Consider the following 72,089-nt stretch of genomic DNA (forward strand, 5'->3'; position numbering starts at 1 on the left):
ATTTGTCCATAGAAATCCACTGGGTACCCATGGATAAGTCATGGGAGACACACTCTTGGTTCAGAAAATCGTGTGATAGGTTTGTGTTTGAGTCAGGATAAGTCAGAAAAAATTGAAAGCACACAACAACTACAAAGACGGAGCCAGCTTCCTGGGAGAGTGAAAGCCCCAAGTCTGCTAATATTTATTCAGTTTCATTGCACAATTGAGTTTTATTAGCAGGAAACAAGATTAAGGTTCTGTCTCAATGCTAGGTCATCCAGATCTTCTCTGTTTCATTTCAGGTATTTTTATCTATAGCTATTTGAGTTACAGCTTCTATGAAAGGGTCCCTTTAAATTGCTGATAAAAACCCCCCAAAACACAGAACATTATCACACTAAAAATGGGCTGCATTCATTGTTATACACAGAGCCAAGTGATGTGGTTTAAAGGCACCACTATGTATTAGTAATTGTATTTAATTTGTATTTCCATGAGTGCATCCTTTAGAGTTCCCTAACAATATTTCTATTTATGTTTTTGGGTTTTCTAAAATAAAGCATTCTCAGAGGGCAATAATAATAATAATAATAATAATAATAATAATAATAATAATAATAATAATAATTATTATTATTATTATTATTATTATTATTATTATTATTATTTTATTTCTACCTTGCCACCATCTTCCAAAAGGGACTTGGGGCGGCTTACAAAACATTCGTAATATAACAAAACATATGGTGCAATAAATACAGACACATAAATATCAAATGGAAACCTAATTCACATCAATACATAACAATACCACAGTAAAATCTATCAACCCTAAAATACACATCAATAAAATGTTATGGCAATTATAGACATAAAATGAATATCAACCAACCAGTCATATAAAGTGCTTTCAGTGAGAAAACCAATGGGTCTACAATATGATCTTTTGGGCTCTATATCTATTGGAAAGCTTGGTTAAAGGCTGGACTGAAAACATTGGAGGGTGAGGGCCAGCCTAATTTCCTTTTGGAGGGTGTTCCAGAGCTGAAGAGTCAACACCGAGAAGGCCCTCTCCCTTGTTCCCAGCAACTGTACTTATGAAGGTGGTGGAACTGAGAGGAGGGCCTCCCTGGTGGACCTCAAGGTCTGTGCCAGTTCGTAAAAAGAGATGCAGTCGCGAAGATAGGCTGGACCCAAACCATATAGCGCTTTGTAGGTAATAATCTGTACTTTGAATGGCCCTGGAACTTGTCAGCAGCCAGTGGAGCTGCTTCAATAGAGGCATAGTATGCTCCATATTAGCAGCCCTGGTTAGCAATCTGGTGGGCGACCTTTGTACTAATTGCAGTTTCAAAGCCGTCTTCAAAGGCAGCCCCAGGTAGAGTGCATTGCAGTAATTCATCCGGGATGTAACTAGCAATCCAAAGAACCCTGCCCCCAAATATGAATACACATTGAACATAGTGTTTATGAAGAAAGTAGGAAAGTTCCTTACAAACCATCCAAGGATACCAAAATCTGTAGATGCACAAATTCCATTATATGCATGCTTATAAGTAAAATGTGTCGTCTTCATCATGGAAAGAAGTGACAAGTGGAGTGCCCAGGGCTCCGTCCTGGGCCCAGTTCTGTTCAACATCTTTATTAACGACTTAGATGAAGGGTTAGAAGGCACGATCATCAAGTTTGCAGACGACACAAAACTGGGAGGGATAGCCAACACTCCAGAAGACAGGAGCAGAATTCAAAACGATCTTGACAGACTAGAGAGATGGGCCGAAACTAACAAAATGAAGTTCAACAGGGACAAATGCAAGATACTTCATTTCGGCAGAAAAAATGGAAATCAAAGATACAGAATGGGGGACGCCTGGCTTGACAGCAGTGTGTGCGAAAAAGACTTTGGAGTCCCTGTGGACAACAAGTTAAACATGAGCCAACAATGTGATGCAGCAGCTAAAAAAGCCAACGAGATTCTGGCCTGCATCAATAGGGGTATAGCGTCTAGATCCAGGGAAGTCATGCTCCCCCTCTATTCTGCCTTGGTCAGATCACACCTGGAATACTGTGTCCAATTTTGGGCATCGCAGTTGAAGGGAGATGTTGACAAGCTGGAAAGCGTCCAGAGGAGGGCGACTAAAATGATTAAGGGTCTGGAGAACAAGCCCTATGAGGAGCGGCTTAAAGAGCTTGGCATGTTTAGCCTGCAGAAGAGAAGGCTGAGAGGAGACATGATAGCCATGTACAAATACGTGAAGGGAAGTCATAGGGAGGAGGGAGCAAGCTTGTTTTCTGCTGCCCTGCAGACTAGGACACGGAACAATGGCTTCAAACTACAGGAAAGGAGATTCCACCTGAACATCAGGAAGAACATTCTCACTGTGAGAGCTGTTCAACAGTGGAACTCTCTCCCCAGACTGTGGTGGAGGCTCCTTCCTTGGAGGCTTTTCAGCAGAGGCTGGATGGCCATCTGTCGGGGGTGCTTTGAATGCGATTTCCTGCTTCTTGGCAGGGGATTGGACTGGATGGCCCATGGGGTCTCTTCCAGCTCTACTATTCTATGATTCTATGATTCTATGATTCTAAAAGGATATCTCTTATATAAAATGGCTAAATCAAGTTTGCTTTGGGGAATTTCTAAAATATTAAAAAATATTTTAAGCTATGGATGATTGAATTTGTGGAGACAGAATCTGTACACTGGCCCTGGAAATCAGGGACTCTACCTTTTGTGGTGTCCTAGTTCAGTGGTTCTCAACCTGAGGTACTCAGATGTTTTTGGCCTACAACTCTCAGAAATCCCAGCTAGTTTACTAGCTGTTAGGATTTCTGGGAGTTGAAGGCCAAAAACATCTGGGGACCCCTGGTTGAGAACCACTTGTCCTAGTTTATGTGTATAGAGCTTCCATCCACATTTTACATATGCTGGTTGTCAACTGAAAATCAGTAAAGTCATGTAGAAGAAATTCATCCACCCATGGTATATGAATTAGGCCTGTGTGATCAATGAAAAAAAATGTATCAATACTTATTACAAAATTAGTGGACACCAGTGAGTTGTTTCTAAAATATCTCAACTGTCCGTTCAGTTACTATAATATGTGGGAGGGGGGAGTGGTTCCGGGACTCATTTCTCCCTCATTTTTAGAGCTATTGGAAAGGAACTTGCTACAATGGCAGAACATATTTACCACTGTTACCCCCTCCCCCCAAGTTTCAGAATGTTTAACTCATCTATTGATTTTTGGGGAATTTGTTTTGGTTTTTACAAATATATTTTAAAAATCAAACTACAAGAGCTATGTCCTTGAATTTTTCTACAATTATATAACATAACCAGGGCATCATTTCCCCCAATCAATCCTGACTGAAATAACTTGTGTGCTTTTTGGATCAATTAACACAGATAGCACACCAGTAGCACTAAACAACATTGCAAAAAAGGCTTGTTCCTGACTGAAACAACTTATTGTGTGGTGGTTGTTGGCTGCCAATACACACAAATAGGTCAGCAGTGTACTCAGCAAACCAGAAACCATCAAAAATTTTGAAAATGCAGCAAAAAGATAAAACAGTCATAAGGCAAAAGGCACCCACCCCCAAAAAAAGAATAAGTAATGCAAGGAAGTGCCTAGCCTACAGCTTCTCTCTTCTTTCTCTGGTGCGGACTCGAGTCAGCCTCAGCTCAAGAAGCTAAAACTTAGTAAGCTAATATCCTTCCTTCTCTCTCTGTGGCACGGTGCCTGCCTGCCTGCCTGTAAAACTAAACTGAACCCGATGTGGAGCTCTTTTCCCTTTTCCTGCCTGATCGCAAATGGAGGCTGTGGCGTGGTGCCCAGGAAATTAAAGAGCAATGGCCATGGCTCCACCTCCTCTCCCCCCTCCCTCAGCCCTGATTGGCTGAGAGGCATGGCAACATTTTTGGCTTCACCTCCTGGTAGTCTTTAGCTGCTCTGTGAATTATGCATCACACAGTTAGGGCATTCATGTAACTTATAAAAAATATCAGGTGAAAGTTTTGATTCTTAAATTTTTGACGTGGGCGATGCCCGCATGTCGGATATCACGTTATGCATAAAGATATAATGAACTAGATCTGACTCACAATGGACAATTGACATTTTGCACAGCTCTAATATATATTATATTCTCTGCAAATTGTTTGGCTAAGGCTTGAAGTCTTCTGGCTTCCATCCCCTTCCATATATACAACAGTAGTACACCAAGGGAGGCCATCCATTTGAGAAATTATTTTGTCCTACCACTAAACCCAGAAATCCCCTGTTAGTACAGCCAGTGGTCAAAGTAGCTGAAAAATTCTGGGAGATCTAGATCAGGCACCAAACTCTGCCTGTGGTACAATCTTAGGTGGCTGCTGCATGCTTGTGAAATATATAACCACTTGGGCAATTGCTTTCCCTATCATTATTTCCCCAAAGAGATGAGGATATGGTTTTGGCTAGGGTCTTGTGACAGTAGATGTTCTCCTGTTGTCAACATTAGCCACAGGAACCCCAGGAAAGACCACTGGTGATATCTCCACACTAAATAAGGCATGACAGTTATGTTGGCAAGAGTATGCAGTGAGGGATTAAGTACAAAAGCAGAGGGAGAGAAAACCAGAAACCAATCAAAAGCCTATTATTGAATAGTACTACTAATATATATCACTAGCAACAATTACTAAATAAAATACCTATCAATACATCCTAAATACTGAAATCAGATGGTAGTGTTCAAAGTGCTCCTTTAAACGATGTGAACGTAATAAATAAATATGATGTACTTGACAAACATGTGTTCTACAATTCTTTCTAAAAAGAGAAGCCACTTAGAGTTCAATTGTTCTGCCATGTCTTGACCTTTTGAAAGTATCAGCTGATGTGTTGATTTGTATTAACATTACAGAACTTTTAAAAAAGGTAATGGAAGTAAAGGAAGACAACCCCCCCCCCCCATAAGTACAGAATTGGCAGCCATTTGGGCAATCTTTTGAGTTCTAGATGCTGAAACTAGTCCAGGTCAGTACTTTTCTCAGTAGGGTACAAGGGTCCCTGTTTCTAACAAATGGAGCACATCCGTTCCCACTGCAGCTGGACAGTACTGAATGAAGCTTTCCTTAGAATTAGTGTGCAAAAGCATTTTTAATTGAAGTATGACAGGAATGCAAGTTATTATCCAGAATACCCAGGATAACAGACAGATATGGAACAAGCTCAAATTTCCAATTAAAACAAAAATGCTGAAATTTGAAGTAACAATTGCTCTTCCACATACTTGCCTTTCTGGAGATAAATACAGTACAGGATATAAAGTCTATGGTAATATTCTGCAATCTGGAATCTGGTGTTAGGAGTTCTTCTTCTAGTTCATGTAAAATAGTTTTCCAGCCAGTTGCCTTGGAACAATTACCTGGAAAGTTTCCTATTGGAAGACAAGTTGTGAAAAGACAAAGAAGGGAAGAGCAACAAGGAAAACAGATGCAAAATTCCTAGGCCAGACTCAAAGTGGTCCATTTGTATGCAGACTCTATTCAGAATTATTGTTTGGAAACCAAAAGACAACAGAAAATTATTGTAATTGATTACTGTTATGAAATATTGGGGCTTCTGGATGGGAAATCCAAAGTCTAGTGGCCAAGATTTGACATGGGCAAGTATGTCCTGTGATCTGCACATGACTTCTCAAAATCCATCTTATACTCTGAGGTCCATTTCATAATATATAATCATTGCACTATGGTGCTTCTTTATCTTCCAGGTTTCCATCCTATAGAATTGTGGTTATCTACAGTTTCAGGTGGTATTTAGAATTTTCAGCCAGGGAGTTGATGTGCTTTAGTAAACTGTAAATTCTACTAATTCACAGGATGTAGCCATAGCAGTTAAAGTCGAATCATGGTGATAGAATCCTATAGTGTCCTGTAGTGCCACATACAAAAGCAGGATTCTGGCTCTGAATTTTTGTATTGTGTTTTTTTTTTACATTTTCTTGTGTACAACTTTCTGCAAAAATGGAAACAAAGCAGCGGTCAATTTCCAAATAGGTGTTTGTGTCTTCCCTCCAGGTTCTTACATGAGTGCTCCCATTTTTAACAAAACGATAAAATTCAATGGGGCAACTCAGTTAATTTCTCAATCTTCCCAGTTCCTTCTCTGAATACAGCATGACAAAGAGGGTGATAGGAGTAGCAATTAGTCAAGCACAGCAGCTACTCCAGTTTCCCAGAGAACACGTTGATCTGAGCCCATGAGGGGGACCAAGTTCAAATAATTACTCACCATAAGATCTCTGGATGGCTCTGGGCAAGTTTCACTGTTGGCGTTAGTTCCTTGTTTAAGAAATGTGTCTGTAAAATGGTCTAGTAACTCTTGCTGCTTACAGTGCAATGTTGAATAGGATAACTATCCTAAAGCAATTTGCACACTCAGCAGTGCAAGGCGTCTGATTAATGGGAGCTAGGCAGGGAATAGTTGAACACAGCCTGTCTTCCTACTAATCTGAGCTTGTTGATATGGCTGGGAAAAGCTATATTTGTAAAGTAAATTTGAAATCCTCTCTTCTTCCAGAACGATATAAACGCCTTTCAAAAAGGCTGAAATAGCTATGGCAATAAAAGTGTTTAAATTCCAATAAAGCTCCAGGTGTAGATAGTTTCCCCATTGAGCTTTATAAATGCTTTCAAGCTCAATTGATTCCAATTCTTTTTCTCTGAAGGATATTTAGAGATGCTGTGAAGAAAAGTCCATTTTAGCCCTCTGCAAATGAAGCTGCCCCCCCCCCCCCAACCTGAGGCACCCAAAATTGTTGAGCACTTCACCTCTTATTTGGGCTGAGGATATTCCTTTCAGTAAGAATTTGAGTTAGTGAACATTAAATTCTTTGAACTATGACTTCCACAATATTCTGGAAGAATTCACCAGAACTACTGGTTAAAGAGAATTTTCCAGACCTTTCCGTAATGAAGATTTAACTTCTTAAATATTCTGTCAAAATCTCTATCCTAAACTCAAACTGTGTTTTCATCTCAAGTGAGGTTTTCCTGGTTGTTGTTGTTGTTGTTGTTGTTGTTGTTGTTGTTGTTGTTGTGTGCCTTCAAGTCATTTTCAATTTATGATAATCCTAAGTAGATCCTAACACAGCATTTTCTGAGACTAATTTGCCCAGGGCTACCCAATTGGTCTTAATGGCAGAATAAATGTGTAAGGAGATGTGTTACCTGCACATTCTTTTACATTCTTTCACTTGTTCACTTCATGGTCCTTTCATCTGGTCTTAGTACTCTCCTTCTATGCAGGCAGCACAAGTGTTCTATTTTTTCCACAGTAGGCAGGAGAAAGATGTGAGATAGAGGGAGAATTGGACAAAAGAACCCACAATTCTGAATCTGCTATCACCAAACACATTGAAAGATGCCAAAGACAGGCTAAATTCTGTCAACTAAATTGATATTAAATATATTTAAATGTGGGAGAAATGAAATCCTCTAGGCATATCTATCCATCCAGCCCAACAGTTTTAGGGATGAATCATTAGACACTCAGCCGGCGTACTGTTTAGTAGATACAATATCGTAAGATGGATTTATGATATAGGGATTCATGCTTACAATAATGAAAGACCAATTGTGAGCCCCCCCCCCCCACACACACACACACACCTTTTTGGGTATTAAAATATTTTAAAGGATGTCATATAGAAGATGGATTGGACTTGTTTCCTGTTGCTGTAGCAACTACAACATGGAGAAACAAATTCAAACTGCAGAAAAAGATATTCCACTTGAATATTAGGAACAACTTCCTGATGTTAAGAGCTGTTTGATAGTGTAATATGCTGCCTTGGAGTTTGGTGAAGTCTCCTGTTCTGGAGATCTTTAAAGAGAGGCTGGATGGCTATATGTTGGAAGTACCTGAATTGTGGATTCCTTCATGGCAGAATGTTGGACTGCATGGTCCTTCTGCTCTCTTCCAACTTTATGAATCTATTTCTGCAGTACTTTCAGTCATGAAGTTCTTTGGGACAGGCAGGGCCGTAGCCAGAAAAAAAATTCGGGAGGAGTTTTGAACATTTGGGGGAGGGGGGGTTGAACCCCTAGCACCCCCTCCCCACCGCTACAAACCTGTCAATATCTGCTTGAGATAGTGCCTGGAGGGACTCTTAATGTTTTGTGTCTCATAGACTTAGCATGGGGATTTGGTTAACCAGTTAAAATTCATGAGTAAACCAGATTTCTTTTATAACCTGAAAAATTTCAGGGGGGGGGTGAACCCCTAACCCCCCCCCCCCCCTCGCTACAGGCCTGGGGACAGATAGCTGTGGCACAGTCACAAGGGATCTTTCACCATGCTTGTTCTCACCCTAAAATTGGGAGAGTGCTCCACACATCATTTTCCAGGGCCCTGATCTCCAGCATCGTAAAAAACCTCTGGGCACTATCAAGCTGCAAACGTACATGGGGAAGGCTGGTATCCTCAGGTTTATTTATTGTGTCAGAAGCGAATTGAGAATACAGTTATAATGTATAAAAAACACAAAGTTATCAACTTGGAATTATACTAAATTTCCTTTGACCAGAAGCTGGCCACTTCAAGTGCCTCTGGTGTTGCTGTAAGAAGGTCCTCCATTGTGCATGTGGCAGGGACCAGACTGCATTATAGTAAGTGGTCTGTGGTTTGCTCTTCTCCACACTCACATGTCATGGAATCAACTTTGTAACCCCATTCCTTAAGATTAGCTTTGCATCTTGTGGTATCAGAGTGTAGTCTGTTCAATGCCTTTCAAGTCACCTAGTCTTCTGTGTGCCCAGGAGGAAGTTTCTCATCTGGTATCAGCCACTGATTAAGGTTCTGGGTTTTACCTTGCCACTTTTGGACTCTCACTTTCTAAGGTGTTCTTCGGAATCTGTTTCTTGATTTAAGTCATTGGCATGTTGGCTGATATCTGAACAGAGGATGGGCTGGAGATGTCACTGCCTTGGCCCTTTCATCACTGGCTGCTACAGATATCAGGTGGTGCAAACCAGCTAAGCAGTATAATTTCTCCAGCAATGTAGGGTGTAGACATCCTGTGATAATGCGGCATGTCTCATTAAAAGCCACATCCACTATTTTAACAAGGTGAGATGTATTCCAAACTGAGCATGCATATTCAGCAACAGAGTAGCAAAGTGCAAGGGCAGATGTCTTCATTGTAGCTGGTTGTGATCCCCAGCTTTCATATGATATTATTTCTAGCACCCCTTTTTCTTGGTAATTAAGCAGTGCTTCTTGTAAGTCAGAGCACGGTCCAGAGTAATTCCCAGGTATTTTGGGGTGCTGTAATGTTCCAGTAGGCTTCCTTCCCGAGTAATCCTCAGAGCTCAAGATTGTCTGTTCATAAGATGAAGAACAGGTGTAACTATGATGATATACCTTCATTATTAAAGTTACATTGACAATAGTGTCTTGGTGTGGTTTTCAATCACTATCACACTCAGCTATGTTAGTGTTGAATGAGAATGGTCATTTTTTTGGTTCACCTGTAGAAAGGAATGTAATCCACTAAATGGTGGAACTGGACAATGCAGATGTAATAGAAAATAAATTCCCATCACCCTCCTCTCACTGGTCTATTGGATAGGGATTAACAACAATGTTACTTTTAGTGGAAGCTGGTGGCTGTGAGGCAGTGAATGAATTCAGGATTTTGACAACATTAAAGGAGCTCTCCAAGGTGCTAAACACATTTAAGAATATGGTTCAACATTTTGGAGAGCTAATTTAAAGCTTGGATTCATATCTGGTGTAGATTTACTGCCCCCTTGCTATGGAAGCCAGCAGCTACCATCTTACTATATTTGGTGGAATAGATTAAGAAATTAACTTTAACAAGATATGGTATGGTTTTGTGCTTGTTTGTGATAAGCAAAATGACCTTGGGCTAGAAAAGACTCAAAGTGTGTTGGAGTGGGTGGAAATAGGAACTTTGAGACCTTGCCTTGGCCTTATTCTCCTGCAGAGGAGGATTAATATGGCAGCTACTAGTGAGGCTAATACTTTTCTTGTGAAGAAGTGAACTATTCCTATTGTGCTAGCAGGAACCCTACATTAAATCATGACTGATTGAAAAGAACTTATAGGTGCTTCTGGGCTGAAATAAGGAATCATTCCCATTGGGTGAGGAGAACAGAGACCTGAAAGGTCCCAAAGCTCCAACTGTTGGCTAGGAGTTCTTAATGTAGCATACCCCACCCACTATGGCTTGTTGCCGATCTACCTGATGACTGGGAGCCCTTACTGCAAACCTCTCCAACTGCTAGAACCTGTTGGAGCAAGATTTTGCATCCTAGATCTCTTGCTGCCATCTTCTGGTTGCAGTCTTCAGTACAATACAACCCAGTTGCTACCCTGACTGGACTGCCGCGTCCAGAGGGGTCACCACTCTGCGGGCAAAAAAGAAAAATGAACTTTGGAACATGGAACGTACGGACATTGTTAGATAACACTGACAGCGAACGCCCCGAACGCAGGAAGGAGCGTCAAGCTAACCCCGACCGGGACCGCCTTCCACCTGGAAACCGATGTCCTCACTGCGGGAGAATATGCGGGTCAAGAATCGGTCTCTTCAGCCACCTAAGAACACACACCCAAGATACCAAGGTTGGAAGACTATCATCCTCGAACGACGAGGGATCGCCTAAGTAAGTACAACCCAGTTGCTGCTATGGGATCTGCTCCCCCTCTCAAACTTTGAAGGGAGGAAAGCACATATAAGGTACTATATGTTGGAAGTTGGATGAATCTTTAGACTAATATTGACAAAGACTTATCTTGGAACCTAGGAATAGGCTGGCATTATTGAACAAATAGGCAACTCTTTGTTTTATATATTTCATTGCTGGACAAAAATGCGACTTGTAAATCTGGAATGTAATTGGTTTTGTTCAATTTGCACATACACTACAGTCAGCATTATTTTAAACTATTTTGGTTTTAAATTAGTTTTTTCAGCGATAAATGGTTTAATATATTTTAGTATTTTCAATGTATTGTTATTTTTATTGATTGCCCAAGATTAATTATATTGTATTGTTTCTTCAGATCCTCAGATATTAGGCAGAACATAATAAATATATGTATCTACAAAATGTAGAGATGCACAAATTGAATTCACTCCTTCATATATATATATATATATATATATATATATATATATATATATATAGAGAGAGAGAGAGAGAGAGAGAGAGAGAGAGAGAGAGCACTTGTAATTTGTTCCCCTACCTTCCAGGTGAGAAGGGCTTGAATTAGAACTTGAAAGAAACAAGAAACACATTCTAAACATGATAGCTAATCTTGGAAAAAGTTTTATCTTTGATTTGTTTTAACTGGTGTGGCAATACTATTAAAAAACTAAGTAGCACCCCACCATTTTCTGTACTAATAAATCAGAATAGGAAAGATTGAATTATCATATAATCGAGTCAGTCTGTGGTCAGAGAACTACAGGGAAGGTTGATTTTAGTCTGGGCTCTGGTGAAGCTCAGAAGGCTGATCCTGAGTTAGGGGATCAGGGATAAAATAAGTTTGGTGACTTATTTTTGGTTGCAAGTTGTTGTGTTTGCCGGCTGCTGGAGGAGCTCCGACCCTGCTCATCAACAAATCAGACTTTTAACAAACTTCTAACAAGTTTACCTTCTGAGACATCCAAATGAAGAGAAATAATAACAACAACGGTCAGATAAGTTCATATTAAATTACTCTTATCATAAGGGAAGCTTTGAACTTAACTCTAAACATACTTCAAAGTAACTCGGAAGAGCAAAAGAGGTGGGAGTGAGAAACTAAACTGAACTGACTTGTTTTGACATTCCAAGGAATGGAGGCAGAAGCAAACACAGACTTAAAATCAGTGTAGTGGACACAGCAAAAATAACAACTATTCTATTACAAGTATTTGCTTGTAATTAGTTTTTCACCCGCTGGTATAGTCAGTTTTGTGGTGGCTACAGAGTCAAAAGCTTTTGTTTGCTGTGAGCTTACTCTAATGCTGAAGAAGAGCAAGCAAGGAGAAAGAAAGAAGGGAGATATAAGATACAACTAAGCAAGTCAGAGCTTGAAGTTTCGGGACACTTACAACTTAAAGAAAGTCAACACAAAGTTTGCTGACCACAGGGACAAGTTCCTAGCGAGTCTGTTGCGCTGCGGCAGAAGGGGTCAGAATACCTCCAACCAGCCTTTCTGTTGCTGCCTTTAGAACTACTTGAGAGGGGACTGCAGCTTCAGGTCCCTTTCCAGCTGGGTGCAGAACATTTCTTGCATTAGGTAATTTTTATAGACTTTACTATTTTGCCATTTTAGTATCTTTTAATCTAGCATTTTAGTATCTTTAATCATACAGTGAGAGCCATATTTTTTTATAAGCCACAAAGCACAGGAGAACTGACCCATTCTGGTTTTGTTCCCCTGAGAAGCTTTAAACCACTAGGATGGTTTCTACAAGGGCCCAGCTACGCAAAGCCTCCACTATGAACACTGTGCCTAACCTAGTTCAGAAGTCAATTCTAGAATACTACAATCCAACAAACACTGGGAAAGAACTAGAAGCAAGTGAATACCAGCTAGATCACGAATTCATGAACAATGGGCAGAGCGGGCACTTCAAAGACAATTTGTACCACAGCAGAGAAAATGGGTGAGGACGTGTCTAGTGCTGGACTTTCCCTTAATGAAGGCGCTGCTAATTGGTCCATTGACCCAGGTTTGATGGAATTGACCCCTCCACCTCCACCAAAAAGACAATCAGCTGCTTACATAGAAATTATAAACACTCTCAAAGATAGGATTGGCAGACTTGATGTGATACCACTGGAGAACGCCATCCCTTCATTGCATGACCTCATGCGAGACCAATGCTTTCTAGTAGAGCAGACAGCAGAAAAGTTATTTCTGAGAATGGATATGCTGCAAAGGGAAGTGTCTGGCCTAAAAGCTACTATTGGAGCCTTGGTGGGTCTGGTAGAGCTCAGGATTCTGACTGCAGCACCTCCAGGAAATTGCCCCAGTCAAGAACCTGAGGACAGCATTGGATCAACAGATTGGCAAGCTGACTGTGAACCTGAAGTAGTCAAACTAGCTGCAGAATCAACAGTTAAGCAATTAACCGACATAATGGAGGACTGGAACCTGAACACCAGGAGATGCCCCCTAGATGGAGGAAACGAGTTAGGTCCCATCAGCACTAAATCAACCTCAGTGCTTAGTCTCAACTTCTCAGATTCAAAATTCCAGCTAATAGACGAGTACCTGGAAGGCCATTCAGACACTTCCCCTTCTCTCTACATCCAAGGGATACACAACAACATGGATAATTCCAAACTCAGCACCACATCCAAAAATACCAACTACCCTGTTGTAAATGAAGCCTTAGCCACAGGAAACGAACGCCCTACCCTTACGGCACTCCAACAGAGACTCAGACAAATGGCAGAGGGCAGAGGAGAAGAATATAGTAAACTTCCTAAATGGAGGAACAAAAAACCGGTCTCCAACTTTCACCAATCTAGAAAGAGGCAACCTGCCGGAGGACAAGTGATTATACATAACTGGCCAGTGAAGACACCGAATGGGGCAACGATATCGGCAAAGGAACACCTAGCAGAACTACAGTCTGCCCTGGGGCACTCTTTGGACTTAAACAACGGTGTTTTCTGCAAACGACTGACACAGAATGGCCAAAGAGGCAGTATAGAGCTAACATTCCAGGATCCTGAGGTGAGTTGCAGATTCTGGTCTTTATTACATATGCTCAAGGAAGATCTACTGCTAGAACTAAAGCAGGCACAAAACGAATTCAGGCCTGGGCATTCCAGATACCCAGAATCCTCTTTACATAACAAACAGAAAAGTGCACCCAGAAAGGGAAACTGGAGTGGAAGGAGATGGAGCATAGTCACAGCACCCCACCTTTCATTACATATCCAAATAACATCCAGCTACATCAAGAACACAAGATCGGGTGCAAGGGACATCAAAGGCACTGGGTGGACAGACCATACCTGGGCAGCCCTAAACAAGGATGTGCCCCTGGATTTCCCCCCAGAAGCTCAGGACCTCACCACGGCGGGCCCAATGACAGAGAGATCAGGGTAAACTGGGAAACAAATAAAAGGATCAATCCTGAGCACTTTCAGTCATCCACCAGATACCCCAACTGACTAGATAAAAAGCAAACAAGGCTGGAATTAGTCTCATGGAATCTGGCTGGCTGGGAAAATAAAATGGCAGATAAAGAATTTATCAGAACTCTCCAGAAATTTGACATAATCTGTTTGCAAGAGAATTGGACACATGAACTCAACCCCCCATTCCTAGATGGCTATAAAGCATTTAGCCAACCAGCTGTAAAGAAATCGAACAAAGGCAGAGGAAGTGGTGGTTTAGTGTCCTTTGTCTCAATAGAACTAGAGGGAGAAGCCCAGATGGCAGGATTTGGCCTGCAAAATAATTATCTCTTACCAGTACAAATCAACACTGAAAAAGGGAAGATTTTTTTCTGTATAAATGTTTATTTCCCCCCTGCAAATGATCTGTTAGTGATTATCAAAATATGGGAAGACCTAATGTTTTTACTGACCAGATACATTTGAAAGCTCCCACAGCATTAACTCTTATATGCGGAGACTTTAATGCCCAGATAAGGGATGCCTCAGCAGGCTTTTTGCAACCCTTAAGTTTAGATTTGGAGGATATCTTTTTAACTTCTCATACCTCAGTGGATGCTAAATATAATCAGCAAGGCTTTAAGCTTTTAAAATTTATATTTCATCATAACTTGTATACCTTACACGGGAGTCCAAAGGACATATCGAAAGGTTATTATTATATAATCTGTACTACTCTATCAGGATGGTCCTACTTTTTGACTCTTCTTTTTGAAGAACAGAATCAAGCATATGAACACAGTTTCCAACAAAGCAATTTTGGTGATCTACATGGGAGTAGTGATAAAGGTCTAAGGAAAATATAGTGACTATGAAATCTTTAAGGAGCCCTTGGTGGTGCAGTACGTTAAACTGCTGAATTTGCTGACCGAAAGGTCAACGGTTCGAATCTGGGGAGCGGAGTGAGCTCCCGCTGTCAGCACCAGCTCCTGACAACCTAGCAGTTTGAAAACATGTAAATGTGAGTAGATCAATAGGTGCCGCTCTGGTGGGAAGATCACGACACTCCATGCAATCATGATGGCCACATGGAGGTGTCTATGGACAATGCTGGCTCTTCGGCTTAGAAATGGAGATGAGCACCAACCTCCAGAGTCGGACACGACTAAACGTCAGGGGAAAACCTTTACCTTTACTTTATGAAATCTTTAGATCAGCACCAGGTGCAAAGCCTAATCCATAGTCCAAAATAATGGCTACCTTTATTGATACATTTGTTTTAAAACCTTGCAGCCCAGACTGGTAAGAACATCTGAGAGAGGAGCCTCTGGTGAGTGGCCTCATTGGTCTGCCTCTAATGTTGAGCCTTTCCCACTGTTGCCGCTGCAGTGTTCAAACCAGACAGGCAGTCTTGTGGCCTCCTCCACCATCGCCCCCTTGGCTGCTGTGTTCCACCGCTGGCTTGTTCTACCACCATTGTTGTTGTTGCCCTTGGAGATGATGCTGTGGCTTACCATCACTCAGTGTTTGAACTTTTATTAGCAAGCCACCCCCTTGCCCCTTCTTGGACCAAACGGATCGATTTGGGCTAGATTGGCTGGATCAGCTGAATGCCTTTTTGGGAATCTTCCATCAGCCCATTGGGCATTCCTTAAGGACAATTGGGTGTGGGGTGGATTCGGCTGATTTTAGGTGGGGGTGAGCTTTGTGTGGCAACGATGTGAGGGTGTTGAGCTGCTATTTATCAGGGTTTTGGATGTTTAAGCCACTTGATTGTAAGACCTGTAATCATTCCTCAATGCAATTTATTTGATATGTTTTGATATGTTTTAATCATTTGAAATACTATTTTAATTGATATGTATGTGTTTTTTACAGTTTTATAATATTGTGTTTCATTGATATTGTTATTATCTGAATCTAGCATTGAATTATTGTCATAGTTTGTAAGCTGTTCCCTTTCGGGGGTGAGAAGGGTGGGGTATAAGTACAGTAAATAAATAAATAAATACATGTCCTCCAGTAGAAAAATTATAGATATCCAACTTTTGTATACCCACTTATTCTGGGCACATCTACACTGACCACTAAAGTCAGTTCAAATCCAATATTAAATAAAGTGGTTTTACTGTGTAGGTGATTACATAGGAAATCCTGGAACCAATTTGGGACCTGAACTACATAAACCATAGAGCATTGCTGTGCATTAATGACTTTCTTTCATGAAGTTTGATGGGGGGAGGGGGGTGTTGTCTAGCCATTGCAGTTTGGAGCTAGCTTTGAACTGCATTAAATAGCCAGTGTAGATAGGGACCCTGGGGAGTGAAAGCTGATAGGCTACAAGAAGTATTTACCAACAAAGATGAGGAGTGAATTCAATGGAAAAGGTCATAACATCATTGCTTACAGTTGTAGGGACTTGGCCAGCCTGGCTCCAAATCTTATCACCAACTGACCTACCTGCTAACTGACAAATTTCTGAGTAATCCTGTTACAATAGACTCCTCCATGTTGTTCCTTTGTCATCTAGGAGTGAGCTGAAGCCATGTACTCCAGAACTGGATCAAACTGGATCTGGTGCTATGTCAAAACCATCCCAGTTGTGAAAAGTCAAAATTACTTATTACGAAAAGCACAAAACGGAGGCACTGCCCACTGGCATTATAATCAAAGACCTGAACTGAGGGGTGGAAGACACTTCCCAAATGTCCAACCCTATCTGTTCAGCTAATTATATATATAAAAAAACTCCTGCTCCCAAGGAGGCTTGTAGAAATTCCTAAATCAATGTTGAATCAGAAAGCATTTGAAGTAAACAAGGAAGGGACTGTCAATCATATTGTATCTCCTTCTTGCTCCTCTCATCTTATGTAGAGCAGGGACTTGGACTGAGACTACTTTCCTGCCCATAATTTTGGATTTTGTTGAATGTTGAGCACTAAGATTAAAATAGATTAGAATGTTGAATGCCAAGATTAAAATAGATTTAGGCCCCTTCCACACAGCTGAATAAAATCCCACATTTCTTCTTTGAACTGAAATATATGTCAGTGTGGACTCAGATAATGCAGGTCAAAGCACATCTTGTGGGATTTTCTGCCTTGATAGTCTGGGTTATATGGCTGTGAGGAAGGGCCCTAATACTAATAATTACTAAGATGAAAATCAGCCCAAAATAGAACAAAATAGAAAGAATAGTATAGTAGACACAAACTGAAATAGAACAGATGAACAATGAGAAGCAGCACACCTTTGTTTCTTTGTTGATTTATTCACCCTACTGGTGTATAGCAACTTGCACAATCAACACAAACAGGTCCTTGGCCTCCAGAGACTTGCATTCTGGAACTACATGATCAGGGATGTTATTTTATATGTAAAAGGCAACAAAGATTGAATAAGGGAGGAGGAACTTAAAAGAGCAGGAGATCTTTGGACAGCTAAATGTGGTAGACTGGAGAGGGATATAACAAATAAGAGATGAGTTTTAAAGCACTCAAGAATAACTCATCTAAAATGCAAAATAAAAAAATACTAAGTTGTTGCCATTAAGATATTTTCCCCCTATAACTTAGATTTAGCAGCTGTTACCAGATATGCTTTTAGAGTCCATGCATGAACTCCCACAAGTTCTGAACCCATAGGCCCTTAAGGGATCTTTGAACCTTGGCAGTAGTACATCGCGAGCAGATTGGAGGCAATAAGCCACATCCACACAGAACCATTTAACAGGGAGGTTAGTGCATAAGAATAAAAATATTCACAACAATTGCATTGGGGAACAGCAAGTAATTGTGGCAGAGTTTCAAAAATTGTAAACAATGAATGGAATATACAAATGCCAAGCTGACACAATATTGTTATCTTCAGGAGGAGAAAATATTTTCAATAAGCTGACCAAGATGAGCGAGTTTTTAAAATCCAATCTGTCAACAGGGGATCACAGAGAACTGGATTCCATTTACAGAGGCTGGGTAAACCATCTGGGGTTGAGAGGGTGCTAAAAGGAGTACGACTCTTAAGGATGCTAAGAAGATTACAAACAGAGTTTGATTCACCACCTGGCTATGGAAATCAATTGGGTGATCTTGGGTGAGTAAACTCACCAAGCCCCAGAAAATTCCATGATATTTTTATTTTAGGGTTGCCATAAGTAATAAAAACTTGAAGGCACACAACAGCAAGAAGGAGATGGAGAAACAAAGAGCAAGTCATTTTCCATGTCATGTTATGTATACTTTGCATGATTGCAAGATCTATGTAAAATATTCATTTTTAAAAGGCTCTGGTTAAAACCCAGTTCTTTTAACCTTCCTTTCCCCCTTCAGCTGTCACCCCATAGCAGCCATTCCCTCAGGCTGAGAGGTAAAGAGAGAATGCAAGTGAAACCATTTCATTGGTTGGGTCTGGGAAGACACCAAGGTTTATCCTGCTGTCCTTGGAACTGTGTCTATTCCAGCTGAACATGATAAGTATGCTATCCTGAAAAGCCGTGTAAAGTTTGCTTCCACCCTCTTATTATCTTCTTTTAATATCCTAGCATTGCGGTTGGAAATCTGAAGGTAGTGAACTGTCCCATCATGTATTTCAGGCTTTACAGCTGAATGATAGAGTGGAAAAGCTTCATTTTAATAATAAATATAGTATCATTTGGGGGGGGGGGAACGAAAGGTAAATAAAAATCTTCCCCAAAAATGCCAACTAAAGAAAATGTAGGGCATTTTAGCAATAACAGGTATCAGCACTTCTAAATCTCATTACAATTTCCTGGGGAATTATTGAGAATTGTTGTACTTCTAGCTGGAATAGTGAAGAGAAGGGGAAGACAATCTAACAAGTGTCTTTCCTGAATCAGAACCAAGAGTTTAAAGATAAGCATGATGTAATGTTCAAGGTAGGGGAAAATTGAGCTTTGCTCAGCTTCTCAAGCTTATAGATTCCATAGTTTTGTTGTTGTTTCAGAGTTTTAAAAATGTATTATTAGGGTTGTTGTATGTTTTCCGGGCTGTATGGCCATGTTCTAGCAGTATTCTCTCCTGGCGTTTCACCCACATCTATGGCAGGCATCCTCAGAGGTTGTGAGGTATGTAGAAACTAAGCAAGGAAGGTTTATATGTATCTGTGGAAAGCCCAGGGTTGAGAGCAGATGTGCTTTCCTGGTCCTTAGTTTTTCCAAACTCTGTGTGTCTTGGAACAATTTCTCCCCATAGAGATGTTCAATGTATTATTATTTTATATACATAACCATAGTTACCATACGTTTTCCTTTTCCATTCCCTTCTCCCTCCCCAAACCCATCCCTCCCCCTTCCCTGTTGACAACTTAATCCTTTTTTCTCATTATGTGACCCTTCTTTCCATTCTATCCATTTTTTTCTTCCAGTGTTCATCGTCTGCTTTAACAGTCTGTAGCTGTCTGCTAAATGGAGTCCATATTTCTTTAATTTTCTTCTGTTTGTCTGACCATATTTTTGCTTCTTATAATGTCCATAATATCCAGTTGTATTTGATCCCACAAATATTCATACCATTTTCAAGTGTCCATTTCTTTTTATCTTTCCACCCCCATGCTATTACTGCGTGTGCTGCTCTAGAGAGAGTAGTTTCAGAATTTTTGATCATTTTGTTGACTAATGCTCACTTCTTTGAAATAAAAGTGATTATGACTATATTTTGACTAACAAAAGAGCAAAACGTTCAGCTGCTAATATATTGCCTCAAATGTGACCTCCCATATCAGAATGATTTCTTGTCCATAAGACATTGTTTGATTATTTCATAAGTGCCACAGTGGGAAATAGAACTATTTGCCAGCAGGTATTCATATCTGATTGGTCTCCATATTCAAGGTGTATTCAATAGCTACTATTATGAGTCATATATGTATAATTTTCCTTGAAAGGTGAGTTGAAGACCAGAGGGAGATTGGCTTTCAGCTATTTATTCAAGCTTTTCAATCCCAGCCAAGTAAGATTCTAGTAATTTTAATGTAGCACACACTTTCTGGTAATATACGGGTTTCTTAGCAGCATGGATGGGACCTTTGTAGTGATGGGAGTGATGTTTTCTCGTAGGGGGACCTCTTGCTGGTGTTGTCCTCAAGATGCTACCCTTGTCACTTGTAGCAGAATCATCTCTTGTGAAGACCACTTAAAGGTAATGGCCACATGACCTTTTACTATTGGCAGTAGGCAAATACCATTACCCACAACTTTTACATGCGTCTTCAAACATTTTGAATGCTTATGCTGCCAACTTTATTCTCTCGATTCGTGTGTAAGGTGCTACGTAATCCTTTTGCTTTCTGATTCCAGACTAACATGGCTATGTTTGAATTCTATAGTCAGTAAAGAGAAGGGGGGGGGGGTAAAAAACCCTAATTGCTAGCCGGTAGGAGCAGCAAGAAGAGGGTTTAAAACACACTGATTCTACCTTTGTAAGTGCCCCATGGTGGTTTTCAAGGGTCAACATCACATTGTTCTTGAGCCACATATGTTGAACTTCAGAGATGTAGGAAAATTAAAATATTAGGCACCAGGCACTATCACCCATACTCCATAGCTGGAGGCAGTATAAACTCAGGTGACTATAACCAACCAGTGAGTCTCTATCCTGTGGTGGCAACATCTGACACACTTGGCTTATCTACCACACCTTTTTCATCCTGAGGCTGTCCATGGTCTCCTAAAATCTAGCTGAGACTGAGTGTGACATGTAGCTCCCTTCAAATGGGAGCATTCTGAATGTAGGAAGAGGGCTAGTTATCATTTTGTCTATGCCTTTCTTACAGTGAGAAAGCACCATCAAAATCCTTTCCAAACTAATCTCTGCTTCAGCTTGGCCTTGTTATGAAAACCTACCCTGTTTCCAAATGACTGTTTCTCATAGCTATCAGGAAAGGGTGAAAGAGGAGGAAAAGTAGCAATATACTGCATATGGCAAGTAATATAAAATGTAATGTATTATGAGGTCCATGCCAAACTCCAGATGCAAGCACTTGCATTTCAAAGGGTATGACAACGCATATATGAGCTTTGCAACTCAAGGCCATTTTTCTGTTTTGTTTACTGCTCCATAAACCATGTTTTATTTCTAGCCACACATGGGGATTTACAACAAGAGTCTGTATTTCTGGCTGATTTTTTAATGTTCAATGAGCAGAAGAAATCCTGGGTGAAATATTTTCAATAGGCAGCTCCCGCTAGTGCTAATGTGTCTCACCTTTGTGCACACCACTGTTTGGCAGTAGTATTTCAAATGGAATTGATTTTAAAATGCAAAGAATAAGAGTGTTTTTTTTTTCCTTTTTGACAACTTCAAGCATCAAAAAGTCAACTTAGGGCTTTGATATTTGAAGACATACAAGCATATGCCTGCCTGGGGTTTGAAGGCTGAGGTCTGCTAGAGGGGGGCCTTTTCTGTGTCCCATCAGTCTGTTCAATGTGATGTGGGAGGACATGGAGAACACTTTCTCCACTATGACACAAAACACCTTTGAAAGCCTGAAAGGTGCCAAAGTTGCTGTTTTTCCTGTCCCAAGTGAAAACATGGTCATTTAACACAGTGTTTGGTGCCTAGTCTATTTAACACACATCCTCCCATGAGAATAGTACTTGATCTGTATTATTTTAACTTTTTAATTTGTTTTAGTACATGTTGTGAGTCACCATGGATTCCATTGAGAGTAGGGTATTAAATTAAATAGATATTAAATAAATAAGAAACAAACCAACAAATATGTTAAGTCTCTTATGCCCCTTCCACACAACTGTATAAAATCCACATTTAACTGGATTATATGGCAGTGTGGACTCAGATAACCCAGCTCAACGCAGATATTATGGATCATCTGTCTTTATATTCTGGGTTATATGGCTGTGTGGAATGGCTCTAAGTTTCCATCACTTAGTTAAGTGATGGAACTAAAGCTGCTGATAGCTGAGCTCCTGCATTCATAGAGTCATAGAGTTCAAAGGGACTACAAGGGCAATCTAGTCCAACGCCCTATCAGGAATAAGCAATTAAAACGCTCCTGAGAGATGGTCATCCAACCTCTGTTAATGGTCCCAGGAAGACCATTTAACAGTTGAATAGGTCATACCACCAGGAAGTTTTTCCTTATGTTGAGATGCAATTTCTTTTCTTACAGTTTGAATCAGATGGTTCCTAATAAAAGTGTCTGTATGCAAAATTGCTATGCTTGTTCTGCTTAAAAAAAAACTAGGGTGGAGGTAGCCAACATTTAGAAGCATGAATTCTCCTTAGCTGGCAAGACCCCATTATGAAGCCCTAAGTCTCAACTACTTGCCCAATGGGTATTTATCTTTTTTGACAGACATCTAGTTTTTCCCTGTAAGGAGATAGAGTGGGAAGCACTGGCTGATTCTTCTTTAGTAACAAATGCTATGGTAGAAATAATTATTTACCAAAAAAAATCTTTCCTGAATTTTCTTCAAGTATCTTGAAATGACCTTTCAGTTTTCAGATAATTGAGACAGAAAACCATTTTTTCCTCTAGGTTGTTGCTTTTGGCATTATTACTGGCTCTCCGTAGAATAGCCTTATGATAGTGACTGGAGTGCTTGAAGGTAAGAGATGGAAAGATACTAGGAGTGAATGCCATCATAAACATCATCTTTTCCATTTTCAGTGAGAGGACATCTGATTTTACTTTTCAAGTCTTATGAATACACATCTCTGTGGCTTAGGACTGTATATACCATTTATTACTCAGCTTCTAAAGAATATAGCTGATGGTGGTAGAAATTAGATTTTGACACTATGTGGGGAAGAATTCAGAACCTGTCAAAATGCTAATAACAACTAAACTTAATTACCTGTTCCTTATGTTACCCATGGTTATTCCCAATAAAATATTAAAGGAAACAGAGGGGAAGATAATATTGCGTAAGTGCTAACATGATATAATTATTTCTGTTATTACTGTACAAATAAACATATAGGACTCCTTGAAAAATGTAGAAAAAAACTCGGAAAAGTCAAGTGCTTTATAATATTTCAGATCTAGAAAAAAAAACCTCTGGTTATGAGATAAACAAGTATGTTTTATGAACTTTTTGGTCATTTTTTCTCCCTTTTAGATCCATACAGATTTTGTTACACTCTGGCTTCAAGACAACATCTCTTTAGCATTGAATAAATGTTCGCATGCAGACACGTACCATGGCAGCACCACACAACTCCCATGCACACTGCACAACATTGACCGAGTGCCACTGTGAAATGTATAATACATTGTGCATAATTACAATGGAAAATATGGGATGCACAGTTGTAATACACAACCTGCAGAGACATGACACAGATGAACATTTTGTTGTGCAACTCCACTTCTGCTGCTATCAGCAAAAAATGTCCATTCTGCAATGATGATTGTTGTTGTTTTTTGTCCTGCATGTGTAGTGTGACTTTTATATATGTATGTTTATTTGCAATGGAGTGTCACAGCCATTTGGAGTGTCATAGCAATGTGGCTAAAATAATGCAAAGGATTAACATAGACAAGCCCAAGGACATAGAAGGTGGAATGTTATATTCTAATTTTGGGCTGAGGGCGGAGGGAGTTTTATGTTTTGCACAGATGGAATGAAATAAATTTCCATAAGTATCCTGAAGAAATGACTCAGAAATTCAAAGGACTTTAAGTGCCATCTATTCAACTGCTTCTTAAACTTTGGGTCCTGACGCCAAATGGGGTGCCCTAAGCTGAATGATGGAGTTTCAAAACGTTTGGCAATGGTAAGTCTGTTAACAGCAGCATGTAGTGTTTACATTGTTTCATCTGCATCTCATAAAAAGGAGAAATCAACCTAACAAATGCTGATTTATTATCAGTAAACATTTGATTTCATACCTATTTTATATAGCTATATACTTTTTTTTGCATTTTTTTGTTACATGGCATAAGTTGGCCCAAATTCATTAAAGTCGTACTTATGACACAATATTCGACACGTGGGCATGGCTAGCGCCAAAAACGTAAGAAGCAAATTTACTCAATACTTTTTTGTTTGAATTTTGTAAACCTTGGAAGAGGGAAGCAGCAGGGAGAAAGCAGAGTTTGCTGGAAAAGAGACTGAGAAAGCACAGAATTCTGGGAAGGCAAAGAGCCCTATGCCAGAGAATTCAAAATTCAAAAACCCTAAACAACATTTCCCAGAATTCTGCTCAGCATCAGAAAGCCCCAGTCAGGATAGGGGAGAAATTTGTTCCTCTGTAGCAGCAGCCAGCCAGAGTTCCAATAAATTGTTGAATCTGCAAAGAGGAGGACTGACTGATACTTCTAGTAAGTAAATGTCTGTGCTGGCTGGGAAGAAATATCTAAATGGAAGTTCTATTGGTTAATATGGGAGACATTCAATGAGATAGCTATTGTGGCGTTTTTATAAAATCAGTAGATGTAAGAATATTGCTGTCAGTTTGGAAGAATGAACCCCTGTTATCTTGTGTCATTGTATAGAAAATTCAAAGAGAGAACTCTTGTAGTTTTTAAAATGTTGTTTATAAAAACTTTGAAAATTCTCCAAAAATCCATGGATAAATGAAATGTTCTGAAACTTGATGAGCTAACAGTGGTAAATGTGTTCTACCATTATAGCATGTTTCACTCCAATAGCTATAAAAATGAGGGAGAAAGGAGTTCCTGAAATTTCCCTACTCGCACAATAACTATAACAAAGAAGTAACAACATTTTGTAACGAATTTTTCACTAACAATACTTTAGAAACAAAACACCAGCCCCTCTAATTTTGTAATCCATTTTGAAACTTATTTCATAAGCACAGTCCTACTATATATACCCAGGGTTGTGTAAAAATTACTTGGGTGGAAAGGGGTTACAAGTGGAAAAGGTTTCAGAAGTCCTCGTCTATTCAACCTCTCACTAGATCAGGAATCCACAGGCAGAGTATCCCTGAAAGGTGGCCATTTTATCTCTGCTTAAAAATCAAGAAGCAAATGGAATATAATTAGCTTAAGTCACCCCAAGTCTAATGTGAACTCATCTCTACCCAATCTCTGTATCCTGATAAAATCTAACCCTGCCCCTGATTCCATTGCTGCTGAAAAGTTCAGTCTTCTCAAGGGTATGTGTGCCAGTTAAGCTACTGTTAAACTTAGGGTCTTTCTTTTTTGTATTTCTTCCTCAGTGTATTTTATGGTTCTACTTTCTCAACATAGCTGTCGGCATACAACACCATATTTTTTTTTATTATAGGGAGACATACTCTGAGTAGATGCATGCTGAGTAAATAATCATTGTTTTTCATCTTTCTCTATTGTCACCTGACTCTAAAGTGTACATTGCTTGGATATATTTGCAAATGGATTACTTTGGGAATTAAAGTAGCATACCTTAATTAGAATTCTCATATACTGTAAATATATGTAAAATATATGTAAATATATGTAAAAAAGTAAAATATCAAGAAATGCATTTTTCCACAGCTATATTTAATTCACAAGATAAAGGAGGCTAATCACCAAGATGTATATAATAATATCAGAAAATGTTTGAGTTATGAAATAGAAGAAGGCAATATCTTTTTTCCAAATCAAATTCACAAGTTTAAATGGATTAGTAAGATGACAAAGAGTTTTTTACATTTTGAAGCTGTAAATTGCTGGAGTTTCTCACTCTAACAAAGATAAAGAAGTCAATAGTGATTTGTTCAACCCTCATAGAGAAACTGGTAGGAAGAGTGTGGGTTTGTTAGAAAATGTAATGAGCTCTTATTATGTTTTTAATGTAAATTTGATCAAACCACTAACTACACCATGCGGGAAGATTATAAACAAGCATAAACATATGATTATGCCTTTGCTGTGTCAGAGACCCAGCACATGTTTTCCAAATTTCTTTGGAAGAACAAAACTGAATATTTAGCATATCTAATATACAACGTTATTATATCTTTTCACTGTCTTTTGATTGCTTGTTACTCTGAGCTGCTACTTTCTTCACATCGAGCAGTCCCAGATCTCAGAGCCAAGTTTAACTATCTTCTTCAGAGTAAGGAAGGGGAATGTCAGAGCAAGAGTGCTGCCTGGAAAAAATGTGCTTTATATTTCAGTTGTTAAACCTGGTGTATTTTGAAAATTTGAATGGCATCTGTGATTGATGTTTAGAGCATACCTTCATTAACTCTTACTATACTACTCTTTTAATGAGAAATTGCTTAGATGGGGTAAAGGCCCAGTACAACCTTGGCAAGAATTTCCAGTGCTATAGGGACCATATACAGAGCACCAAAGAAGGGAGCAAATTTGCATAAATATTGAGCCCCGGTGGCAAAGTGCGTTAAAGCGCTGAGCTGCTGAACTTGCAGACTGAAAGGTCCCAGGTTCAAATCCCGGGAGCGGCTTGAGCGCCCGCTGTTAGCTCCAGCTCCTGCCAACCTAGCAGTTCGAAAACATGCAAATGTGAGTAGATCAATAGGTACCGCTCAGGCGGGAAGGTAATGCGCTCGATGCATTCATGCTGGCCACATGACCTTGGAGGTGGCTACGGACAACGCCAGCTCTTCGGCTTAGAAATGGAGATGAGCACCAACCCCCAGAGTCAGACATGACTGGACTTAACGTCAGGGGAAACCTTTACCTTTATTGAATGTGTTAAGATGCAAATATGGAAATAATTCATGTAGTATTAGCAAAAATGTAATCAAGACTACCATACTAAAGAAAACTTGTTTTTGTTCCTGTTCAATCTGCTATCAGGAAGCTGTCAACAGCATCTTCAAGACCCCAGTCCCATTGTGTTATGTATTTCCCCTAAACAGTCCTCCAAACAGCAGTTACCTTCAAACAAAGGACTGCCCCTCTGTAAATTAAGGCATATAGTGAACTGAATCTACTGTAAGGAATGGCATGTGACACCACAGTTATTCACTGTGCATAGGCATCAAGGTGATTTCAACAAAAAGTTCAGATATTTTTCCCCTTTTTCTGCTGAAAACTCCAAGCCATCAGTAGTTGGTTACAAAAGATTAGGAGAACTGAAGCCTCTTTAACTACGGTGCACAATGTAGTCCTACTAGACTTCACAATACACTGGTCCAATAGAGAAAGGTGTCTCATTCCACTAATGTGGGCTGAGAGACTACTTCGCCATAGACTACAGTCTATTGGTGACCTAGACTGACCATCCCTGTACCATATTCCACCTCCACTATATCTGTACTAGTGTGATACAATAACATTCTCCATTTCAATGGTGTGGAAGATCTTAGGATGAATGAGCTTAATCATGCAGACTTCTAAAAACATTAATTTAAAACAGTTTTCAAAAGACCATTGTGTTATAATAATGATAAAATACAATATAATACACCTTACTTAAAAAGCAAACAAATCAACAGATAACTAAAGTCTGAGTAAACTGAGGTATTTTAACCTGACTATGGAAAGGGGGGGGGGGGCGGGTAGCTGGGCTTCACATAAGGTGGAGTTCCATAGTTTCCCAGAAGTACCAAGAAGGATCTCTTTGTGTCCTTACTGAACACATCTGTAATGGAGGTAGGACTGAAAGAAACCCTTCACCCCAGGATCTTAACAATCTGGAAGGCACACTTTGGAAGCTGTGGTCTTTTCTTGAGCCAAACTTTTAGATGGAGCTACTAAGATGAGTGTTAATATGTAAAAGAGAGTGGAAAATAAGGACTAATATGATGCTGTGGAGTCTTGAAAAAATGTGTAAAGAGGACGAACTCATATGGAACAGACCTATCTTCTGATATCAATGTACCTAGGAGCTGTGTTACACTTTTCTGACCACAGCAAGCTAGGGTGTTCCCTATACATTCAGAACACCATGGAAGGGTGAGTGTGAACATCCTGTATCCTCCTTGTGACAAAGAGGTATGATTGCTGTGAGGAGTTATATGCAATGGACTGATATGTGTGCAGAATCCCTTTTGACACATGGCAAGTGTGTGGCAGGATCTCCTGATATGTGAACAACAGTGGTGAGCAGATTTTTCCTATTTGCTGATAGGTATTTTTGGGAAAATCCTCTAGGTTCCAACATGGTCATGCTGCATGCTGGCCAGGGAACTCTGAGATTTGTAATGAAAAAAAAAGCCAGTTTCTCAATTTTAAACCCATATTGTCTCACTATGTGCTTGCATATCTTCTCCCACACTTGCAGGGGGTCAGATGATGCCATAGACATTTAGTGAGCAACCTTTCCATCCTGATACTCACTAGTTGGCATTATGGTGACTTTCTGTTTACTTGTTTTACCACACCCCCTTTTCCTCCATAACTCTAACTTGCAGTCATTTTTCTCTCTTCCTTCTCCCTCCTTCATCAGACTATATGATTTATTTTTTACAAGCATTTGTAAGAAAAGCTAATTTTATATATTTACAAAGAAGACTTATTTCTTTTCTTTACTAGATCCTCTGTGTGGGTGGACAGGCGTGGGACTGGTTGTTGTTCCAGTTTTACCTTGCCAACTGATTACTCTTCATGAGGAATTGAATAGTCTCTCCCATACATTTCCCAGCAAGACAAGCAGTAAATGAAAAAGAAAGATCTGAAAAGTGGCAAAAAGAGCAATAGTTGAAAGTAAAGAGGAAAAATCCTGAACATTTCGTTTTCTTTTTTCTTTTAAAAACATTCTATATAATGACTAGCTGTGCCCGGCCACGCGTTGCTGTGGCGTTGTCTGGTGGTGTTGGTGAGAAATTGTTGAGGTAGTGGTGGTATTGAATGTCTGTTGTATGGTTGTCTTTATGTTTAGTATGCACACTGAAGTGGATTATATGGCAGTGTGCAGTCAAGATATTCCAGTTCAAAGCAGATAATATAAGATTCTAAATGGATTATATAGCTGTGTGGATGGGCCTTGAGTTTACACTGCCATATAATCCAGTTAAAACCTGATAATCTGTGGAAGAGACCTAAGTGAGGCCTAACTGTGCCTGTCCCCTGGACTGAGTAGGTTGCTAGGAGACCAAGTGGGTGGAGCTTAGCCTTCAAACTGGCAGCAATTGGATAAAAACCATTATTCCTCTCCCTGTAATTAGGACTTTATTTTTCTTTTCTTTTTGTTGTACCAACCTAGAGCCATGAATGATGGGTTGTGTTGTCAAATTTCGAGGTTGGGGGGCCTGTAGTTTTGTTGTTTTGTCCGCTGCCCTGATGCCATCACTCTTTTATATATATAGATTGTGAATTGAGAATTGGTATATCTTTGTTCTCCTTTGATCTTAGTTTTTATTTAATACTTGACCAACTAGCTTTCTACTCAAAATATCTTGAAAAAATATTAATTTTTTGTCTGGTTATTATTTTGTTTTTCAGGGCAGTGGCTGTATTAGTCCGATTTAGCACAAGGTGACAGAAAACAACCTTGTGATAAAGCTAGTCATTTAGTGGCTCATAGCAGCAGGCTTCAGGAAAGAGTAGAGTATTCAAATGTTTCATTCCTTTTAACACAGTTTTAAAATGTTCCTGTTTGCAAGTGCTAATGGGAGAGAAAATTTAATGCAGCAAGATTTATAGCAAAAGGGCAAAAAAGGAAAGGCTGTAAGAAATGAAGAGAAAGCTTGGGGAAAATATTTTAATTTTCTTCAAAAGTAAGTTCATATTTTCAATTATATTATGAATATTGAACTAAGAGTTTCATTACTTTCATTATGGATGAATTGTCATGAACTTGTATTAACCTTGGACTTTTAGCATTATCAACTGAGTTTATTAAAAAAAGTTTTCTGAAAGGACTGAATTGAGTAGAGTTCACTTATCCGACACTATGCATTTTATATGCTCTTCATATTTTATCTGTTTTTATCAAGTTTTATGTAAAAAGCCTGAAACATAATTTTATTTTTTGAGTTTCCATCATGCTTCCTATTGTCAGAGTATTAATTCATTTTCTTTATATCATTGTAACTTTTCTGATTTTTTAACAACTAAAATACATTAATGCTGATGGGTTGTTTTTTAAATGATAGGAGGAGAATATTGGTCTCCTTAAATCTAAAAACATATCCTGGGATACAATATGGAAAATTACCTCCAATCCTTAATACTGGCAGCTTATTTTTGTATAATCTTTCCTGGAGTAGATCATTAAGGAGGCAGTCTGCAATCATTTAGAAAGGAATGCTGTGATTACTAAAAGTTAACATGGATTTCTCAAAAACAAGTCAGGCCAGATTAATATTATCTTTTTTTTACAGAGTTACAAGCTTGGTAGATGCAGGGAATGCTGTGGATGTAGCATACCTTGATTTCTGTAAGGCCTTTTACAGTCTCCCATGACCTTCTTGCAAGCAAACTAGTCAAATGTGGGCTAGGCAATGCTACGGTTAGGTGGATCTGTAATTGGTTAAGTGCCCGAACTCAAAGGGTGCTTACCAATGGTTCCAGTCATCCTGGAAAGAGGTGACTAGTGAAGTGCCGCGGGGTTCAGTACCATTCAACATCTTTATTAATGATTTGGATCAGGATTTAGAGGGCATGCTTATTAAGTTTGCAGACAACACCAAATTAGGAGAGATAACTAATACTCCACAAGACAGCACCACCAGAATTCAAAATGACCTCAACAGACTTGGGCCAAAACTAACAAAATGAATTTCAACAAGGACAAATATGTATGATACTACGATTAGGCAGAAAAAAATGAAATGCAACAGCTAAAAGAGCCAATGGGATTTTGGGCTGTATCAAAAGGAGTATAATGTGAAGATCGAGAGAAGCGATGATTCCTTTGTATTCTGCTTTGGTTAGACCTCACCTGAAATACTGTATCCAATTCTGGGCACCATCGTTCAAAAAAGATATTGACAAACTGGAAAGTGTCCAGAGGAGGGCAACTTAAATGATTAACGTTCTAGAGACCATGCCCTATGAGGAGCATCTGAGAAAACTGGGTATGTTTAGCCTGCAGAAGAGAAGCTAAAGAGGAGACATAATAGCCATGTATAAATATGTGAAAGAGTGTCATTAGGAAGAGGGAGCAGGCTTATTTTCTGCTGTCCTTGAAACTAGGACTCGGAGCAATGGATTCAAATTATAGGAAAGAAGATTCCACCTGAACACTAGGAAGAACTTTCTGACCTTACAAGCTGTTCAGCAATAGAACTCTCTGCCTCGGAATGTGGTGGAAACTCCTTCCCTGGAATCTTTTAAACAGAGGCTGGGTGGCCATCTGTCAGGAATACTTTGATTGTGCTTTCCTGCATGGCAAGGGGTTGGACTAGATGGCCCATGTGGTCTCTTCTAACTCTATTATACAATGATTCTATGAGGGCAGATTATGGATTTTTATATAACCCATAGATAAGTCAAGGGTAAATCTGTGGGGAGAGAGGAAAATACTAATGCTACTTCACAGGGGCAGCTGCTCCTAGTCACTGTCACCATTTTATCTGCCAGGGCATTCAAAATGGACAGAAGCAAGGCTATTTGCATTAATTACATGTCTAATTTGCAGGAATTATCTTCCAAGATAAAGACAAAGATAACCTATATGCCCTTGTCTAATAAATTTGTGTCTGGTCCTCTGTGCTACTCTTTGACTTGGGTTCATGGCCAAGTATGCTGCTGTTAGCCCCATTCAAATCATTCACACAGGCATTGTGAGGACAAGCCTGGATAAACTGTCCCAAAAATTTCTCAGATTTGCTGGGTAGCCAGTCCCATTGACCTGACATAGAAACTTGGTGGTCTTATATATCAGAATTTATAATTAATGATTTCATTAATCAAAGGAAAATTAAATATACAAATAGTCTAAAAGAACTTGACTGGTTCAGGAAATGGTCAGTCCTAATTAACAAAATAGATGGAGACGAAAGATACACCACCTTGAACCAGGCGTTCCACACAGTTAAAATGATATAACTAAATATATTGAATTGCTGTTCCAGGGGGGAGGGGGAACAGGGGAGGGGGGGTGAGTGTTACATTCCAAAGGATCGTTTAAAATGTCATTTAAGCATTAGTTACTTTTGGTATTATGTATATTGAAATAAGACATGCATCGCTAAAATTTTGTTAATTGCTGGAATGTAAAAATTTTTTTAAAAACATTAAAAAAGAAAAAGAAAAATGACTTGACTGTTCTTATAATGAATTAGTGTCCCAGAGCTTCATCACATGATAAGCAAAGCATTTGGGATTGCTGGTTTTCCCTTAAGATTCGAAATGCCCCATTTGGAAATTAAACGGATCATTTTCCTCCCGCATCACACTTCTCTTTTTCTCAGCTTTCTTTAGGATTTATCTGTTTGATTTTCCATCACGCGGTAAAAACGTATTTCTTCCCATTGTCCTACCTCTGTTTTCTTTCTTTTCTTTTTTTTAAACTTCTATCTTTGTAATCTCGGGAGTTCAACTTACAGCTCAAAAAACTCACAACAACATATAGAGAGCTTTTTCTTACTTTGGAGAATCAAGAACAGGAGGGAGGGGGAAATGAAGGTTTGAAAGAAGCTTTGTAATGTTTCTCTCTACAAGCCTTTTGATAGACAAAACAAAACCCAACCGCATAACAGGAGTTTCAGAGAGGCAATTGAGAAAAGAGTAGGTAAGAGTTTAAAAGGACTTTTATGACCTAGAAGGGAGAAAACACAGGAAGAGGGGGCATAGTTGAAAGAGGGAGCTTGCTAGATAGAAAGTTACAGCCATACTAGAAGAAACACAAGATTTGCATGCTTTGCTATGTTTTTCTCCTGAATGTTTTGAATATCTTTGAACGTTTGCTATACCTCCTCAATCCCAAAATGGGAATAGTGGAAGAAAAGAATCACTACTGCCTATCACTGTTGTGACTGCGCCTTCGGGGATTATGGTTGATGGTGATGGGATTCGAAGAGGAAGAAAAAACCCTCGTCATGAGGGTTCACTGGAGAAGTTGCGCAGGAAGCGACTTAGAGAGCTATATGGGGGATCTTCTGAGGAAGATTCAGATGGGGAGTTTGGGGAAATGGATGCTGAAGAACAGGTGGTGGCTGGAGAAGTGGGCACTGAATGGGCACAGCCATCGGAGATGTCTGGGGATTTGGGGCCTATGGATACTTCTGAACCTGGGGTTTCTGCAGGAGCTGATCCCACTTGGGATGCTTGGAGAAGGGAAGATGGTTCTTTAAGTGTTCATGGGGCTAAGTGTGGGCAGGATGATTGGGACTCCGACGAATTGCTAGGTACTCCGGATCCACGAGCTCTAGCTGTGTGGAGTTCGGACTCTGAGTAGATTTGGGACACCTGGTGTTTGGGTGTGAGTGTTTGGTCACCCAGGAGGAAGGGGAATAAAATGGGAATGTTTGGCCATTGCACTTTGCGTGTGGCAAGGTGTTGCTGAGGCGCCATTGGGATCTCTGTGTTTCCGTGAAGACTGGACTTGGACTGTGATTCGGATGTAAGTTATCTGGGACTGCTCTGCAGCAGAGGGATGGAACTGTGTGGGTTTCCTTGGACTGCATTCTGATTACTATTTCTAGCTGCTGATACCATCTGGCTTGGCTCTCGCTGTGTCTTATCGTGGACCTGGTTTGGATGACTGCACCCTCTTCGGACTTTGGATTGAATTTGACCTGGCTTCTGCCTATGCTCTCTGACTGATGACTACTCCCGGTTTCTGAATACTGGTTTGCCTTTTGGAATTTGCTGCTGCCTCCCGACCTGACCTTGGATTCTCCTGACGACGGCTATTCATCATCCCTTTGAAGCTTCGGCTTTATCTGCACCGTGGAAGCAGTTTACTGCTCTTCTAGTTTGTTTGTTTTCAAGCCAGTTTGCTGTTTTTCTTTTGGGAACTGTCCCTTTAACTCCGCAGAGCCGGCTGTCTGTTTGCAGAAACGGTTTGAAGTCAAAAGAGGCTTTTGTACTTTCTGTTATACTCTGCAGCTTTTGGAAGGTTTCAAGCCTTCGTTTATTTTGCATATTTTCTTGCAGTCAACTCTATTTGTTTCTTCAAAGCTGAATTGAAGCGTCTTTAGTTTTTATTGAATGCCAGCATGGGAAAATAGCGTGGCTTGTTTTTGAGTTATTTTTGTCTAAACTACTCTTGAAACACTGATAAGTGAAGTGTTTCAAGGATACTTTCTGTGTTTATGTTATTTTTGGCTTATCTTTGGAATAAACTCTGTTTTGTTTGTTAACTGGCATCTGACTCTTGACAATCACAGCTCCTCTCTCCATCGTGATGTCATCAAATGGGTGAGGGAGAATTCCCATCACATGTTGAATTGGGCATTTTTACATGTATCTATGTGAGGAATTGAAGAATAAGTCATTTGCCAACCAGAATTGGAATAGTCAGGAAACCCCACACTTTAGAAATGTCAAGATACTTCTACCTGACATTTGAAGTTTTCATCAAGTGAAGGGCACCATTGGTTTCAGTTTCTTAAGTGTGTAGAAATGCTAATTTTACTGCATGTTATGAAGTCCCTAATTTCTGGGCCTCAGTTTCTCTTCACTTTCTGTACAAGCCTGGAAGTCAGAAAGAAGAAAAAGTGGCAGAATACCAAATGTATCATCTGCATTCACTAAGCAGTCACTAACCATTCACATCAAAGGTGACAACATTTGCTTGTAACTGTAGCACACACTATTCAATGTGTGACCAAATAATTTGAGTCCACAATATGAGTGATACTAACAGCTGAAACACTGTTGGGCAGCCCTGTTGCTCCTTCTTATAGTTACTGGGTGACCAGTTTTTCTGCTATAGGTTCTCCCCTATAAAGTAGGACTTACTGTTATTCTATGAGAGATATGTATTTATCTAATGAGAGAACCAGGATTGTGCAGTGATTTGCGTGTTAGACTAGGACTCCAGGAGATGGAAATCTACTATGTGACATTTAGCAAGTCACACTGTCTCAGCTATCTCAGCTTTAGAGGAGGGCAATTGTAATCCTCCTCTGAATACATCTTGCCAACAAATCCCTATAATAATTGAGGTGGAGTTGAAGGGCCACCATACCAACAAAAATCCATCCAGTAAAAATCTAACAGAGCATACCTTATGTGTTGCTGCTGTTGTTTGCCTTCAAGTCATTTTTATTTATTGTGAGTCTAAGGCAATCCTGTCATGGAGTATAGAATGGTTTGCCATGGCCTTATTCTGAGGCTGACTTGTCCAGGATGACCCAGTAGGTTTTAACTAAGTGGAGATTTAATATACCCAATGTCTTAGTCAAGCAGTCAAACTGCTTTATCACACTGGCTCTCAGCACGCCTCTCGTATGTGAACAGTTCATTAGAATGCATAGAAATGTATATGTAGGTGGATTCTAATGATAAAAAGAATAATACCAGCATCAAGAGTGTCCCATTGTGAGAAGCAGGGATGAAATCAAGAAAATCTGTGAGAATCTGACAATTCTGTAGGTGAATAGCAGTAAGGTAGTTCAACCTCCATACGTTGCCAGGCTTGTTGGATATCACCACTAGGAATATGGAAGATTTTACAGGCTGGTGGGATGGTTAGGGTCTTTTTGTTTGTTTGATCAGTCTGCCCCAGGAGAGTTAGGCTTGCTTTGTATGGGGATGTCAAAAGAATATCAGATTCTGTATGCTATGTTTTGGAAGAAGGCAATAGCAAACCACTTCTGAGTATTCTTTGTCTAAGAAAACCTTGTGGAATTTGTGAAGTCATCACAAGGGTACTTGAAGGCGCACACACACATCCTTCATTTTCCTTATAATCGGTTTTGTGAGATTTTAACAGTCACAGTAGTTTAGTGTTGTGGGCTAGCCTTACTCCCATAAAGCAGTATTATTTTACATTCCAAAGTCTGCCTTTCAAAACTTATTAAATCAATCTATTTTAAAAAGATAAACATGAAATATGCCCATTTTAGTTGTTTTGTTAAAACCCACAAAAGTGAACTTTTATTGCAGGCCTTTTTTTAAAAGGGCTTTCAAAAGATGCAAAGCATGTTTGCAAACAGTTTTCATTTTTGTTTTCCAAAGCCACAGCTCTGCTATCACATTCTCAATCAGCTTTAATATAATACTCCCATAATAGCTGACACTGTAGACCTCTTAGCAACAGTATTGAAAACACAGCGTTATTTGATGGACTGACAATACACTAAAATAGTTGGCCTTGATAAAGTTTGAAATACATTGCTTGTATATTTCCCACCTATTTCACCTATTCATGCACCTCTCCCACCTAGACTACTGCAGAGCATGAATTGACAGGAATTTATGTCTTATATTTCAGACCTGGCAGAATATTTAAACAATTACATTTTTTTTAAAAAAAATTAATGCTTTTATAGATAAACATGTACTATGATTGACTGTAAACCAGAATTCTAGACAACCTACTGTGGAAATTATTCCTTCATCATTCTGGATATGCTGTTCCAGACTTTATCCTTCACATTTTCTATCCCATCCTATGAGAACCTGATAGCAATATTTTCCCCTTTTTATCTTTTGGTTCATAATCCTGTCATTTTCCAGTTTCATGCCAAGTTCTATCATGCCAAGACCATTTGTAATTACACACTGCAGATGACAACTTGTTTGTGAAATGTGGTGATCGAGCACTATCATTCTTCAATGTTTTGCTAGTAATATGTCTAAAAATTCATTCACTGGTGATAGACATTGAAGATGTTGATTTGTTTCTAAAATGTTGGAACAAGGATTCACTGTACTGCGTTTCTAATTGATTCATTAATTACGGCATTTGTTTTAAATAAGCCACAGTATTTTCAGAAAGTTGCATGTTGGGTTGTCATTGTTGACTCTGTTGGCTCATTTTATCAGCTTCTTCAAAGGTAGAATTTTTATAGTTTTTGCCTTTTCTTGAACTGTAAATCCCACAACATGATGATGGCTAGAAATGGTAGGAATGCTGCCCAGCATATCTGAAAACAGTCTGGTTTGGAAAGATTCGTTCTAAAACATAGATTACCCTAGCAACCTCTTCATTAATTTTCTATCACGTTTTATTGATTAGCCCATCAGCCGTATCAAAACATTTAACACATAGACATACATACAACATACAACCCGCGGTACAAAAGAAGTTAAAATAAACAAGTTGTTAACAAGATCCCATTCAGGTCAAATATCTGTATCACCTCCACAGTTTACCCCAATTGATTCCAAATATGCAATTCTCAGCTGTGTTGCTTTGAATAGGAAAAGGGCTGTGTTGTATGTTATTTTAGGATTCTGCCCAGCCAACAAAAATGAAGTTTTAATATGTGGGTCCCAGTGTGTTTTGTGAGTAATGTATGGCCCGAGGCATTGGTCTCTCTCTTTCTATATATATATATATATAAAAGGATAACGCTGATTACGCCGGCGCCATCTCCTCCTCCCGTGGTCAGCAAAAACAACCTCTTCATTAGTTTCCTTACTGATCTACAACTTTTTTTCTATCTCTACCAATTGCCAGAGTGATCCATTCATCTAAGTCCTAGAGAAACCATTCAATTTCCTTTTCCAGAGATAAAATTCCCATCCTCCAATTTCCAAGGCATCTCTTCAGAGCTAAATTTTCTTTATGGGAAAGTTTAAAACTATGCCAGAAATATCTTGCAAGGTGGAAGTTGGCAATCAGGGAGCAGAGCCCTGAGGAAGATGAAGAGAGACCTGCCAGTTTAAAGTAGGGTGGACAAAGCCCCAAAGCCTCTAGATTCTGCTCTATGGGTGCTATTGAGTGTCTCTTCAGCTTTCAGCTTGATTGCAGTCACTACTGCTGATCTTCTTGCCATCCTCTTCCTGAGAAGAAGGTCCATTAGGGAGGAAAGTGGTGGAGAGAAGAAAGGTTCTCACCACCTTTGCTGGGATGGTGCGCCCAGCCTCAAGGAAGGTGAGTCTGTTGGAGTGATTCAGATGAGACAGAGTGGTGCTTTCCCCCACTGTCCAGAAGTTATAGAGTATTTGAAGTGAAAGTTGTTAACTGTTTGACATAGTCAGAGACAGAAAATCTGTTGCCTATTTTGCTTTCAAAATGTGGGAACCCTATTTAGGTAAATCACACTCTCTCTGGCTTGGAGGAAGGCACCTGCAGCCAACAAATCAAGCCAAGAAAACCCTATGATAGGTTTGCCTTTGGGTTACCATAAGTCGGAAAGGACTTGGAAGCTTACAACAAAATACATGCTGTTGACTACTTTTCTCAAATGTCCTAGGATATTTGTTCTGATTTGAATATTTGAATAACAAATGTGGTGCTCATTATGGTTAGAGATCTCTGATTCAATATAATTCCAAAGGACGCACATGATTATGTCAAATCAGTTGAACAATAAAGAACGGAGGAAACTGAATCAGAATTGTTTTGAGTGCTTCTGAGCATTTGCAGAATGTTTTTTCACAACTGAATACTTGCATTTTTCCCTCTTAGAAGTAGAAAAAAAGATTAGCAATGAAAAATGATTCCCCATATCACTTTAGCTTTGTGTGTAACATACCCTAAAACCATCTGAAATGTGTAATACCGTATATGTTTGACATACAAGAAACAAGAGAAATGTCAAACTGCTGGCATTTTTAATCTAAGGATTTGGGTACCTATATAGAAAATCCAAAGGTTCGGTACTGTCTACTTATTATCGGTGTATCTCCTGCGCGTGCGCACATGCGCGCGCGCTCGTGTGTGTGTATGTGTGTGTGTATGTATGTATATAGATATAGATATAGATGATGACAATGCTACATTTTAATACAATATAGAAAAAATAAGCAAGCATGGGGCATATGTTCTCTTTCCACAAAACAGTATTTATCAGAAAGTTTTATACTTTATTAAAATATAATATTAATGCAGCCATACACATTGGGCTCAGGTAATAAGAAGAGCTATTTCTAAATGTGGCAATGAACTTCAATAAAACGAGAAAGATTTATAGCAGGAGCAGAGGTACCTCTAAGATATAGCATGCATGCACAGATATCTTGGCCTAAGCCTGGATCAATAAAGGCTCTACTGTCAGCTCACCACAGCCGCTCCTGAATGAACACACAAGACTCTCTGTGATATCACCAGAAACTTTTACTGTAGGAAACATGAACATCAGAAAAGCCAAGAATGGGAGGCTCCGGCCAACCCTCCTTTATATACCCTCCCCCTCATTTGAACAGTCTCTTCCCGCTCAGTAAAACCCCGCGCAAATTCCCCGCCAAGTCCATCAGCCGTTTCTCCTCCGAGTCCTGGGACGCAGGTGTCTTATCAATGTCAGTGACCCTGAAACTCAGAGCCACATCCAGGCTCTAGTAGCAGGGTTCTGACATGGCGTCCTCCTCCCCTTCGTCCTGGAAGGAAAAGATTAAACACAACTATTGTTCTCCGCTGTCCAGAGTTCCTTTATACTTTTTTAACAGGCTGCAATGGAATACCGGGTGTACCTTTCCTAGGTCCTTTGGTAGCCTCAGCTCATAGGTCACATCGTTTATTCTTTTTGCTACCCTGAATGGCCCTATATAGCGTGGAGCCAATTTCTTGGATGGGAACCCCAATTTCAGGTTTTTTGTGCTCAGCCAAACCAGATCTCCTTCGCCCAATTTGTCCCCCTCTCGGCGCCTACGATCCGCAAAGAGCTTGTACTTCTTTTGTGTTTCCCGCAATGCCTCTACCACGGTTCGCCACCCTTGCTTGATTTTGGCCGGCCATTCCTCGTCGGTCTGGCCCTCCCCTTCCTTCCACTCGGGTAGCCTGGGGAAAGGTGCCACCTCCTGTCCGTATACTATTTCGAATGGGGCACGACCTGTGGCCGAATGTACGGCCCCGTTAAAAGCCATCTCAGCAAACGGAAGAAGGTCCGCCCAATCATCCTGTCTATAATTGGTGTACATCCTTAAGAATTGGCACAGTGTCTGTTGGGTACGTTCGACCCCCCCGTTGGTCGCGGGATGAAAGGCCGAGCTCAGGTTCCTTTCTGCTCCTCCGGTGCTGTCTCCCCGCACCACTCCACGCCTCTGGGTTACCCCATTTGGCTGGGCATAAGCGGTGGAGGACGCCAGGGCCGCCAGCTGGTGGAACTCAGCGTCCGTCTCGGGAGTGGCCCTTTCCGACCTTCCTCCTCCGGCGCCCAAGAGCTCTTCATCCTCCACTTGCATGTTACACCTCACCGCTACAGCGGGATGGTGTCCGTATTCTTGGCTTAGTGTCAGCTCACCACAGCCGCTCCTGAATGAACACACAAGACTCTCTGTGATATCACCAGAAACTTTTACTGTAGGAAACATGAACATCAGAAAAGCCAAGAATGGGAGGCTCCGGCCAACCCTCCTTTATATACCCTCCCCCTCATTTGAACAGTCTCTTCCCGCTCAGTAAAACCCCGCGCAAATTCCCCGCCAAGTCCATCAGCCGTTTCTCCTCCGAGTCCTGGGACGCAGGTGTCTTATCAATGTCAGTGACCCTGAAACTCAGAGCCACATCCAGGCTCTAGTAGCAGGGTTCTGACACTCTACTATTAGCTTGCCTGAATTAGTTGCTTCAATTTGGAGATTTTGGTTAGCATGGAACAGCAACAAACTGTTACATGGTTCTTGTTATTTTATATATATTGCTAGCACAAAGATGAGATTTTCTTATGTTTGGGATTTTTTCTCATGTGTCAGCATTACTTGAGTAGTTGTGACTATTCTATGCCTCTGTGTGTTTAGCAAGCCTCACCCTCCCTCCCTTCTTCTTTAATTTTTTTAAATTAATATATACATTTTATATTGCATAAAACATAATTAATTGTCTAAACAAATACAAAAAACAAAGAATTGAATGTTTATTATATACTGTACAGTAGTTGTCATCACAAACCAGCATAACCAGACAAACTGTGAATCCTATCAAGAATTTCTTGTTACTACCATTATTTCCATGTACAATAATCTATGGTGTGCATGCTCTGGTGTTCTGTTAGGCGGGCATGCTTCCAAACAAAAACTTTGCTAGGTCTTACTTTTGGGGGAGGCCTTATATTTAGCAATTCAGCAAAACCTCTACTAGGTCTTATTTTCTGGGGATGTCTTATTTTAGGGGAAACAGGGTAGATGCCTGCCACATATGCTGTTATTAAGCCAGGTGACATTCATTCTATGTATTTCATTTTTTTCTGCTCGAGTATAGTACCATACTTTTTTCCCTGTTGAAATTCATTTTGTGAGTTCTGGTTCATCTTTCCAATCTGTTAAAGTAATTTTGAATTTTGATTTTGTCCTCGGTGGTATTAGCTACCCCTCCAAATGCCATCTGCAATTTTGATAAACATATCTTCTATTCCATCATCAAGGAATACATGATGGAATAAAGGACATGGATATCAATGACTGAAGACACAATTCATTTCAGGATGATCAAATATTTGAATAGAAGCACTGCTTTTTTCATTGCTCAGATTTGTATGAACCACTCTTATGCATATTTGCACATACAGAGAATCCTGCATCATTGTTTTGGACTGGAAATGGAATAAATTATTCATATATTTGTTTATTTTTGGCTTAATCTTTACTCACCAGTTCTTCAGACAAGGAGGTTTTATCCATCACTAATAGCACCCAAAGAAACTCATGGAAAGAAGAGAGTTCGTTTCTAAAATTAGAGATATTGAGATAGTTGTAATTTATATTGCTACTCTCCCATGTTCCATTAAAGTTTTTTATTGTCTTAATACCTTATTCTGCATTGCAGAAATCATCAGATTTTATAGATATAAACTTGAGTTTAATGATAGTTTTTACTGTTGTATTTGTTTTACTGTTGTTTGGTGCTAAATCTCAGGGTATTTAATTATTCAAACACTATGGGAGCTCATCAGAAACTTACATTCAAGTACTCATCTTATTTAATTCACAGTTTCTAAGATTTATGATTCAGAAACTTGACAGAAACCAATATAACATTTTCGCAATATAATTGTTCATTGAGTTGGTGCATGTGTCTCTGGATAGCTAAGTTGAATTTAATACAAGCAATCAGAATAAAAGGGTTCATGAATGCAAATTATCTAACATTTATTTAAATTGTCTCAATTTTTAGATAATGGGTTCAATTTTGTTTCATCAGAAAGACTGAATGTTGCCCTGGAAAACTTGTCACAGGGCTGACAACAGTTATTTGAAGTCCCGCACATATTGTGGTAGATGATGATACTACAACCCACATTAATTCACCTCATACTTTATATGTGTGTGAGATATGTGTGTGTGTGTGTGTACGCATTTCCACAGGATGTAATGGGAACACCTGTGGAGAAAGCATATCTATGGGTCACAGACTTCTGTCTAAACATAGGGGGAAGAATCTTTCAGCTTCACAGTTCTGTAGTTCTACAATTTTTGATTACTTATTGACAAAACAATTTGGAAGCAATGAAAATTCATCAGCATATAAAGAGATGGTAATGGTCCAAACACTACATAAATAATGCACAAAAAACAACAATACTTATAAATTTTCTAACTAAATCAAACTGAAAGCTTTGAATCTTTAGCAACATTTTAATGAGAATCCTAAGTTCTGAGCAATAGATCTGTAAAGAATACAGATAATATAAATGTAGCTAATAAATGTGTTAAGGCAGATCAGGATATAGGGTGGCAACCTGTGTTAGATGGGGTTACACTTCCCCTCAAAACTCAGGTTCACAGTCTGGGAGTCCTTCTGGACTCATCTCTAAGCCTGGAAGCCCAGGTGTCAGTGGTGGCCAGAAGGGCCTTTGCACAATTAAAACTTGTGCGCCAGCTGTTGTGATGCCCCTGGCTGCGAAAGCACTGGAAACCAAATACACCGAGGCCAATAAACAATCTAATATCTTTATTAAGGAATTAAGGAATTAAAATGAAAACAAGTAGAAAATATAGTCCATCAATAGACCTTCCAGAAAAGGTCAAATATAGTCCAGTAATATATTGTCCAATATATAATATTAGAGTTCAAAGTTTGTAATCCAAAACCGAAACGCACTCAAACTTCCAAGCAGTTTGAGTGGGGAAAATGTCCAAGTCTTTCACTAGAGTTCAAAACAAGTCCAAAGGCAAGGAATTGAAGACAAGGCTGGATACACGGTACGACAAGACAAGACTGGATTCACGGCAAGACAAATCAAGGAACATGGCTGGGCAAAGCACGACAAGGCTGGAAGGCAGTGGACTTAACGCAGTCCACACTTGGCTGGAAACGAAGTTATTCCTCCAAACTCACACGTTGACTCCGCAAGGACTAGCCAGTGCGGGGAACTTTTAAAGAACTTCAAATCTTCCTGCAAAGCAGGTGTCCAATGCTCCTTTTCCCAAGGGAAAAGAACTGTAACAACATCTTCGGCCAGATGCGATCCTCCCTAAGAACTCTCAGGGGAAACGGGCTAATTAGCACTCTGTCTAGCCGCTAATCGGGCGCTTTTTCGTGTTTGTGCTTTCTCTGAGCGGCTAGCCTCCCAAAATTCCCTTCTCGCAAAGGGGGGAGAGGTGTTGGGAATAGGTGCCTGTTCAAGGTCCTTTTTAATGAGCTCCGGGCTAGAATTGTCAACAAAAGGCATCTGGAAAGGAACAGCCTCTTGCTGAAATGGCAGAAATCCCATTTCCTCATCACTTTGATCCATAATGGCGCCATGGTCATGACCCAGGGGCCCATGGGACATCACAGCTGTGCCCATACCTTGAGAAGCCAGACTTGGCCATGGCGGTCCACACCTTGGTTACATCCCATCTAGACTACTGTAACGGGTGCTATGTGGGGCTACCCCTGAAGAATGCTCGGAAAAAGTGCTGGTTTTGACCTACAAAGCCCTAAATGGTTCTGGTCCATCTTACCTGTCCGAACGCATCTCCCCCTATGAGCCTTCTAGAACTCTTAGATCATCGGGGGAGGCCCTGCTCTTGGTCCCACCAGCCTCGCAGGTAAGGCTGGTGGGAACGAGGGACAGGGCCTTCTCGGTGGTGGCTCCTCGACTGTGGAACACCCTCCCCAGCAACATACGGCAGATACCAACTCTCCTAGGCTTGAGGAAAGCCTTAAAGACATGGTTGTGCACACAAGCTTTTAATGAATGAGAACATGGACATTACATGACCTGTATGAAGACTTGAGGATTCTGGATGAATGGATTTTAATCTTGGACATTCTTAAAATTTTATATAATGTGATTTTATTTTGTAATGGTATCTGTTTTATATGAACTGTTGTTTTGTAGATTCTTTTATATGAATTGTTGTTTTTACATTGTTTTTAGGCATTGAATTTTTGCCATTTACTGTAAGTCGCTTTGAGTCTCCTCGGAGAGAAAGGCGGGGTAAAAGTGATGTAAATAAATAAATAAATAAATAAATAGGTCCAAAGAGCTGCAGCCAGGCTACTTACAGGTGCTGGTCCCAGGGAGTGCACAACTCTTCTGCTACAGCACTTGCACTGGCTGCCAATTTGTTTCCAGGCTCTATTTGAGGTTCTGGGTTTGACCTTTAAAGCCTTAAATGGTTCAGGTCCAACTTACTTATCTGACTGCATCTCCCCATACCAACCAGCCCGCTCTTTAAGATCTTCAGGGGAGGCCTTCCTTTCACTTCCATTACCATAGCAAATGGGACTGACATCGAAGAGGGAGAGGGCTTTCTCGGTGGCCACCCGACCCTGTGGAACACCCTCCCAAAAGAAATTAAAACATCTCCTTCACTCTCTTCTTTTAAGAACCATCTAAAAGCTTTCCTGTTTAGACAGGCTTTTAGTGACGAAAATCTGGAGTGACAGGCAACATTACATGTTATGGACTGGAGCAAAGTGCACTATGTCTCAATATGATGCCACATGAATGTGAATGTACATTGTAGTTGTTTCTCAAATTTGCTTATTTTATGATGTTTATATTTATTATTGATGTATTTTGATTGTTGTTTATGTGATGTTAATATGTTACAAGCCACTTTGGGTCCCGTGAAGGAGAAAAGCAGGATATAAATATGAATTATTTTATTTTATTTATTTATTCACAGTATTTATATTCTACCCTTCTCACCCCGAAGGGGACTCAGGGTGGATCACAATGTACATATACATGGCAAACATTCAGTGCCATCAGGCATACAACACACAGAGAGACACAGAGGCTATTTAGCATTTTCCAGCTTCTGGCTTCAAGAGGGTATGCTCATTCCGGCCACAGGAGAAGCTGCTGCTTCATCATCCACTGTGATGCCGAGTCCTTGATGGAGTACTTCCTCATCTTCCAGCACGCAGCTGCTGGACATTTTTATGGTGACATAAATTAGTTAAATTAACCTCTCTGCATAAGCGGTCCCTAAATGTCCTACTTGACAGATGCAACTGTCTTTCAGGTTGCTTAGGTAAACAACGAGCTGGGGCTATTTAATGGTTGGGCACTCAATCCAACCCGGGCTTCGAACTCGTGACCTCTCAGTCAGTAGTGATGTATTGCAGCTGGCTACTATTATTTATTTATTTATTTATTTACAACTTTTTCCCCCCCTTTCTCACCCGAGGGGACTCAAGGCGGCTTACAACACCCGGCAAGATTCAATACCAAACAATCAATAAAATTAACAACACATTTAAAACCATTAACAGTAATCAGTAAAAATACATTATACAAACATTAAAAAGCATTAAAAACATATAAATTACTTAATTCCATTCTTCCAAGAACAATTGTACATAGACCTTAATTCAGACCGTGTCAATATTTGCTTACTCATTAAATGCTTGCACACGAAGCCATGTCTTTACGTTCTTCCTGACGCCCAGAAGGGTCGGGGCCTACTGGATGTTACTGAGGAGGGCGTTCCACAGCTGAGGAGCCACCACTGAGAAGGCCCTGTCCCTCATTCCCACCAGCTGCGCCTGAGAGGCAGGTGGGACCAAGAGCAGGGCCTCTCCCGATGATCTTAGCATTCTTGATGGTTCATAGGAGGAGATACTTTCGGACAGGTAAGTTGGACCAGAACCGTTTAGGGCTTTGTAGGTCAAAACCAGCACTTTGAATTGGGCTCAGTAGCATATTGGTAGCCAGTGGAGCTGGCATAACAGTGGATAATTGGAGCTTCCAGGCCGTCTTCAAAGGTAGCCCCACGTAGAGTGCGTTGCAGTAATCCAAACGGGATGTAACCAGAGCGTGGACCACCGTGGCCAAGTCAGACCTCCCAAGGAACAGGCACAGCTGACACACAAGTCTTAGTTTTGCAAATGCTCCCCTGGCCACCGCCGAGACTTGTGGCTCCAGGCTCAGCGATGAGTCCAGAAGAACCCCCAGACTGCGAACCTGTGTCTTCAGGGGGAGTGCGACCCCGTCTAACACAGGCTGTAACCCTATTCCCAGTTCAGCCTTACGACTGACCAGGAGGACCTCTGTCTTGTCTGGATTCACTTTCAATTTGTTCGCCCTCATCCAGTCCGACACAGCGGCCAGACACTGGTTCAGGACCTGGACAGCCTCCTTAGTGACAATTATTTATTATTATTCCATGAATCTAGCCAACATTGGTCTCTAGTATGTGTGTGTGTAGAGACACTCACAGACACAATCGGCTCTAATTTTGGATACACTAAACATTTTTTTACAAAGACTACAATATGAAGAAAATTGAGAACCATTTCTTCTGAGTTCTCTCTTTCTTTCACTTTGCAATACATGTTCAAGTAGGTGAAGATATAATTCAAGGCCACTCATTTTAATTTATAAAAATGACTTAGTTCCAGTAGAAGAAACCATTTCTTTTCCAAAACAGAATGATGATAATCTATGGTAAGTCAACAGTGGAACTGTACAAGGCAGGACAAGCAAGTCAAGAGAGTTTGGGGACTTAAAGAAATACACTGTATGCAGAATGAATTGTGCTGTGAATTATTCTACTTCCTCTGTGTTCATTCAAGGAGAAGGGAGCAGCAGCAGTCACGAAGAAGCTTACTGTTTCCAAATTGTTTATTCCTGGGGCTTTCTTTGAAGGGGGGGGGGGGGGAGGGTGTGAACAGATTCAATGGCTTGGACAAATTGCCTGTCATTTTTTCACCCATTCTTTTCATATTGCCACCATTTGCAGCATAGTAATTACCATCACCACCATAGTTTTCTCCTTGATCCTCTCACTTTTGCCTCTGTTGTCATCTTATGTGCAGTGGCAAGTCAAATATGATCTCAGTCACAGAGACCTCATTACCACAGTCCCATCACCAGAGTGTGCAAAGATCCAGATTTGATACTTTTTCATTCCTTGAACTTGAATTTGATATTTTAAGAATGTATTTTCAATATCTCCTTTCATTATGATGTGATGATGATGCCTACTAGATTTGGCTTGCCCAAACAGAACTGAATATGAGGGGCCCAAATAAGACTGGAAGTTAATAATAGCACTCACAATCAACCCTGATTCGAAGAAAATGACAGAAATTGAACAAGGTAAGACGACAGCTATGGGTTCACTATCACTGAAACAGGCAGAAGTTATTAGAGATGAAAAATAGAAAGGGAAGAGAATTGTGTTTTGATTTACTTTATATTACAATCAATACCTATTCAATAAACAGGACATAAGAGTTGAACAGACAGATTTGACAGGCCCTAGTTTCACCAATTGGAGACGAGAGCTTTGAAAAGTGACTTGGTTTGATGACATCTCCCAGAATTCATCAGACAGTATTTTTCCAGGAGGATTATGAGAGTTATAATTCAAAATTGTAACTTTTCCAGGATTCAAGGTGGATACTCATTGTATGCGGTGTCTCAAGTGCCCTGGAAGTAGTAATGATAACAGGGTTCTTTCCTCTAAGGTTACAGAAGATATAAAAAGGAGAAAGACAATTTTAGGAAATCTAAATGGTACAGTTGCTCACCATGATCCTTGAGAATGAAGAAGTGTGCCAGTCTAAATAAATAAATGCACAATGTATGAAATAATTCTGCAATTGCAAGTTCTTTCCTGAAACTTCATTAGTGGTATCTTTTTAGAAAACTGCCTCGGGGACTAAGCCTGGATTCTCTGTGTACTTGTTCTCATTTCCTTCCGTGACAGATTACCTTGTTGCTGATCGACTGTTTGATTAATTAATTTGATCACTCCTGTCTCTTGCTCCATGACTAATATATTAAATAGCTGACTAACTTACTGTGTGATACGTACTGCCCATCTTCTCCTTGTCATCTTGATTAATTAAAGGATTGTTTCATTATTTCTTTTCTTGTGAACCTTGTTCATATCACAGTTTAACAGATAACCCGTGATGCCCATTCTACTTCTTCAGTTGTTCTCTTGATGCAATCTAGTTTTTTATAAGACCCTAATTTAATACACCTTGCTTAACCGATTAATGATTTTCCCAGTGCACAATACAATAGCTATGATCTTCATGGGAAAAGAATATTTCAGATGTGCACTTATGAAACCCCCACATGCCTTGCATTGACTATTTCTGAAGATAAGCCTTGCCAACAAGGTTCAGCCATTTGTTTGGGAGCAAGTAATTAAAGCCCCTGTGAATGGAGGGAGACATGGAGACAAGACTTGTGCATGTGCCAGCTCCTCCCCCTTGCATTGTTCGGCAATCTGGCAACCCACCCTCCTGCCCTCCTGCCCTCCTGCCCTCCTGCCCGGGTAGGAATTTTTCCCTTTCCTAAAGGGGGGGGGGGTTGACTATTCCATATTGTGTTTGTGGGAGAAAATAAGTTTTAGATAGTGGAGTTGTTTTAGGTTGGTTCCCACTGGCAGGAATTGGGGGGAGAATGTTGGTTGGTGTTCACATTGGCACCTTCAATTTAATTGCTATCCTACATAGTCCTTCCATAACAAAAGAGATTGCCATTGTCATCTACTCATTTTTCCTGTCTTTTTGCTGTGTGTGGTAGCTGTTACAGGAAATGTTCCTCTTCTCAGTAGAGTGCAACAAAAATATACAAAAGAACCAGAAAAACACTACCAATCTTGTAAGACTTCTTTCATGTTTCTTGACATTTTTTAAAAAAATTTATTTTGGCAAAGTAAGTCACAAAGTCAGTCAAAAACTTGACATTATGGTAAATTTCATTTGACCAGAAGCTGGCCACTTGGAGTGCCTCTGGTGTCGCTGTAAGAAGGTCCTACATTGTGCATGTGGCAGGGTTTAGACTTCATTGTAATAGGTGGTCTGTGGTTGGTAGGACATTTTTTAAAATGTAATTACATACAAGTATAATTCCAAGGCCCAAAGATATATAGTTACTATTTCAATCAGATTTTGAAAAATCAAACCCAGTAATTTCCATTTCTCAAAATAGCTAAAATAGATAATATAAGAGGAAGATAATATAAGAAAGGCATCAATCAAGTAGAAGGAGGAAGCAGCTATACCAGGCATGGGCAAACCTTGACCTTCCAAGTATTTTGGACTTAAACTCCCACAACTCCTAACAGCCGGTAAGCTGGGATTTTTGGGATTTGAAGTCCAAAACACCTGGAGGGCTGAAGTTTGCCCATGCCTGAGCTATACCTTCTGAGAATTCGAGGTGTCAAGATCTGTTGGCCACTTCTATGAGGGTTGAATGAAAAGTAATGCCTCCACCTTCGTTACTTGGGTTTGGATGGGAATATTTTAATAAATCAAACGCAGAAATAATCATTAGAATGTGCTCTTTAACTACCACTATTCACTTTTCCACATAATCACCAGACAATAGGATACATTTCTGCCAACAATGAACAAGTTTTCTGAAGCCGTCACGGAAGAAGTCGACACTCTGCTTCTGCAACCAGCGTGTCACAGTCCCCATCGTGCACAGATCTTCCGATAGCAAAGCAAAGCGATAATGTGACCCACACGTTCTTGTGAAATGCTGATTATTCTTGAAATTTCTCTCCAAGTGATATGATGATCATCCTGAATCAATCTGTCAACCTTTTGCTTGTGAAACTTGGTGGTTGCTGTCACAGGATGTCCAACTCTTTGTTTGTCATGCAAGTCTCTCTCCTTCTCCCATCATATGGTGGGGATGGGACAGGGTGTGCTGGCACCCTGTCTCCATCAGATGGAAAATGGGTGACAATGCATCTTGTCCCGCTGCCCTTTTCCCTATTGTATAGGGAAAAGGAGAAGAAAATGCAGGTAGCTCCATTGGAGCTACCTGAAAAATACTTTCCTCCCTGTGGTGGATGCTTCTGACACTTCTCCAATTTGGGAGAAATGTGAGTAGTGCCTGCTGAGCATCATCCGATGGCCCTTGGCAGACCCCGGTCAAGCCCCTTCCAAAAGCAGCAAAACGGGGCTATTTTGCCCCATGTGATGAGTTTCTACTTCCAGCAAGGATATGTTGCGAAGAACTGCTCTAAACTAGAACCAAACTGACTGAAACTCACATCTTTGTCCAAGAAGAGGCAATGAAGTTGGGAACACCATCTCAAATCCAGTGCTGAATGTCCCCACGTGTGTTTTTGGTGAATTTGCACTTGTGAGCAGGTCTTCTTTGTGGTGGCCCCCAAATTGTGGGGTAGCAGTTTCTTCTCCATTATTTTTCAAAGGTTGGTTGAAGACCATTCTATTCCACAAGATTTAAGCATTTTAAAATATTTACTCACTGCTTGTTTTTACTCCCAATGTCATGTTTTAATGCTGAATTTTAATTGGATTACTTTTATTTTGTTGTACTTGTTTTAAAGTGATGTTATGGGTTTATTTCTTGATATTGTTGGTTTTGTACTGTTGATTATGTATAATGCCTTGAAAACCTTTGTTATGACCTGACTCCGAAATGAGTCAACCTTTATCCTGTTCTCCCATTTTGTAATGTGTGTTTCCAATTTTCTGCTTTTTAAATTGCAATCCATTTAACTCTGTATTCCTCTTCTGTACAGATAGCAGGAATCAGGGCCTTTATATGGAAGTCTGTCTGCTTCTTTTGTATATTCCCAGTTCTCTGATTATAACCTTGCTAAATTTCTTGAAAGTGGATTATGTCAGGGTCTGCTAATGGAACTATATTAATGTAATTCACACATTATAGAATCCCCCTTCAGCGTGCAATACCTTTATAACTTCCCATAACATTTTTAAATATTTCTGGATTTAGAAATATTCTTTGAATAGCTAAATATGTATCATATTTATTCTCTCTTTAGTCACACACTGCAAACCAAGATATGGCAGTAATAAGGAGGACATTTTAAACAGTCAATTGCTTTGTGTAATGCTTGAATTTCTCTCAGTCAGGACAGGTTTTCTATTCTAATAACCACAACCTAGATTTTTCTTAGAAAATCTATGTGTTGCAATCCCAAGTAACTGGAGGGTCTTATTGTTCAATTATGATTTTTATGGGAGATACTAACTTCCCGTGTTCCAATGGCAACATGGAAGCCTCCTGTGTTGCCATGCCAGCTCCGCCCTATTTCACTCATGGAGCCCCACTAGCATCATTTAATGGGAGCTGTCAGACTCCGTGGGTGAAGTAGGTCAGAGCCGGCACATGCTGCTGAAATCCACCCTTTGTGATGAGGCCCTAAGTGTATCATTTCTACATCTATTTCTAGGTAGAGGTGACATTTGAATTTTCCCTTAGGATTTTACATTCAGTTTCCTTCTCTATTAAGAACTTGTGGTGTCATTTGGAATCTTTTTCTCTGCAATATTAATTGATCTTGATTTAGTATTGCTACTAAACCAGATATGAAAGTAAATTGAACTTAACTACACAGCCTCATAAACCCTGGTTTGAAACTTACATGTTTAAAATAAGGTAGTATTGAATTAATCACAGTTTTTAAAACTGAATGAATGAATGAATGAAAACAACAACAACAACAACAACAACAACAACAACAACAACAACAGAATCTGGGATTATTGGGGAGAAATCAGCAGGCAGTTTCTGAATTAACATATAACAGAAAAAGAGGTAAGAGTGTGTAAGCCTGGAAGGAATCTTATGCTTGATGTGACATGGTTTATCCTGATATTTTTATGAAGTCACCTCTTCTCCTTGATATGTGCTTTCTGTATTTTAAACTTTATGTGACAACTGGGGTTCTGAGAGAAAGATGCAGAGCAGTGGAACAGAGTCTTTTCAGATGCACTACAAGGTTGTGAAACAGCCTCAGTGCTACTCCATTTCTGATCTTCCTATATGTGGTCTTATGATGGCTTTTCAGGAAAATCTTTGGGTAATTTAGAATAGTTCAAGGAATTTATTTCTGGCCAATCCAATATGTCATTATTAGCATTTTTAGAATCTTTCAAATGAATAAATAATAAAATAGCCATGCTTCTTAGCACATCCTCATTAATGGTACAACCGATCACAGACCCATTGGAACCCTGTAAAAATTATGAAATTGGCTGAATCTCTGTTCAGCCTACAATGTCCAGAGGAGAGCTAATCATGCGCCATAAAAGGGAAGAACATAAACATATTGGTTTGGGATTGCTTTCAATATTAAATACATATGTTTTCATTATTAATTAGTAGTATATTATTATTTTATTTATCGTGTCAGAAGCGAACCGAGGGTACAAGTTGTAATGCATTTGAAAACACAAACAAAGTTTTAAAAAATCTTGGCATTATACTAAATGTCCTTTGACCAGTAGCTGGCCACTTGGAGTGCCTCTGGTGTTGCTGTAAGAAGGTCCTTCATTGTGCATGTGGCAGGGCTCAGACTGCATTTTAATAGGTGATCTGTGGTTTGCTCTTCTCCACATTTGCATGCAGTGGACTCCACTTTGCAGCCCCATTTCTTAAGGTTGACTCTGCATCTCGTGGTGCCAGAGTGCAGTCTGTTCAGCGCCGTCCAAGTCACCCAGTTTTCTGTGTGCCCAGGAGGGAGTTTCTCATCTGGCGTCAGCCACTGATTGAGATTCTGGGTTTTAGCCTGCCACTTTTGGACTCTTGGTTACTGAGGTGTTCCTGCAAGAATCTCTGTAGATCTCAGAAAACTTCTGGAACATGGCCATACAGCCCTGAAAATGCACAACAACCCAGTGAGTCCGGTGATGAAAGTCTTTGACAACACTCTTAGAAAACTATTTCTTGATTTAAGGCATTGCCATGCTGGCTGATACCTGAACAAGGGGTGGGCCGGAGATGTCAATGCCTTGGTCCTTTCATTGCTGGCTGCTACTTCCTGGAGGATGTCAGGTGGTGCAATACCAGCTAAACAGTATAATTTCTCCAGTGGTGTGGAATGTACCGATCCTGTGATAATGCGACATGTCTCATTAAGAGCCACATCCACTGTTTTAACATGGTGAGATGTATTCCACACTGGACATGCGTATTCAGCAGCATAGTAGCAAAGCACAAGGGCAGATGTCTTCACTGTGTCTGGTTGTGATCCCCAGGTTGTGCCAGTCAGCTTTTGTATGATATTATTTTTAGCACCCACTTTTTGCTTGATAGTCAAGCAGCACTTCTTGTACCCTAGGGCATGGTCCAGGGTAACTCCCAAGTATCTTGGTGTGCTACAATGTTCCAGTGGAATTCCTTCCTAGGTAATCCTCAGAGCTCGAGGATTGTCTGTTCTTAAGGTGAAAAGCACACGTCTGCATTTTAGATGGATTAGGGATCATTTGGTTTTCCCTGTAATAAGCAGCAAGAGCTGTTTCAGAGAGCCTTCAGAGAGCTTCTGTTCAACCATTTCAAAGCTCCCTGCTTGGGGGGTGATGGCACAATCGTCAGCACAGATGAAACTCTCTGTGCCTTCTGGCAATGGCTGGTCATTTGTGTAGATGTTAAACATTGATGGAGCGATCATGCTCCCCTGAGGCAGGCTATTGTGATGAGTCATGGGCCATGTAATCCCATTCATGGCACTGTAGTCCCAGATGAAGAGGAGAACTTGGGTTTTTCACCGTCTCAGTCAGAATTGGAACCTTCCCAGCCAGATCTGGGAACCTTGCACCTGCAAGAGATTTGTCTTCCAGAAGTCTGTCAAACAAGCCCTGAGCCTAAATCTCCTGTGTTTTCTCGCCACGAGTTTTGTAAACAACAGAGAGGAGTTCAAGCGGCCTCTCGCAGGAGTGCTAGGATAGCTGCTAAGAATTTAGCTGATTAAGCCTGTTTTCCATGAGAAACTTTAAGGAGTCATGCATCTGGACTCAGAGATTAGCTTTCGTTTCTGGTTCCCCAGTGAACTGTTCTTTGGTGGGAAAACTAGACCCTATTTAGGTGTTTTACCCACAAAGGGATCTTGCGGAGTCAATTCGTCAGCTACTGGAGTAAGTTGTGTGTGGACAGCGCGCTCCGTTTCCAAGCCTCGTTCCTGTTTCAAGCCTTGTTCCTGATTCCAAGCCTTCGCTCCCGTTTCCAGCCTTGTTTACCTCCACGGACCTTGCCTTGTTTTCCAGGACTCAGCCTTGCCTTGTTTCCCGGGTTTTGCCAAGTAATTCCACGGACCTTGTTCTCGCTCCTCGTTCCTTGTTGCCTTGTATCAAGCCTTGTTTCAAGTTATTTCCTAGCCTTGCTCAAGTTCATGGACTAAAGGACCTTGTCATCTCCCCTCACTTTGCCTGGCAAAGTGAGTGTTTCGGTTATTGGATTACAACTTTGGACCTTAATATTTCATATTGGACATTGTTTTCTTGGACTAATTTTGACCTTCCCTGAAAGGTCTACTTCTGGACTATTTCATACACTTGCTTTTATTAACTTTATATATTTCCTTAATAAAGATATTAGATAGAATCTGGCCTCTGTGTATGGTTATTGGTGCTCTGCAGCCTGGGTCGTGACAGTTTGACTCCGCCACCCTAAGCACCAATTAACCTAGGCCAGAATGTCTACCGGAGCCGGACCGGGAGGCCAGCCACTCAGCTACACCATCGACAAGGAGGAAGTGGATCGCATCCGTGATAAGCTCAATGCGCAGGAGGGAGAAATAAAGGGATTGAAGGAACGCGGAATCCGTCTCCCGGCCCTGGCGTTGCCAACCAAGTTTTCTGGAGAAGCTTCTAAGGTTCATGTTTTCCGTCGCCAATGCCAGGCTTATCTAGAGGCCTGCAATGCCGAGTTTCCCCAAGAAGACATCAAAGTGGCGTGGATCTACAGCCTTTTAGACGGGCCAGCGGCCAACTGGGCGACGGCACTGTTCGACCAAGTTTCCCCACACCTAAGATCAGCGCAACACTTCTTGGATCACATTAAGGCGACTTGGGGGATCGAAGACAATTTGGAGGCAGCCGGCCATAAACTCCGGCGCCTCTCTCAGGGGGACAGACCCTTGTCCCAGTACATAGCCGAGTTCCGAGTGCTGGCCCACAGCACCGGATGGAATGATATAGCCCTCAGAGGACAATTTCGGGAGGGTCTCAACATCGAGATGTTGGAGGAAATTTCCAAGGTGGATCCCCCCCACTCTCTTGAAGCACTCATTGATCAATGTTTACGAGCTGAAGTCATGCTTGCCAACAGAAAACAATGGGTCCGAGGCCAGAGCGGTAGAGCTGGGGTGAAACCTCCCGCTCCCACCAGCGTCCAGCCGCGTCCAGTATGGAGACCCCCACCACCAGCCCCATACCCCAGGGGGAGCGAGGAGGTGCCGATGCAGTTGGGCAATGTGCGTCCCAGGTTAGATGCCGCCGAGAAGGCCCGCCGCCAACGCCTAAATCTCTGTTGGTACTGCGGGAACGGGGGCCACTTCGCCAGAGAGTGCCCAGCCAAAGGGAAGCCCGCCGCCCGTCTGGCGGCGGCGTCCTCCACGGAGACGAAGGCGTCTGAGGCGGCTGGCGCACAGCCGGCGGGGGAAGCCAGCTACCGGGCGTAGAGAGGCTCGCCAACCCGGTCAAAAAACCCACTCAAGAGCCGCCAACCGGGGTCCTATTTCTTCTAGTGGTCACCTTGTGGTCAGCAAAAAAGGGGCCAGTCATGGTCCATGCCATGATAGACTCAGGAGCCACAAACAATTTCATTGATAGAGAGTATGCCGACTCTCTGGGATTACAATACCATGACTTCAAGAATGCCCGTGTGGTGCAAGCCATCGATGGCCGCCCCCTCAAGACGGGTCCCGTAAGCCAGTGGTCAGAACCCACCAGAATGTGGATAAGGGAACATATGGAAGAGATTTCCTTCTTTGTTACCGAGGTTCCCCATTTCCCTGTGATTTTGGGAATTCCATGGCTGACACTTCACGACCCAAGCATCTCCTGGTCCAACAGAGAACTGCAGTTTGCTTCAAAATATTGCCAAAACCATTGCCTTGTAGCCAAGGTCTGCCATGCCACAGACACTGAACCCATTATCACCTTGCCCAAGAAGTACTCAGAATATTGGGATGTATTCAATGAAAAAGAGGCCGAGAGATTACCCCCACATAGACCTTATGACTGTGCCATTGACTTGGTGGAGGGGGCCCCGATCCCGCGAGGACATCTCTACTCCCTGACTGAACCGGAGCAAGAAGCTCTCAGGGAGTTTATAGAGTCAAACCTTCGCAAGGGATTCATCAGACCCTCTCAATCCCCAGCCGCTTCCCCAGTGATGTTTGTGAAAAAGAAATCCGGGGAATTACGCTTGGTGGTGGACTATAGAGCATTGAACAATATCACTAAGCGGAACAGCTATCCCCTGCCCTTAATCTCGGACCTACTAGACCGACTTCGAGGAGCCAAGGTCTACACCAAGCTGGATCTTCGGGGGGCGTATAATCTAGTTCGCATCAGAGAAGGGGACGAGTGGAAGACCGCCTTCCAGACTAAATTCGGATTATTCGAGTCCCGAGTTATGAATTATGGATTATGTGGAGCTCCCGCAACGTTCCAACATTTTGTCAATGACATCTTTCAGGATTATCTAGATCGGTTCTTGATCATCTACCTGGACGATTTTTTGGTGTTTTCTAGATCACAATCAGAACATGAGAACCACGTCAGAATGGTGTTACAACGATTGCGAGATCATGGACTTTATGCCAAGCTGGAAAAATGTGCTTTTGATCTACAAGAGGTAGATTTCCTGGGGTACCGCGTCTCGCCACTAGGGCTCTCCATGGACCCGGCAAAGGTTTCAGCAGTATTGGAATGGCGGGCGCCCACCAACAAGAAAGAGGTGCAATGATTCTTGGGGTTCGCGAACTACTATCGCAAGTTCATTCCAGACTTTGCCCGCTGGTCTGACCCAATCACCAGCTGCATCCGTGGGAAACAGCCCTTCCGCTGGACAGATCAAGCAGAGAAAGGGTTCCAGCAACTAAAGAAATTATTCACGTCCCAGCCAATCCTTCAGCATCCAGATCCTGAAACCCTTTTTGTCGTGCAGGCGGACGCCTCCGATGTGGCAATTGGGGCTGTACTCCTACAACCGGTGGGAGATCATCTTCATCCCTGTGCCTTTTATTCCCGTCAATTGACCGCACCAGAGAGAAACTACACCATTTGGGAAAAGGAACTATTGGCCATAAAGGCAGCCTTTGAAACTTGGAGACATTGGTTAGAAGGGGCCAAATTTCCCATTGAAGTCCATACTGATCATCGGAATCTAGAGCATCTAAGAACTGCCCGCAAGCTAAATCAGAGGCAACAACGCTGGGCTTTATTCTTTGAACGTTTTAACTTCCAAATTCATTATGTAACCCCAGCCCAGACCAAGCAAGCAGATGCTCTGTCACGAAAACCGGAATACGCTGCAGGGCGCAAGGAGACCTTTGAATCTCAGCTGCTACAACCCGAGAACTTTGCCACGCTCACAGTGGGAAACACCAAATCCACTCCCATTGAATCAACTCCCTCTACTCCAGGGCCCCTTTGTGCTCAGGAAATCAGGGCCAGCCAGCAAGTAGATGCCTGGGCACAGGACCAACTTCGCCAAGGACTACATTTTCCCTTTTCGCTTAAGGATGGGCTACTTTGCTATAGAAATCATGTTTACATCCCCCCAGGACCGGGCAGAGAAAAGGCACTTCGTCTGTGTCATGACTGCAAGCCAGCAGGGCATTTCGGACTATTCAAAACTATGCATTTGATCCTAAGAGATTTCTGGTGGCCCAAGATCCGCAAGGATGTGGAAAAATATGTCAACACCTGCCCAGTATGCCAGCGCTCCAAGACAAGAAGGGAGAAGCCCTCAGGGCTTCTGCATCCCCTCCCTACCCCATCCCACCCATGGGAAATAATCTCTGCGGATTTTATCACTGATCTACCACCTTCCTGTGGATTCACCACAATCCTAGTGGTGGTGGACCTTTTCACCAAGTTAGCCCATTTCATTCCCTGTGAAGGCCTTCCCACGGCCAAAGAGACTGCAGATCTATTCCTCCAACATGTTTTCAGATTGCATGGATTGCCCAAGAGTTTGGTCACAGACCGTGGGTCCCAATTCACCTCTCGTTTCTGGAAAGCACTACAAAAACTATTGGGCATAGACTCTCGTTTATCTTCGGCTCATCATCCCCAAACAGATGGGCAAACTGAGCGCACCAATGCCACTTTGGAACAATACCTTCGCTGTTATGTGAACTACCAACAGGACAATTGGGCTTCCCTGTTATCGTTGTCAGAGTTTGCCTACAACAATGGGGTCCAGGCTTCTACTAAAGAAACCCCGTTCTTTGCAAACTACGGCTTCCATCCACGTTTCTTTCCTCCTGTCATTGAAACCTCAGAAGTTCCCGCAGCAGAGGACTGGCTGCAGGAACTCACAGCGGTGCAACAACTCTTGCTCCAGCAACTAGACCAAGCCAAGGAGGACTATAAACGTCACGCGGACAAACATCGCCAGCCGGGCCCCGAAATCAAGGTAGGAGACCGGGTTCTTCTGTCCACTCGCTTTTTGCCCTCCCATCGCCCTTGCCGGAAGTTAGATGCCCGTTTCATTGGCCCCTATCCAGTGGTGGCGCAACTTAACCCCGTGACTTTCAAACTCCAACTTCCGCGCTCAATGCGCATTCATCCAGTGTTCCATCGCTCCCTACTCCTTCCGGCGGATGGTGCGCGCCCTGATACAGACCGGCCGGCCCCCCCTCCTGTTTGGGTAGATGGAGAGGAGGAGTTTGAGGTTCAGGACATTTTGGATTCTCGCTTTCACCGCTGCCGCCTACAATATCTCATTGACTGGGTGGGTTTTGGCCCCGAGGAACGCTCTTGGGAAGACGCTTCCACAGTCCATGCTCCTGATCTAACCCGCCGCTTCCATCAGACCTATCCCGCCAAGCCGCGGCCTCGCGCCTCGGGGAGAGAGCCCCAGTTTGAGAGGGGGCTTGAGGAGGGGGATAGTGTGATGAGTCATGGGCCATGTAATCCCATTCATGGCACTGTAGTCCCAGATGAAGAGGAGAACTTGGGTTTTTCACCGTCTCAGTCAGAATTGGAACCTTCCCAGCCAGATCTGGGAACCTTGCACCTGCAAGAGATTTGTCTTCCAGAAGTCTGTCAAACAAGCCCTGAGCCTAAATCTCCTGTGTTTTCTCGCCACGAGTTTTGTAAACAACAGAGAGGAGTTCAAGCGGCCTCTCGCAGGAGTGCTAGGATAGCTGCTAAGAATTTAGCTGATTAAGCCTGTTTTCCATGAGAAACTTTAAGGAGTCATGCATCTGGACTCAGAGATTAGCTTTCGTTTCTGGTTCCCCAGTGAACTGTTCTTTGGTGGGAAAACTAGACCCTATTTAGGTGTTTTACCCACAAAGGGATCTTGCGGAGTCAATTCGTCAGCTACTGGAGTAAGTTGTGTGTGGACAGCGCGCTCCGTTTCCAAGCCTCGTTCCTGTTTCAAGCCTTGTTCCTGATTCCAAGCCTTCGCTCCCGTTTCCAGCCTTGTTTACCTCCACGGACCTTGCCTTGTTTTCCAGGACTCAGCCTTGCCTTGTTTCCCGGGTTTTGCCAAGTAATTCCACGGACCTTGTTCTCGCTCCTCGTTCCTTGTTGCCTTGTATCAAGCCTTGTTTCAAGTTATTTCCTAGCCTTGCTCAAGTTCATGGACTAAAGGACCTTGTCATCTCCCCTCACTTTGCCTGGCAAAGTGAGTGTTTCGGTTATTGGATTACAACTTTGGACCTTAATATTTCATATTGGACATTGTTTTCTTGGACTAATTTTGACCTTCCCTGAAAGGTCTACTTCTGGACTATTTCATACACTTGCTTTTATTAACTTTATATATTTCCTTAATAAAGATATTAGATAGAATCTGGCCTCTGTGTATGGTTATTGGTGCTCTGCAGCCTGGGTCGTGACAGTTTGACTCCGCCACCCTAAGCACCAATTAACCTAGGCCAGAATGTCTACCGGAGCCGGACCGGGAGGCCAGCCACTCAGCTACACCATCGACAAGGAGGAAGTGGATCGCATCCGTGATAAGCTCAATGCGCAGGAGGGAGAAATAAAGGGATTGAAGGAACGCGGAATCCGTCTCCCGGCCCTGGCGTTGCCAACCAAGTTTTCTGGAGAAGCTTCTAAGGTTCATGTTTTCCGTCGCCAATGCCAGGCTTATCTAGAGGCCTGCAATGCCGAGTTTCCCCAAGAAGACATCAAAGTGGCGTGGATCTACAGCCTTTTAGACGGGCCAGCGGCCAACTGGGCGACGGCACTGTTCGACCAAGTTTCCCCACACCTAAGATCAGCGCAACACTTCTTGGATCACATTAAGGCGACTTGGGGGATCGAAGACAATTTGGAGGCAGCCGGCCATAAACTCCGGCGCCTCTCTCAGGGGGACAGACCCTTGTCCCAGTACATAGCCGAGTTCCGAGTGCTGGCCCACAGCACCGGATGGAATGATATAGCCCTCAGAGGACAATTTCGGGAGGGTCTCAACATCGAGATGTTGGAGGAAATTTCCAAGGTGGATCCCCCCCACTCTCTTGAAGCACTCATTGATCAATGTTTACGAGCTGAAGTCATGCTTGCCAACAGAAAACAATGGGTCCGAGGCCAGAGCGGTAGAGCTGGGGTGAAACCTCCCGCTCCCACCAGCGTCCAGCCGCGTCCAGTATGGAGACCCCCACCACCAGCCCCATACCCCAGGGGGAGCGAGGAGGTGCCGATGCAGTTGGGCAATGTGCGTCCCAGGTTAGATGCCGCCGAGAAGGCCCGCCGCCAACGCCTAAATCTCTGTTGGTACTGCGGGAACGGGGGCCACTTCGCCAGAGAGTGCCCAGCCAAAGGGAAGCCCGCCGCCCGTCTGGCGGCGGCGTCCTCCACGGAGACGAAGGCGTCTGAGGCGGCTGGCGCACAGCCGGCGGGGGAAGCCAGCTACCGGGCGTAGAGAGGCTCGCCAACCCGGTCAAAAAACCCACTCAAGAGCCGCCAACCGGGGTCCTATTTCTTCTAGTGGTCACCTTGTGGTCAGCAAAAAAGGGGCCAGTCATGGTCCATGCCATGATAGACTCAGGAGCCACAAACAATTTCATTGATAGAGAGTATGCCGACTCTCTGGGATTACAATACCATGACTTCAAGAATGCCCGTGTGGTGCAAGCCATCGATGGCCGCCCCCTCAAGACGGGTCCCGTAAGCCAGTGGTCAGAACCCACCAGAATGTGGATAAGGGAACATATGGAAGAGATTTCCTTCTTTGTTACCGAGGTTCCCCATTTCCCTGTGATTTTGGGAATTCCATGGCTGACACTTCACGACCCAAGCATCTCCTGGTCCAACAGAGAACTGCAGTTTGCTTCAAAATATTGCCAAAACCATTGCCTTGTAGCCAAGGTCTGCCATGCCACAGACACTGAACCCATTATCACCTTGCCCAAGAAGTACTCAGAATATTGGGATGTATTCAATGAAAAAGAGGCCGAGAGATTACCCCCACATAGACCTTATGACTGTGCCATTGACTTGGTGGAGGGGGCCCCGATCCCGCGAGGACATCTCTACTCCCTGACTGAACCGGAGCAAGAAGCTCTCAGGGAGTTTATAGAGTCAAACCTTCGCAAGGGATTCATCAGACCCTCTCAATCCCCAGCCGCTTCCCCAGTGATGTTTGTGAAAAAGAAATCCGGGGAATTACGCTTGGTGGTGGACTATAGAGCATTGAACAATATCACTAAGCGGAACAGCTATCCCCTGCCCTTAATCTCGGACCTACTAGACCGACTTCGAGGAGCCAAGGTCTACACCAAGCTGGATCTTCGGGGGGCGTATAATCTAGTTCGCATCAGAGAAGGGGACGAGTGGAAGACCGCCTTCCAGACTAAATTCGGATTATTCGAGTCCCGAGTTATGAATTATGGATTATGTGGAGCTCCCGCAACGTTCCAACATTTTGTCAATGACATCTTTCAGGATTATCTAGATCGGTTCTTGATCATCTACCTGGACGATTTTTTGGTGTTTTCTAGATCACAATCAGAACATGAGAACCACGTCAGAATGGTGTTACAACGATTGCGAGATCATGGACTTTATGCCAAGCTGGAAAAATGTGCTTTTGATCTACAAGAGGTAGATTTCCTGGGGTACCGCGTCTCGCCACTAGGGCTCTCCATGGACCCGGCAAAGGTTTCAGCAGTATTGGAATGGCGGGCGCCCACCAACAAGAAAGAGGTGCAATGATTCTTGGGGTTCGCGAACTACTATCGCAAGTTCATTCCAGACTTTGCCCGCTGGTCTGACCCAATCACCAGCTGCATCCGTGGGAAACAGCCCTTCCGCTGGACAGATCAAGCAGAGAAAGGGTTCCAGCAACTAAAGAAATTATTCACGTCCCAGCCAATCCTTCAGCATCCAGATCCTGAAACCCTTTTTGTCGTGCAGGCGGACGCCTCCGATGTGGCAATTGGGGCTGTACTCCTACAACCGGTGGGAGATCATCTTCATCCCTGTGCCTTTTATTCCCGTCAATTGACCGCACCAGAGAGAAACTACACCATTTGGGAAAAGGAACTATTGGCCATAAAGGCAGCCTTTGAAACTTGGAGACATTGGTTAGAAGGGGCCAAATTTCCCATTGAAGTCCATACTGATCATCGGAATCTAGAGCATCTAAGAACTGCCCGCAAGCTAAATCAGAGGCAACAACGCTGGGCTTTATTCTTTGAACGTTTTAACTTCCAAATTCATTATGTAACCCCAGCCCAGACCAAGCAAGCAGATGCTCTGTCACGAAAACCGGAATACGCTGCAGGGCGCAAGGAGACCTTTGAATCTCAGCTGCTACAACCCGAGAACTTTGCCACGCTCACAGTGGGAAACACCAAATCCACTCCCATTGAATCAACTCCCTCTACTCCAGGGCCCCTTTGTGCTCAGGAAATCAGGGCCAGCCAGCAAGTAGATGCCTGGGCACAGGACCAACTTCGCCAAGGACTACATTTTCCCTTTTCGCTTAAGGATGGGCTACTTTGCTATAGAAATCATGTTTACATCCCCCCAGGACCGGGCAGAGAAAAGGCACTTCGTCTGTGTCATGACTGCAAGCCAGCAGGGCATTTCGGACTATTCAAAACTATGCATTTGATCCTAAGAGATTTCTGGTGGCCCAAGATCCGCAAGGATGTGGAAAAATATGTCAACACCTGCCCAGTATGCCAGCGCTCCAAGACAAGAAGGGAGAAGCCCTCAGGGCTTCTGCATCCCCTCCCTACCCCATCCCACCCATGGGAAATAATCTCTGCGGATTTTATCACTGATCTACCACCTTCCTGTGGATTCACCACAATCCTAGTGGTGGTGGACCTTTTCACCAAGTTAGCCCATTTCATTCCCTGTGAAGGCCTTCCCACGGCCAAAGAGACTGCAGATCTATTCCTCCAACATGTTTTCAGATTGCATGGATTGCCCAAGAGTTTGGTCACAGACCGTGGGTCCCAATTCACCTCTCGTTTCTGGAAAGCACTACAAAAACTATTGGGCATAGACTCTCGTTTATCTTCGGCTCATCATCCCCAAACAGATGGGCAAACTGAGCGCACCAATGCCACTTTGGAACAATACCTTCGCTGTTATGTGAACTACCAACAGGACAATTGGGCTTCCCTGTTATCGTTGTCAGAGTTTGCCTACAACAATGGGGTCCAGGCTTCTACTAAAGAAACCCCGTTCTTTGCAAACTACGGCTTCCATCCACGTTTCTTTCCTCCTGTCATTGAAACCTCAGAAGTTCCCGCAGCAGAGGACTGGCTGCAGGAACTCACAGCGGTGCAACAACTCTTGCTCCAGCAACTAGACCAAGCCAAGGAGGACTATAAACGTCACGCGGACAAACATCGCCAGCCGGGCCCCGAAATCAAGGTAGGAGACCGGGTTCTTCTGTCCACTCGCTTTTTGCCCTCCCATCGCCCTTGCCGGAAGTTAGATGCCCGTTTCATTGGCCCCTATCCAGTGGTGGCGCAACTTAACCCCGTGACTTTCAAACTCCAACTTCCGCGCTCAATGCGCATTCATCCAGTGTTCCATCGCTCCCTACTCCTTCCGGCGGATGGTGCGCGCCCTGATACAGACCGGCCGGCCCCCCCTCCTGTTTGGGTAGATGGAGAGGAGGAGTTTGAGGTTCAGGACATTTTGGATTCTCGCTTTCACCGCTGCCGCCTACAATATCTCATTGACTGGGTGGGTTTTGGCCCCGAGGAACGCTCTTGGGAAGACGCTTCCACAGTCCATGCTCCTGATCTAACCCGCCGCTTCCATCAGACCTATCCCGCCAAGCCGCGGCCTCGCGCCTCGGGGAGAGAGCCCCAGTTTGAGAGGGGGCTTGAGGAGGGGGATAGTGTGATGAGTCATGGGCCATGTAATCCCATTCATGGCACTGTAGTCCCAGATGAAGAGGAGAACTTGGGTTTTTCACCGTCTCAGTCAGAATTGGAACCTTCCCAGCCAGATCTGGGAACCTTGCACCTGCAAGAGATTTGTCTTCCAGAAGTCTGTCAAACAAGCCCTGAGCCTAAATCTCCTGTGTTTTCTCGCCACGAGTTTTGTAAACAACAGAGAGGAGTTCAAGCGGCCTCTCGCAGGAGTGCTAGGATAGCTGCTAAGAATTTAGCTGATTAAGCCTGTTTTCCATGAGAAACTTTAAGGAGTCATGCATCTGGACTCAGAGATTAGCTTTCGTTTCTGGTTCCCCAGTGAACTGTTCTTTGGTGGGAAAACTAGACCCTATTTAGGTGTTTTACCCACAAAGGGATCTTGCGGAGTCAATTCGTCAGCTACTGGAGTAAGTTGTGTGTGGACAGCGCGCTCCGTTTCCAAGCCTCGTTCCTGTTTCAAGCCTTGTTCCTGATTCCAAGCCTTCGCTCCCGTTTCCAGCCTTGTTTACCTCCACGGACCTTGCCTTGTTTTCCAGGACTCAGCCTTGCCTTGTTTCCCGGGTTTTGCCAAGTAATTCCACGGACCTTGTTCTCGCTCCTCGTTCCTTGTTGCCTTGTATCAAGCCTTGTTTCAAGTTATTTCCTAGCCTTGCTCAAGTTCATGGACTAAAGGACCTTGTCATCTCCCCTCACTTTGCCTGGCAAAGTGAGTGTTTCGGTTATTGGATTACAACTTTGGACCTTAATATTTCATATTGGACATTGTTTTCTTGGACTAATTTTGACCTTCCCTGAAAGGTCTACTTCTGGACTATTTCATACACTTGCTTTTATTAACTTTATATATTTCCTTAATAAAGATATTAGATAGAATCTGGCCTCTGTGTATGGTTATTGGTGCTCTGCAGCCTGGGTCGTGACAGCTATTCTTCTGTTTTCGCCATCTGCTTCTCTGATGAGAGGACATGAGAGAAGCCTCCCCTCAGGATCATGACACATCTGGGCGTGCCCTGGGCAATGTTTTTGTACACAGCTGATTCTCTTACAACCAGAAGTAGTATATTAAAATCCTTTCAATCTCAATCATGTTTAGTGTTGTTCTTATGCACCTTTTAATTTTTGTTTATGAGAGTGTGCCACAAAGCAAGCAGTGTAGGCCTATCTCCTTCAGGGCTTCAGTAAGGAGTCTCATAACTTAACTAGCACCTGGCCCCGTTTGCTTTAAATCCAACACTGCTTATGATAAGTTCACCTTAGGATTTTTACATAAGTCAAAAATGACTTGAACATAAACAATCACAGCTTTTCCTACCCAACTTTTCAGATTTAATGTGGAGGGCCTATCTAAATGCCTTTGTTTTCAGGTATTAGATGACTGTTGTGTGTGTTTTTTTAAAAATGTTTGTCCTCTGTTTCTGGAATGACCGCTTTAAATAAACTTGTAAGGCAGAATTATTGTCTTTTCATAGCACCATTCCAAATATATATTCCTGGTCTGAAACTCCAACTGTGTTCGCAGAAAACTTTCAGTTCCATAGAACTGTGGCTATAGGCATCACATCAATATTTTTTATTCTCCAAGTCTTTGTAGAAATAGTTGGAGATACTCATGCTTTTTTCTTACTTTTTTTATGCTGCCTGCAGTCTATTCATTTTAATACAGATTAATTTTTTTTAAAAAAAACAGTTGTTTATTGTAAGTTGAAGTTCAACAGATAGACCCTGACAATAAATAGAATACAGAAAATAAAATTGCTAATATTTTATGGAACATTGACCAATAATACAGGGCATAAGTATTGTTCTGCATTTACTGAGAAAGTACCCAAACAAATGAGAAAGCTTCATCTGTATTGGGGCAAAGATTTCCCATTTCCCCAAGATCAAGAGTGTTCATGGGAAATGAGAAGGCTTCATTCAGATTGGCACTGATATTTCACATTTTCCCACAATTGAAATTGCTGATAGCAAATGAGAAGGCTTCTTCCATAGTGGGCCTGAGGTTTCCCATTTTCCCAACATTGAGAGTGCTGATGGATATAATGCAGGCCATAACAAAGGAAGAGGTGGGGCTGCAGGTTGTTTTACATGGGCACCAGTCCAAAGGGGCGGCAGACCACACAGAAGTGCTTAATGGGCTGCAATTTCCTCCCTTTCCCGACAAGAACTATATATTATTTATTGATAAAGTATCTAAAGGAGACAGAATACATAAATGTCTTTCCCTGATCTTTTAAAGAAAACAAGGTCTTCTCTTTACGAACCTTAAACATCTGGGAAGCACTCAAAGACAAAATATCTCTCTTTTTTTGGTATTTCCTGGTTAATGTAGCATGCAAAGTGTTGACTTGGGAAGGTTATTGAGTGTTTGGTTTGGTATTTGCTTTATGAATGAACTTGAGGAAAAGTTGAGTCATTATGAAGACATCAACTAACAACAAAAAACAGCAATCAAGAAAGATGAAATGCCAAGCTATTTATGGGAAGAAACGTCTGCATAAATACTTGTGGTTAAATCATCCCCCAAAAAGATGAATCATAGAATTGGGATTCATATTTCCAAAAGCAAATCACTTTCAGAAAAGGAAACAGAATCATTGTTAATATATCCATCTTATGGGTCATTTCCTTCTAGAAACCCAAAATGATGGCTCTCTGCTCAGTATAATTAGTTCCATACAAGTTTGACTATTTTGATTGTCAGTTGAAATTGCCAGCCATTCTGAGAGGGTGAAAACTGGGAGACAATGGTTTTTGCAATGTAATCATTCTTTGGATCAGTCCTCAAAGTTAGCTATTGAGCCAGGTCAATAGGATTCATCCTGGTATCAATAACAGGACCTGGATAACCTGAAATTAGAGTCTAGTGCTCAAAGAAGTAACTGATATTATAGGACTGAATAAGAACAAAATGTGAGGAAGCACTGAGAACTTGGGTTGACAAGCTGAAAAGTAATGGAATGGGAGAATGGAAAGCACACAGCCCTTTCAAAATGCAAGACAGATTACAGTGCAGTATATTCGAGGACTTTCTGTCAGGAACACCAGTATACTTTGAACTACAAATCTCATGAGGCCATGGAGCTAGGGGCCTAGTTTAAGGAGTTAGCTGAGATGCAGTGTACTGAAAGCTCCAAAAAGAACAGGAGTGTAAAATATCATCTGCTGCTAGTTGCACTATGGGAAGGATTGTACCAACTTCCAATACAGTGGCATCATCCATTGTAGTTTTTATGCTGCAGTTTTTATACTAATTATAAGTTGCCTTGGCAGATTATGGGACATGAATACTTGCAATAAATGGATGTATTATCCAGTGTCAAGCCAACATGCTTACAAAGATTTATCAACAGAAGAAGCATTTGTTTTGAACCCACTTTATTGTGGGTTATTTGGTCCCCTTTTTTCCTAGCTATTAATATCCTGAGCCTTACTGCAAAAATTGATAGTGAGCCATGGAATCATTGTGTGCATGCATGGCTTACATTTATGGTAAGTCATTAAGAGAAATGGCAAAAAATCTCCTCTAGAAATGAAAGAAAGTGACAGAGCAATTAGATTTCCATGTTTCCCTTTCTGTGACCACTGTTAAAACAAAGCATGATGGAATCAGGTGAGAAAAGACACGCACTATGAAAAGTTGGTGTCTATCACTAATTGAGGCATCTCTTCAAAATATGTATGATGTCTAGGTGTATATATCACATACTTCGACTTATATATATTTTGGGCCTACAAATCTGATTTGCAACACTGGCTTCCACTTTTCATAGAATTAAATATGTTAGCTGCCCACTAACTAACACTTTCTTCTGCACAGTCACAAAAGAATTTTGGTACTATCAGCTGAAAGCCAAAACCAAGGTAACAACAACATATGTTATAGAACTTCAACATGCTGATAATAACATAGTCTGTGCACATTCAGAAGAAGACCTACGAGCCACTCTAAACACCTTTGCAGAAGCATACGAGAAGCTCAGCCTCTCATTGGACATCGAGAAAATGAAATTGCTCTTCCAGCAGTCACCAGCCAATTTCTCTGAATACCAGAAATACAGCTTAATGGTGTAACATTAGAAAATATTGACCATTTCTGCTACCTTGGCAGCCACCTCTTCACAAAAGTCAAATTGACACTGAAATACAACACCACCTGAGCTCTGCAGAGAAGAAGAGAGTGTTTGAGGATCGGGACATCAATAGGGGCACCAAGGTGCTTGCTTATAAAGCTATTGTCCTCCCAAACCTGTTACATGCCTGCAAAACGTGGATGATCTATAGATGTCACACTCAACTCCTGGAATGATTCAACCAGCGTTGCCTCCGAAAAATCCTGCAAATCTCTTGGGAAGACAGGAGGACAAATGTCAGAATGCTGGAAGAGGCAAAGACCACCAGCACTGAAGTGATGCTCCTATGCCATCAACTCTGCTAGAATGGCCATGTTGTCCGAATGCCTGATCACTGTTTCCAAAAACAGTTGCTATACTCCCAACTCAAGAATGGGAAACACAATGTTGGTGGACAGAATAAGAGATTTAAAGATGGGCTTAAAGCCAAACTTAAAACTGCAGCATAGACACTGAGAACTGGGAAGCCCTGGCCCTTGAGCACTCTAACTGGAGTTCAGCACTGACCAGCAGTGCTGCAGAATTCAAAGAGGGATTAAGGGAGAAATGTGCCGAGAGGAAGGCACATCAAGCCACCCTGACCGGGACCACCTTCCACCAGGAAACCAATGCCCTCACTGTAGAAGAACATGCAGGTCAGTTATAGGTCTCCACAGGCACCTACACATCCACCACCAAGACACTACACTTGGAGGGCCATCATCCTCAGGTACGAGGGATCACCTAAGTAAATAAGTAATTATTATCAGTTTTTAATAGAGCATGCATATAGAAGCATTAATCTTGTCTCAAATACAGGGCCATGTTGAACTTTATAGTATATTCTCAGGTATTTGTTTTCTTTTCCAAAAAAAAGGATGCAACTCATTGTACAGTTCTTTGTTTGCTCGTTTCTAACATTGTTCCTGGCTTTTTCTATGGCCAAGAGCTTGACTTACATTCAGGTCATCCAATAGATTTCAAGTGCTGACTTGGGAATTCAAATCCAATTGAGATTTCTAACCCAACATAAAAACAACTCCACCATGCTGGTTCAAACATAACCTATAATTTATTTAGACACAGTTTTTGTCTTTAGAGTAATTGGTTTGTAGCTTCTTCTGGGAAGCTCTGTATTTCTGGGCTACAGTAAAATATATCTATCCCTGCTGTTTGAGTTTGGGTCTAGTCTTAAGAGTAGGCCAAAATGTTTCGATGCAACATCTGCTGAATATTCTTTGGAAGAAGGAAACTCAGAGGAAATGGGATATCATGCAAGTTCAGAAGAGAGAGCCAAACTAATTCCGAATGCAGGAATCTTTATGGATTTTATTTTGTCATGCAGAATTCATTGTAAATAATACTAGACACATGAAAAAACGGTGAGAACTTGTTCATGGGCTAAGCATCAATCCCTTTGCTTATTAAACCCTGTTGAATTAGGACTGGAAATTACTTACAGCATTATGTGGTTTATTCCCAAGGAATTTGAATAGTACTTTAAAGAAATAGTACTTTACCAAAATACTAGTAGATTCGAAGGTCTTGAGCTCTGAATATGAATTGAAAAAGAGCTTAGATAGTCTTTCCCTGGAATTTTAATAATTAGCCTAATACCTTGCTCATCTTTCTGAACAAGATGCACTTTTCACTGTCTAAGCAAGCATAAGATTGCCCCCCAAAAATTTTGGATATTTCCGAAAATACGTAATGTTTCTAAATGTTTCTAAAATGGTGGACGCGCATGCGCAATTGCCAAAGAAAAAAAACAGCACCCGGGGGGACTTTTACAAGGCTCTCCCGCCCTCATTTCTTGAGCTATCCTGATCAAATCTGGTACAGTGGGAGAACACATTCAACCCTCCTAGCTCACCTAGCTCCTGTGTCCTCCGATTTTTGGCGAATTTTCATAGCTTTTATAATAAACTATTTTTTAATAATTGAAGAAACCTGTTCCTGGTTTGAAAGTTTTATTTCCTGTTCAATTGTGTGTGTTTTTTTCAATGTGAAAGTCCTTCTTCTACTTGTGTAACTTTATTTCTGTGTCCGATTTTCCCTTTGTAATATTTTTAAGGAAAAAGGACATTGGAAATCAATGCTATGTCTTGCTATGTGCTCCCAGAAGCCCCAAACTCAATGCCTTCCTTTGGAAATGTACCAGTGACCAACCTGGCCAATGCTCTGGAAAGATGTGTAAAGAAACTTTGAAAACTATAAATTCTTTTGTTATATTTTTAAGCAAGAAGGACACTGGAAATCAATGGTGTTTGGCTATGTGATCCAACAAGCCTCAAAGGCAATGCCTTGCCTTCAATTAGAAATGGAGCTGTGACAGGAGTGCACAGATACTTTGAAAACTAGAAATTCCCTTGCTATATTTGTAAGCAAGAACTCTGGAAATCAATGTTGTTTGGCTATGTGATGCCACAAGCCTCAAAGGCAATGCCTTCTTAATGAAATAGACTACTGATTCTGCAACAAAGGTATGCTGTGATCTAGCAAGAACTATTCTTAACGAAATTGAAAGCTAGATTTTTTTTAATATGGAAAAAAACCCTGGAATTCACAGCTCTGTGACTCTTTTCCTGTTCTTCTAGCAATAGTAGGCAGGCAGTCATTCTCATGCCATTTTGGCAGCAAATTTAAACCAAGCTTTAAATCCCACTTAAAAGGAGTTTCCAAGATGTTGAAATCTTTACAAAAGATAAGCAACTTAAAGAACTCCTTTAAATTGCTGTCTAAGACCTGGAGCAGATTCACTATCCTATTGATACACAAGTCACCAGTCACTCCCGCTGATTTGATAAGAAACCTAAATGCAGGGAAAGACCAGAATATTTGCTGTGAGAATCAAAAGAAAAGATGGCTTGTCCTTCTCATTTCATGTCCATATGCTAACTGGGCTGCCAATTTAACACCAAAAATGAAATAGCATCCTACAGTGCACCTGAGGGCTACAGGCTGGTTTTGGGAGATAGGACAGGGTATGTGAAACACAAAACTCTTTGCTCCAAGAGAGAGAGAAAGATTAGAGGACTCAGCAGGACTTGCACATGATATCTAATTACATGGTCCTTCTTGCATAGCTCTGTGAGCAAGACTGTGGAAAATTGCTGTGTTGTTATTGTTGTTGGATGGGGAGATGCTAATAAATACACACATACTACTTCTATGTGCAGGGGGACCATCTCTAGCTCCAGTACTTTGTTTTTAACTAAATGTGAACAAGTAAACAAGATTCAAACACCCTGATGAGG

General features: G+C 41.7%; 1 long non-coding RNA gene across 1 annotated transcript; it reads left to right on the forward strand.

The window, feature by feature from the left end:
- Positions 1 to 32,186: 32,186 nt before the first annotated feature.
- Positions 32,187 to 33,669, forward strand: LOC134295545 (uncharacterized). Its single transcript, XR_010002169.1, has 2 exons — positions 32,187 to 33,518; positions 33,601 to 33,669. It is a non-coding gene; the product is annotated as an uncharacterized LOC134295545 (long non-coding RNA).
- Positions 33,670 to 72,089: the final 38,420 nt, after the last annotated feature.

Source organism: Anolis carolinensis, chromosome 1 (genome assembly GCF_035594765.1).
Source record: "Anolis carolinensis isolate JA03-04 chromosome 1, rAnoCar3.1.pri, whole genome shotgun sequence".
In the NCBI taxonomy this organism is placed as follows: Eukaryota; Metazoa; Chordata; class Lepidosauria; order Squamata; family Dactyloidae; genus Anolis; species Anolis carolinensis.